The 71,420-nt window shown below is 44.4% G+C and overlaps 2 protein-coding genes and 1 long non-coding RNA gene across 3 annotated transcripts; 2 read left to right on the top strand and 1 right to left on the bottom strand.

The window, feature by feature from the left end:
- The first annotated feature begins 17,508 nt into the window (after window positions 1-17,508).
- Window positions 17,509-59,577, top strand: THBS4 (thrombospondin 4). Its single transcript, XM_038532462.1, has 22 exons — window positions 17,509-17,618; window positions 22,407-22,610; window positions 33,620-33,867; window positions 36,160-36,268; window positions 36,644-36,726; window positions 37,074-37,125; window positions 37,337-37,548; window positions 39,332-39,469; window positions 41,979-42,047; window positions 43,964-44,116; window positions 47,195-47,299; window positions 47,826-47,933; window positions 48,207-48,366; window positions 50,217-50,335; window positions 51,221-51,273; window positions 53,908-54,101; window positions 55,017-55,195; window positions 55,763-55,811; window positions 55,909-56,105; window positions 56,824-56,996; window positions 58,681-58,820; window positions 59,354-59,577. The coding sequence occupies exons 1-22, from the start codon at window positions 17,531-17,533 to the stop codon at window positions 59,413-59,415; spliced, it is 2,895 nt and encodes a 964-aa protein (XP_038388390.1). The 5' UTR covers window positions 17,509-17,530; the 3' UTR covers window positions 59,416-59,577.
- LOC111095162 lies at window positions 54,138-58,813 on the bottom strand. The gene is made up of 3 exons (XR_005356822.1): window positions 58,628-58,813; window positions 57,278-57,696; window positions 54,138-56,501 (listed from the first exon to the last, which is right to left on the bottom strand). It is a non-coding gene; the product is annotated as an uncharacterized LOC111095162 (long non-coding RNA).
- Window positions 59,578-67,915: 8,338 nt separating the features above from the next.
- Window positions 67,916-70,496, top strand: LOC488929 (WW domain-binding protein 11). The gene has a single exon (XM_038532461.1). The coding sequence runs from the start codon at window positions 68,034-68,036 to the stop codon at window positions 69,957-69,959; it is 1,926 nt and encodes a 641-aa protein (XP_038388389.1). The 5' UTR covers window positions 67,916-68,033; the 3' UTR covers window positions 69,960-70,496.
- Window positions 70,497-71,420: the final 924 nt, after the last annotated feature.

Below are 71,420 nucleotides of genomic sequence, written 5' to 3'. Positions count from 1 at the left end.
CAGCTGTAATAGTAGCTATCCCATAAATAATATTCCTTGACATAAATTTACCTTAAAGTAAGAAGAAAGTCAACTTGACCCAGTTTAAAAAAAAAAAAAAACACTCAAAAGGAGTGAATCTGAATACAGTTTGATGTGCCCTGCTCTTAGCTCTGTTTCCTGGCCCACCTTCCCAGCAATTCATCATCAAATTCCACGTGGAGGTAGGATTATAAGTAAATTATGAAAAGAGCTGTTTCATTAAAAACTCATTAAGGCTTTGAGGTACAAGGCAGCGTGTCTTTGGCACCACCACAAACTCCTACGAGACACACACACATATATATATATATATATATTCCACCTGACTGGGGAGCGGGGGCAAGGGGAGAGGTAATCCCCCAAACTTACCTGCAACGTGCTGCACGGCTTTGGAATCTCACAGGATCTGAAGCATCAGAGGTGATACCCAGCAAATGTGACCGATTTTTCCGGCAGACATGACTGTATTCCCTAGGCTGATGTGACGACAGTATCCAGTAGGCATCAGTATGGCTCCCAACAGACATTACAATGATCTCCAGCAGACATGATTGCAGTGGCCAGCAGACGTGACAATGGTCCCTAGCAGACATGGTGGTATCTCTGAAAGAAGCATAGTGGTGCTCTGTGGATGCAGCAGGACCCTTGGAAGTCTCAACAGTATGAGGCTGGTGGAGACCAGGTGGCGCTGGGCCCCAAGACTGTGGGATGGGCCAGTGGTGGGTGGGGAGGGAGGAAGAAAATGGCTGACACCAGGGAGCAGCTGCTAGTATTAACTCAGGAACATGTGCAGGGATAGCCCAAGGTAGAGAAATGTGGGTAGGAGGGAAGTGGAAAAGAGACTCTGAGGTGAGCTGTAGTGAAGAACACAGGCAAGGAGGTATGGCGCATGCTTCTATTATCTGGGATCCCTGTAAGAGTCAAATGAAGAGCTTCATTCAGGCACCATATTTCAGTGAGGAAGGGGAGTGAGCGCTGCCCCGGGAGCCCAGGGCACTAGGTTTTCATCCTAGCCTGCCGCTGACCTGTGGAGGAGCACCCCACCTCTTTGAACCTCCATGCGTATCCATGTACAGAAAGGAGGGAAAGGAGTCTTGATAACTGAGACCCTTTCTGTAATGGTTTTATTTCATCACCAGCAGATTCAGATAAAGCCGGGGTCTCTCAAACTGTCTTTTCCGGTTGAAATGTGAAACTCTCAAGAATTTGGAAATGTTACCATTCCGGTAAGGAATCTTTTCATGGAAATAGTACATCCTTTAAAATAACTAGCACTCAGTACTCAACCTTAGAACATTATCCAAGTTTAAATGAGAAAAGAGGAAGCAAAGAAAAAGTTGTTACCCTATCGTACTTTTTCTTTTGGACGTTCAAATACTCAATTAAGGCATGGGGAAAGTTTTAGTTTCTTTAGAACCAAGTTGGTGGCAGCAAAAGCTAAATAGAGACGGATTTCCCTGAGATGATCCAGGTATCTAGGCTGCTTCCTTGCAGCCAGGGCAAATGATGTCCTCTTGGAGCTTGCATGCTTGGCCACAAGTAAGAGAACTTCTATAGAGGTCTACGAGTCTCTGGAGGAGATAGGAAGGCACATTCTAAAGGGCTAAATCTGGCCTCACCTGGGGGCTGGAAGGTAGACAACAAGTAGGTCTATGAGATGTAATAGGAGAGGGGAATTCATGTTCTGGAGCTCATCCTTATGCCTTCTGGCACATACCTCCCTCTGATAAGGAGCCTCTGATAATCATGTGTTTCATTGGAACAATACCATCCTCATCATTAATAAAATGATGGCTGATGGTGGAGGTTCATGGAGAAGGTCCCTGGGGAGGCCAAGTGTCACAGGGAAGACTGGAAGACAGGCTCCCAAGGGGAAAGTGCCAGAGCCCAGGCTCTGGGAGTCAGTCTTAGGCATACGGGGGGAACTCTTCTCTTGTCAGTGTGTGAGGGAGGTTGGAGATTAAAGCACAGACTGCCAGGATTGTCATTAAAAGTCAAGGTGTCTTTTATGAGGTTGACATTCACATCAGCCTGGTAAGTACATTCTTTGGCAAACTGCAAGGAAGCCAATTTAACAGAAAGTTGCCTGGCAAGCAGCAAAGCGGCTGTTGAATGGGGTCAGTCTGCAATTACCTGATGCATCCATTTCCACCATGTGGCCTGCCTGCTTCCTGGACCAGGAAGGCTGCCTTTGGGGCCAGGACAACCCTTCCATGAAGGGTACTCCTATGTCCACTGCCAACTTTTGCCTCACTGACTCTTCCCCGTGCCACCCATTTCCAAACTTCAGTGTCTGACTAATTCCCTTTCTGACTGACACAGTCTTTCCTTAAATGTGTTAAAATCTTTCATCAGGAGAGGTCACACTCTAAGGTATGGCTGCACACTAGGTTTACCCGTTACACATGCTCAGCTGGCAAAAGGCTATTTCCTTTCCTAGCCTAATTCTTGGGGTCACCCCATTATTGCCCTCCTGCCATATAACACCTACACTATGGTCTTAAAATGTCATTTTGTTTTATTTCATTTCATTTTTATTTTTTGTGTTCTTCTAAATGTCTCTACTGATTTTCTTGAGTGGGATTACTCCGAGAAAGGATGTTATTTTTGGCATAAATTGAATCAAGTGAGATGAAATCTTATAACAAATTCAACTGCCACAATAACTTCATTATATCAAGGGAGGGCAGGTTCTTTCCCTGTTACAATTTCTCTTTGAGAGATAAAACTATGTTCATAAACAGTGAAATGATGGAACCTGCTTGGCTCAGAGAGTTGGGCCTCTGCCTTCAGCTCGGATCATGATCCTGGCCAGGGTCTTGGGATCAAGCCCCGTGTCGGGCTTCCCTGATCAGTGAGGAGTCTGCTTCTCCCTCTCCCTCTGTAGCTCCCACTGCTTGTGCTCTCTCCCTCAAACAAATAAATAAAATCTTTTTTAAAAATAGTGAAATGAATATACATATATCATCACATTTAGAATTACGGTTGGCTCTGAAAGTTGGTCTCACTGGCAATGTGAGGTAATCAGTTTTTATTTCTCTTTTTCATAAGACTTTGTCTTGTTGGTGTTTTGCAACCACCAGCAGCTCCTAAAAACCCCAAGCCTAGACAAACTACTTGTGATTCCAACCTTAGATGAGCAGTTTCTTTTTCTTTTTTTTTAAGATTTATTTATTTATTTATTATAAATAAATAAATAATAAATAAATAAATAAATAAATAAAGAGGCAGAGGGAGAAGCGGGCTCCATGCAGGGAGCCCAACATGGGATTCGATCCCGGATCTCCAGGATCACACCCCGGGCTACAGGCGGCGCTAAACTGCTGTGCCACCGGGGCTGCCCAGATGAGCAGTTTCAAACAGGATAGATTAACGCATACCTCACTCCCAATAACAAAGAACTCTACGGAGCAGGCGACATAGTTGCTGCTTTCTAGATTTCAATCTTCTGTTTGCTTTAATCATTTTATTTTTATTTATTGATTCACTCAATTGTATATCTATTCTTACCTGATTTTTGTTCCACAAAGCACGTAAGACAGATGACAAGAACACAAGATGAAACTTAGGATCAGAAAAAATCAAAATCAGTGTTAGATAAAGTGAGAGGGAAGAGTTACAAGATACATAGGATAATAGTAGTTCCTGCATGATTATTAAAGTGGAGGTCAGTGTTTGGGCTGGGCTTCCAGGCGGCAAAAGGAAAAATGAAAATATAATGGATATGAAATTACCTACTACCCCTAAAGTAAACCTCCCAAAATAAACAAAGCTTTTTTTTTTTTTTTTTTTTTGGCATTGAAGCTGAAAGAAATTTCTTATTGCCTCTTTTTTTTTTATTTTTTTTATTGGAGTTCAATTTGCCAACATATAGCATAATACCCAGTGCTCATCCCATCCAGTGCCCCCCTCAGTGCCCATCACCCAGTCACCCCAACCCCACCCGCCCACCTCCCCTTCCACCACCCTTTGTTCATTTCCCAGAGTTAGGTGTCTCTCATGTTTTGTCACCCTCACTGATATTTTCACTGATTTTCTCTCCTTTCTCTTTATTCCCTTTCACTAATTCTTATATTCTCCAAATGAATGAGACCATATAATGTTTGTCCTTCTCTGACTGACTTACTTCACTCAGCATAATACCCTCCAGGTCCATCCACATTGAAGCAAATGGTGGGTATTTGTCGTTTCAGGCTGAGGAATATTCCACTGTATACATAAACCACATTTTCTCTATCCATCCTCTGTCGATGGACACTGAGGCTCCTTCCACAGTTTGGCTATTGTGGACATTGCTGCTAGAAACATCGGGGTGCAGGTGTCCCCGCATTTCACTGCATCTGTACCTTTGGGGTAAATCCCCAGCAGTGCAATTGCTGGGTCATAGGGCAGGTCTATTTTTAAGTCTTTGAGGAACCTCCACACAGTTTTCCAGAGTGGCTGCACCAGTTCACATTCCCACCAACAGTGCAAGAGGGTTCCGCTTTCTCCACATCCTCTCTAAGAGTTGTCTTGTTAATTTTCCCCATTCTCACTGGTGTGAGGTGGGATCTCATTGTGGTTTGGATTTGTATTTCCCTGATGGCAAGTGATGCAGAGCATCTTCTCATGTGCCTGTTTGCCATGTCTATGTCTTCCTCTGTGAGATTTCTCTTCATGTCTTTTGCCCATTTCATGATTGGATTGTTTGTTTCTTTGCTGTTGAGTTTCATAAGTTCTTTTTTTTTAAGATTTTATTTATTTATTCATTATTCATTATATATATATATATAGAGAGAGAGAGAGAGAGAGAGAGCGCGCGAAAGAGGCAGAGACACAGGCAGAGGGAGAAGCAGACTCCATGCAGGGACCCTGACGTGGGACTCGATCCCAGGACTCCAGGATCACACCCTGGGCCAAAGGCAGGCACTGAACTGCTGAGCCACCCAGGGATCCCCGAGTTTAATAAGTTCTTTATAGATCTTGGATACTAGCCCTTTATCTGACAGGTCATTTGCAAGTATCTTCTCCCATTCTGTAGGTTGTCTTTTAGTTTTGTTGACTGTTTCTTTTGCTGTGCAGAAGCTTTTTACCTTGATGAAGTCCCAATAATTCATTTTTGCTTTTGTTTCTCTTGCCTTCATGGATGTATTACCTCTTTATATAAGAAAAACTTAGTAATACGGATGCCATCCACAATATAGTTTGGCAACTTACAAACCAAAAGAATTCTGTGTATTTTGAGGGATTTTTTTTTTCCTTGTTCATTTTCTTCCTTTTACTGGAGCAATACATCCTTTGTCTATTCTTCCAAATGTTAGTATAAATATATTAATTTTTAATAACATCTAAATTTAATCAATATTTTTACCTGCTCCTGAGAAGTACAAGGACATTTTAAGATTGTATCAAATTTCTTCCCTCCCAACTTTATTTTTTTTTTCTTTTTCCCTCCCAACTTTATAAGCTTACTATAAGTTTATAGTACTTTGGGTTTTTTCTTGCTTTGTAATTCTACAAATTAAACGTTGTTATTTTATGTAGCCAATGTTTAAATTTATTTATATTTATGAATGGCTTTACTCACCATTTTTTGTTGCATTCCAGACTTTCAATTTGCGTTCATTTTCTGAGTCTGAAGTAAATCCTTTAGAATTTGATTTTGTGAGGATTTATACTCAGTTTGATTTGTCTTAAAATGTCTTTATTTTCCTCTCATTATTAAAAGAACTTTTCACTAATTGTAGAGTTTGGGATTGATAATTATCTTCTCTCAGAACATTAAAGGTAATTCCTTATGTTCCAACTTCCACAATGCTACTGAAAACAATGCCACAACAAAACAATTCTAATTTTTATTCACTTGAGGTGACTTTGGCTGCCTTTAAGATCCTCTCTTTGAGCTTGGTATTCTGAACGTTTGCTACAATGTGTCTAGGAGTGATTTTCTGCTTATTTATCTTGTTTGGGATTTGTAGGGATTCTGTGGTTTGCAGTCTTTCAACAATTCTGAAAAACTCTCAGCCACTATCTCTTTAAATACTGTCACTTTTTCATTCTTTCTACTGTCTCCATCTAGAACTTCAGTAAGACATGGACTTCCTCATTCTATCCTCCTTTACTTGTAATTACTCATATTCTTTTTAACCTGCTTTTCTGTGCTACCTTCTGTATAATTTCTTTAGCTTTATCATCTGCTTCACTAATTATCTCTTAATTTTGTCCAATCTGTTATTTAATTTATACATTATTTTTAATTTCAATTCTATTTTTCATTTCTAAAAGATCTATTTCAAATACACTTGGTTTTTTATTTAATACTTTTTGTTTGTGTGTTTCTTATTCTTGCTTTCAGGCTTCTCTTTTATTTCTTGAGGCATATTAAATGTACTAACTGTATAGTTTGAAAGTTTGTGAAAATATAATTCTGTTCTCTGTATTTTTGTTGGTTCTCACTTATGACCCTTGTTTCCTTGAGTGTTTTGTAATTTTCTTTTCATTATGGGCCTATATTCTTTGGAACATTATCTGTAGGAATTTTTTGAGAACTGGGCTAATGTTCCTGTCCCCCAGAGAGGATTTTCTGTGACTTTAGTTGCCTGGAGTCACTATCAGTTCTCTATTTGGGTTTTTCACACCATATTTGAGCATGAATTTGAGACTACAGAACAACAAGGAGCAACATCAGCTATGAAGCATTCTTGATGAAAATATTTCACCTGAATCTAGTCATGAGAAAAAATTTGATCAAACCCAGAATATAGGACATTTTACATGACTACTGGCCTGAATTCTTAAAAAAAAAAAAAAAAGTCATTGTCACATAGGCAAAAAGAAAGGGCAGGATACTCTTAATTAAAAAACAAAACAACAAAAAAACTAAAGAAACAGAACAATCCAATACAATGCACTTTAATCAGCTTGTTTTCCTTTTTTAAAGTCATTAAACATATTTGGGAGACAAGAATATTAAAATATTGAACATATATGAAATGATATTTTGGAATTCTTACTTTTCTGAAGTAAGATATGTTCTGAAGTAAGAATGCCTATTCAAGTATTTAAGGGTGCTGCGTTTGTGTCCTGTGCTTATAACTTCATTTCAGCTGGTTCAAACAAAAATCCCCTAGGGACAAAAAAATGAGCCCGTGGGTGGCTCAGCAGTTGAGCATCTGCCTCCCGGCTCAGGGAGTGAGCCCAGGGTCCTGGGAAGGAGTCCTACGTCGGGCTTCCTGCATGGAGCCTGCTTCTTCCTCTGCCTGTGTCTCTGCCTCTCTCTCTCTCTCTTTCTATCTCTCATGAACAAATAAAATCTTTTAAAAAGCCCAGATGGTTATTTACACACACACACACACACACACACACACACACACACAGAAGTATAGGTATAGGTAGAGAAATTGGTGATTCTAGGAAAACTATTCATTTTTATTTTCTCTTGACTTTTTTTGTAGGTTTTTAAACATTTAAACTTTTAAATTTTGTGGGAAAAGGCAAAGACAAAGAAATAAACCACATGAGGGATAGCTGTAGCTACAAATTTTCAGGAGGAAGACTTTCTCCCCTCCAGGAGAGCCAAGATGAAGACAGGCAAGTCTCCTCATTCTCCCCCTTCTGAACAGAAGGTTTATTTCTAATCTTGTCTTACACTGAGTATGTAACCCTTGAGGTCTCAGCCTTATATGGAAGAGGAGGTCCTGTATTAGACTCTTCACCTTAGAAGAGCCTTAGGCTTTTTAAAAAACCCCTTCAACCTAGGAAACTGGTAAAACAAAAGTTCAATATCCCAGGGTTTATCAGATAATTTCAGGGTAAAAGCTGATTTTCCTGCTCATCTACCTCCCAGGATTCACACTCTATATTTGACTTCTATGGATTTCTTGCTTTCTTACAGCTCAGCAATTCATCTAATTTGTAAAATATTTTCCACCCCAAAATTTTAATTGTTCTTACTAGGAGAATCATTTAGGGCATCTTGCCCTATTATACTAGTAGAAACAGAAGTCTTCATGCAACAACATTTTAAATGAAAGGTATTGTTTTTCTTCCGATTCCTGCAGAGATTTAAAAAGTGGTTAAAGCCACAGGCACATTTTGAAAAAACATTCCTTATCGTATCATTATTATAAACCCTTGGCCTTAATACATAAATCCAGTGTATTTACCTTTCAACTATCCGATTGAAAATATAGTTGTCTCAACACAAAAAATTACTCCATTAAGTCAATCTTTTCCCCTAAGTTAAGAAGCTCATTTATTAAATTTATTATAAAGTCATAATTCTACATTTTGTGTCCAAAATATATATATATATATGAGAGGCTAGATCATGAAAGAACACCTTCTCAGTAAGTCATAAACACCTTTCATAACAACAGTAGAAACAGCGCTGTTGAAAAGAGCAAAACATCCCTTTTTCTATGCTTGATTTATTTGGCTCTGTGAGGAGCAGACTACTAAAGCCACTATCTCTCACATCTTCTTTCTTATTGTAGTGGACTTGGGACGCTCTGGATCAAGGTACTCCCTAGGATGTCACACTTCCCTTAACACAAGCCTCCAGCTAAGAACCAGGGTGAGCCTTTCTCTCAAGTAGCTGAGTAGGCTATCATCAGTTCCCTCAGTTGTGTGAATACCAGCCTCAATTGGTGAACAGAAAATAAGGAAAAAGAAAAGAATCATTATATATTCTGCAACAAGCAAATTTCAGAATCATAATTTTCCATGATGTTCCATAGTCCCTGATTACAGTAGAATAATTGTTCTCCAATGTCAGTTATGGGTTGTGGATGGAGGATATTTTCACTCTAGGACCTTCCTTGGCCTGAACCAGACTCAAACTCTATTTTTCTGATCTGTATCTTGGCCAACATATCTAGGTGTCCCTGTACACACATAGTTACTCGGGAGTGAGATTATTCTGCTTCTGTCTATAGTAGTAAAACCTCCTCCCTTGATTTTGAAGCTCAATTTTTGCCCTTGGTTACCAAAGCAGTCAAAAGCATCAATTTTTGCTTGTAGTCAGGATAATTAAAACTTCCTCTAAATCCTGCTGTCCTTTTCTTCTTTTTACAAGAGGGTGGGTACCCTTTCCCTACAAGAATATGCTCTACTTGGGACGACTGGGTGGCTCAGTGGTTGAGCATCTGCCTTTGGCTCAGGGCGTGATCCGGGGTCTGGGGATTGAGTCTCGCATTGGGCTCCCTGTGGGGAGCCTGCTTCTCCCTCTGTCTGTGTCTCTGCCTCTCTCTGTGTGTCTCTCATGAATAAATAAAATCTTAAAAAAAAAAAAAAGAATATGCTCTACTTGTTTAAAGATTGTCAAGGCAAGATACTGCTTCTCCATTTCCTTTCATTTAGGCTCTGGATAATAATAGATTAACTAACTCAATGACAAATGACAATACCTGAACCTCATGAAAGAAGGAGAAGGAGAAGGAGAAGGAGAAGGAGAGAGTAGAAGGAGAGAGGTAGGTAATTGTAAGCCATAAACGAAAGCCCAAAAAGAACGAAAGAAAGCCGACCAAAACCAGAACCCACCCAACGACTAACTAAAGAGAAGAAAGCCATAAAGCAATCCCTCCCACTCCCTCAGCCTCACATCCCCTCCCTCCCCAGAAGAAAGAAAGAAAGAAAGAAAATACAATGATCAACAACTGTGTCCTAGGCAATAGGCAATTAGGTCAAATTGATCTTAAATACTTTACTAGCATCTCCATTCACCTTACAGCAGGTACCATGAGCATCTTTATCCTAGAGTGACACTCCAGTCTCCAAGACAGAGCTATTTAATGACTGCCCAAGGATACATGGAAACAGAGTCAGGAACAAAACCAGGCGTTATGGCCACAGAGCCTCCTGCAGTCCTAACCAGGACACTACCCCTGCTTGTTTTCACCATCTGCTCATAATTGTTTTGAATTCATACATCTGGGATGTCAGCTTCAGGTCTCCAGAGTCAGAGCCCCAACCTAGGAATAAACAACCACTACTAATTGAAAGCCACAATATATCAGGTACCATCCTAGAGCTGCCTTTCTACAACTCACAAGGTTGGTGTCATTTGCACTTCCTGCTGAAGAAATGGAGATACCATCCCTCCCACAATAAAAGCCTAAGGGTATTCCCAAAGCCAGACACCTAATAAATGCCTGAGCCTGGTGTGGCTCCTCCATGCTACTTCCCGGATTCGTCATAGCATTTCCTTCACAGGTCAGGGCTAGGTCGTAATATACTGTGTTAATGATCATGCCATTTTGGCAATGGTCTTTAAAAGGTATATATATATAAAAAGTAAATACTGGAAAACTGAGTTTTTGTTTCACACCATTTTTAAAAAAGATTTTATTTATTTTTTCATGAGAGACACAGAGTGTCAGAGACATAGGCAAACGGAGAAGCAGGCTCCCTGAAGGAAGCCTGATGCAGGACTCAATCCCAGGAGCCCCAGATCATGACCTGAGCCAAAGGCAGACACTCAACCACTGAGCCACCCAGATGTCCCTCACATATCATTTTCATATAAAATTAACAATAAGAAAGTCATTCTTATGGCTTCACTTCACTTCATCTGCCTGGGAAGCAAGGTTTTATGCATTGATCAGATTTTCACTCTCCCGAGGCAACACAGCAGAACAAAGGGGTGCTGGGCCTGGGATCAGAGACCTGAGTGTGAGTCCAAGCTCCGGCATTTCCTTGGGAAGGTTGTTCAACCTCCCAGACTTTTAATTTTCTAGTCTGTATAGTAGGAATTATAATCATCCTATCCATCACATCTTGTTGTGAAGATTGAGATGAAATATATGAGCTACTGAATGAGATATTAATGAGATATTTAAAGTTGATTACTATTATGATGTGGGGTACTACGACTCCGCCACAGAAAAAAGAAAAAGATGAGGTGTATGTATGTGCTTACGAATATACACACACACACAGATATGCATGCATGAACACGTATGCATGTACTATGTATAAGTAAGCTGTGTTGTACAGATGAAGGTGAAAAAAAATTAGTCATAATATGACAGGAAAAGCCCTGATACAGTGTGCTAAGACAAGCCTGCAGGCCTCGTTTTAGCTGCTAACTATGGGATATGCAAAGAGTGTTGAAAGATTGCTGCTGTGACCAAGAGGAATGATAGTCCTCAGAGGACCGGAATGAAGCTTTGCCTCCACTGGGGACTCCAGGGAGCTGCCATGGAACACCCTAGTTCCCCCAGAGGGCACCAGAAATGAGCTCTCAAGCCAGGGGTGTGGGAGAGGGAGGGATGTGGGATGATGAAAGAGGAAGGTATTACAAGGGGCATGGGACTCACTGAAGGGAGTTTACAAAGAATCAGCATTTAACAGCCCTGGACACAATAAGCTTGTCCTTAAGGGATGCTTTGCTGCCTTCTCATCTCTCCTTCCCCTGCTCTCCTTCTCTTTTTCTTATTCCCTAGTTCCTCTTCTGCTTTTGCTCAGTTCTGGTTTTTTGGGCACAACTTTTACGCAACTGAATTGGACAGATCTATTTTCCTTTCCTGCTGTTCAATTTTTAAATGCAGCAGCCAGAATAATCATCACTAGCAATTAGATCTATACTCAGATTACGTCTGTGAAAGGAACACGCCAGACCCCATAAGGAAATCTCTGAGAATTACATAAGTCAGAATTTCATTTTTAACTGACATGTATGATGGAACACATGCTATATACCAGTGAAAGCCATTGTTCCAACAGAATGCTAAAATGTGTTTGCAGTTCCCATTTCCCATAAAAGGAATCACATTTTCATTAGACATTTTTCAGGTCAGTGACCAACTCTTCATCTCCTGAAACGGATAGAAAGCTGGTCCATTTTAATACCACTGGGAAAAAACTGTACCTCGAAAGAGGAAGGAGAGAAACCGTGGATTTAATATTAGTTTGTGGTGCTAGACAGCAAGATGTAACTCATGCCCATGCCCCTCAAAACCTAGGTTTGAGCAGAAGATAGTAGAGTAAGGAATGGAGTATCAGCAAGAGGAGTCCACTAATATTTGCTTCTTCCTTCCTACCCTTTTTTCCTCTCTGCTTAGTAATTAAGCCTAACTTACTGGACAGGATTTTCAGAAAAATTATGGTCTGAAACAGAGCTTGGTAACATTTCTGTAGAGGGTCAGGGAATAAAGACTTGAGGCCTTTACATTCCATAGGAATTCTGTTGCAACTGCTCAACTTTGCAGTTGTGCAATAAAAGCAGACGCAGATGAGTGAACATGGCTGTGTTCCAATAAAACTTTACTTATAGCTTAAATTGTACCTAATTTTCACATGTCAGGAATAATACTCTTCCAGTTTTTTCGTATCCTTTTAAAAATATAAAAACTCTTCTTAGCTTGCTGAGTCTACAAAAAGAGACAAGGGGCCACTGTAGGCCAGTTTGCCAATTCTGGTCTAGAACTTTTTAAATATTAAGAGTATTCTTCCCATTAGACTCGTCAAAGTAGAAGTTACTCTGTCTTTTATTCCCCTTCTACTTTTCCCTACATCAGTTATTTTTCCCCATAGCCTCCTTCCTACTCTGATTTGCTATTTTGTACTATGAACCTCACAAGAGAAATTGCCAAAGACCCCCTTGAAAGCACCCAGCATTGGAGAGAGCACTAATGAGATGGAAGACACAGAGTCTGTGGCTAACCACGTTGACACGGCCAGTTATCCATTATCCTCTTTCTTGTCCTTCCTAGTACATTCTACTCCCACAAAAGAGGCTGAACACTAGTCATCACTTTCCCACCCCTCCTGGTAGACAAGACATGGGTATGTCTGTGAGCCACACCGAGACAATTAAACCTGAGAAGTCTCTTTGGGTGCCCCTGAGAAAGGTTTTTTTCCACTAGAAAAAGAGAGAAAGAGAGAGTGACGGCCAAAGTGTGAGAGAGAGACAAGAGCAGAAGCCTCATCTCCTTGCTACCTACCTTTGGATGATGTCATATAAGATTTGGAGCTATAGCAGCATCCTGCAACATGAGGAAAATCCAAAATCTTTCTGTCACATGGAAAATGCCTTCTTATCCTTTATGACCCAAATGAAAAGCCAGCTCTTCTGGGAAGCCCTTTCAAATTCTAACTACAAGTTATTTTCCCTTAAGTACTTCCTAATTTCTTAGGATACATGTCTATTATAAGCCTGAACATATTTTTTATATCTTTTCTGAATAGACAATGAGCTGGAGAATAAGAGCTATCTTATTTGACTTTGTATGCCTATCATCTAACACAGTGCTGGGAACATTCTAGGAGACTCTCGGTAAATATTTTTTGAGTGAATTAAGTAATGGATACAGAGTAATTATTTGTTGCTTACCTGATCACATGAATGAGAAGAAACTCTAAGATTCTGTACCCAATAGGCAAATATTCTAACTCAACACTTTTCTCACTCAGCAACACCCATATAATTTTAGAATTTGGAGTTGGAAAAGTTGTAAATATCTAGCCCTACTCCTTTATGAACTCATTTAAGGCTCATTAAATTAGCAGTATGAGTTTTCCCCTTGATAGTAAACAAAGATCTTTGATATGTTCATTCTCTTAGTTAGGTCAAACATGTACCCAGGAACCCAAGTGATTCTATTTGTCTGCTTACAAAACTTTTTTTCCACAGAAAAACTTCAATTCAAAGCAAATTATCCTCAACCCTAAAATCCTTACATCCAAATGAATAGAATTATAGCATTTTTTGCAAGTTTGCTTTATATCATATTATTTTATTACACTTTGTATTGTGTTTTCTTAGCAAATATATTTAGACATCTGATATAAATTTGATATTGTCCTGGCACAGTAATCATTGTTATCACCTGATATTGCAGGAACTACCATCTGGGTGGATTAATGTATTGTTTAATGAAGTAGAGAAGTTACTTTAAGAAATGCTAGTTGCAGGGTGCTTGGGTGGCACAATTGGTTAAGTATCCTACTCTTGGTTTTAGCTCAGGTCATGATGTTAGGGTCATGAGATCTAGCGCCATGTCAGGCTCCATGCTGAGCACAGAGTTTGCTTGAGACTCTCTCCCTCAGCCCCCATGTGTACTTTCTCTCTTAAATAAATAAATAAGTCTTAAAAAAGAAAAACGAGATGCTAGTTGTCAAAACTCTGGACTTCAAGTTGGGTAGACATTGTTATTTGTAGTAAAGGTCCTCACAACTGCATTTTTCTAAGGAATTTTTACGCAGTATTTAGTAAAGTATGTTAAAGAAGCTTAATGAAAGCTTTTTTAAATAGTCTGCTTAGACCCTTAGTGAAATTGAAAATGAGTGATTTTATACATTTGTGTTTTGCTTCACTAATCTTCAGTGCCTAAATTGCTGTCTTTTAAGTTCTGGGAAAAAAAAAAAAAACACCAAAAAAACTTTTTACTTTTAACTGCACACTAATCAAAAGCCCTCTCCTTAATTTACCAGGCCCTTATTTGTGCTAACTAGTTTCTAGAGAAGCTATTTTCCTGTCAGTTAATCAAGTGCCTTCCTTTGCTATTCACATTAAATTACATAGTAGCCCAAAGTCTACATTTTCCAGTGCTGTGGCATAAATGTTATCACACATTAGACTATAAACCATATTCCCTTAAAGCCATCTTTAAATGTTAATAATTATTTTCCATTTCCACTCCCTTCAAGAATTCAAGTGGAAAACTTAACATAACTAATGATAACCTTATTCAAATATCAATTAACAAATATGTGTAAAGCTACTTAGCTGTGCCAAATAACAGTATATAATATGAGTAACTTCTCCCACTTCTGAGGAATGGAAGGAGCAGGAGCAGGAAGGGTATTCCCGTACACAAAATGTGATCTGGATGTTAAGAGTGATGACAGTGCCACACATGCACAAAAGGGTTTGAAAATGTTTATCACCCACATAATGAGGCTTTCTGGCAAGAGTAGGATGGGCTCCCAAGCTGATGTGAAGACGGCTTGAGAGAGTAGGGAAAGGAGGTCGTTTGGGGGTTTTCATGGTGGTTAGAGTGTGACGCCAGGGTGATGATTCCTGGGTATGATGTGGAGGTTGCACAGTTGGAACTTCCTGCCAGCACCAAAGGAAGGAACACCCAGGCTTTCTTATCGGCTCGCTGAGATGTAGGGCCAATGGGAAGGGGAATGCCAGAGCTCAAGAGCTGTAAGCAAACATGAAAAAATGAAGTTATACTCTGTACAAAATAGTTACAAGTGGAAGGACACCTAGTATACCAGTTATCTATTGCTACAATAATACTACATAATAATCCTAAAATCGTAATGACATACAAAATAAACTTTTATTGTTCCCATGTTCCCATGTCTGGAGTTGGCTAGACAGCTCTGCTGATCTTGCCTGAACTCACTCACTCTGTCTGAATCAACTGCCGGCTGATCTTAGGTGGCTATGCCCAGGAGGACCGTGGTGACCCAGCTCTGCTCCATGTGGCTCATCCTCTAACAAGCTAGCACAGCCATGCTATCATGGCAAAGGCAGAAGTGAAAGAGTAAGCAAGTCCAATCACACAAAACTTCTTAAGCTTCTGAATGTGGCATTTTTTTTCTAAACTCTATTGTGCAAGGAAGTTACATGGCCAAGCCTAGAATCATAGTGGGAAAGCAACAGATGTGTAGACTGCAGAGTGAAGCATTAGGACAATTTTTGCAACCTACTGCACTAATGGATCACTAACATATCACGACCTCTTATCCTACAGTGCTGCTGGTAGAGGGAAAGACAATTCAACGCGCTACTCACTACTATGTGCTGGGCACCAGGATTTGGGTCTACAAAAATAAATGAGAGATAGTGCTAAGGAGGTCAGAGTCGGACATTGGGGAAAAATCAAATAATGCATTATTAAAATAAATTAAAATTCACTTTAATAAGTGCAACAACAGATATTTTAATGAGGTGTCACAGGAAAGACACTAACATTTTCATCTCTGTTATCGTAGATTTCATAGCCAATGTAATGGATTTTATTGTAATCGAATTTCCTCTTGGTTCTGAAGGCATAAAGAAAAAGCTGACGAGATTCTCCAATGAATGGTTTCATAAAAATCCAGACTCTTTGGAAGCAAAAGGAGATTGTAAGTATGCTAGGCTAGTGGAAAGTCGCTACACTGTTGATCTGCTACACTTAGCAGTCATCCAGTTTCAACCAAACGTTACCTGTGCAAGCTATTTTGCTGGGAATTTTCTAGGAATTGGCGTTACCTAGCAAAGATGAGTAAAAAATAATATCCACCTTTAGTTATTCTAAAAGAACTTAGAATTTAGTCCTGCTGACCTTCACGTCCATCGTACAAGATATATGTAAGCGAAGCTCTTCTGCTTAAAGCAGAAGTTGTAAACCTGGAGCTCCCTCTAACTCAGGTCACTGTTGGGGACACAGTTGATTTGAAGATTACTCAGCCATCCCATTAGCTTACAGTCACATTGCTACAGTACACTGTCATATACAGATCAATGATGACCCATCCCACAGAGTGGCATCTGTGTGAGGGGACACCAAATGAAGCCTAGAGCTAAGGTAGACCTCAAAGAGAAGAGAGGCCTCAAGGTAGCCGGCAAATCTCCAGGTCACCAGCTACGGCCACAATCATAACTGGTGAGGGGTTATCCCAGCACAGTTCGAAAATAAGATGGTGAGTCAATCTTCCAGCTCGTGGCAGATTAAATTTCGAAACGCAATTCTTTGAGACATGAAGACAGGGACAGAAATGCTTTGGGGCACTTTCTCCAGTTCTCAAGTTTTTTCAACAGGCAAACGTTTAGCCATTGCTCCGAGATAGTTTTTCTTCTAGTTACACCACCTTATTTCCAGGGGGCTTCGCCTGGGAGAAAGACAACTTCCTTGGGTTCCTTCCGGACCTTTGAACGGTCCCGAAGCCCGTCCAGGAGGACGGAGGTGGGGGGTGGGGGTGGGGGTGGGGGTGGGCTGGCCGAGGCCTGGAAGCCCAAGGCAGAGACCTTGCCGCGAGGCAGCCCCGTCCTGGGCCGATGGGTTCCTCGGGATGTGTTTTATTTCCATTAAAAACTCAACGTTTTCAAACGTTCGCTGTTCAGGTCTCAAAAGTCGATGGGAAAAGTACTCAACATTTGGAATATTCAAGAAAAGCTTGGAGAAAGGACAGAAACCGAGGACCCCCGGGGCCGCTTTGGGGGGCAGGCGTTCCTGGGGAGCCTTCAGGGCTCCTGGGCGGGGGGCCTGCGACGGGGGTTCGGGAGCCTCCGCAAGAAACGTTCTGGGGCGGTGAGGGGGGGTGGGGGGGTGAGCGGGGTGGGGGGTGGGGGGGCGAGCGGGGCGAGCGGGGCGAGCGGGGTGGGGGTGCCGACGCCGGCGGGACCGGGTCGCTGTCCTCCTCCCGCCGCCCCTTCTCCGCCTGCACCGCCCGGTCGGGGCGCCGGCACTCGGCCCTCCCCCCGCCCCCCGCCCCCCGGCCTCGGCCCTCCCCGCCCCCGGGCCGGGCCATAAAGGGCCGGGCGGCGGCCGCGCGGCCAGCTGCGAGCGCGCCCCCTCCGCCCGCCGCCGACATGCCGGGCCCGCGCGGCGCCGCCCTCCTGCTGCTGCACCTGGTCCTGCAGCCGTGGCTGCGCGCCGGCGCCCAGGGCCCCCCCCAGGGTAAGTGCGCTCGCGCCCCGCCGGCCCCCCGCGCCCGAGCCGCGGCGCCTGCGACTGCAGGGGGGGTCGGGGGAGCGCGTTTCCCGAAGCCCTTATTCGGCGGGGACGCCAGCTCCCCAGACAGCCGCCCCGGGGATGCCAGACGGCTTTGCAGCCGGTGCACACAGCGGGGCTCCCGGCCTGACGGCTGCTGACCCCGCGCCCCCCGGCCCCCCGCCCTCCGCTCCCACCCCCCCGGCCCCCCCGCCCTCTGCTCCCGACCCTCCCCGCCCCCCCCCAGAAGCGCACGGCGTTCCCCTGCTCTGCCCTTGGTTGGGACCCCAAAACCTCCCTTGCGAGCCGACTTGATTCCTTGACACCAGCAGATTCCCCGACGCCAGCCCCTGGATTCCCGAGATCAGCGGAGCAGGACCGACGGAGAAGTGGGCGCTTCTCTCCTAGACGCACCAAGGCCCTGTGGCCGCCCCCAAATCCCCCGGTACACAGGGCGCCAACAGCGTTGGCCAGAATGCACTTAAGCTTCAACTGGGTTTTTGTGGGTTTGCTTTTGTTCGTTTTGAAGCCCAAAAAGAAAAAATTATTTAAGCCAGGAAAGATCCTCGGGCTCTCTGGCCAGGGATGACCTTCACCTGCTGCCCTGGGCCGACTGGTGCAGAAAGCTGCAGGAGCCCACAGGCTGCAGCACAGGCTGTCCTCCCTGGCTGGGGCGCAGGCAGGGACTTCTCCCCTTCCTTCCCTGCCCAGGGCAGGGATCCCCCGCTTGAACTCTGCCTTTCACCAGCTAACTCCCTTGGATTTCTGACCAGGCAACCAAACTAGCAGGTTCAGGGGGTAATGTACTGCATTTAGTTTTCCTTGAAATATTTGAGAGGAAAGTGACAACCTCGATTCCCTAAGTATACACATTGTGAAACGGTCACCACAGTAAGTCTAAACATCCGCCGCCATACAGCATTACAAAAGACTATTTTCTTATGATGAGAACTTTTGAGGTCTTCCCTCTTAGCGACTTTCAAATATGCAATACCCTATTATTAACTACAGTCGGGTGCTGTGCTTTAAATCCCCATGATTTACTTATTTTATAGATGGAAGTTTGTACCTTTTGTCACTTTTCACCCATTGCCCGCCTCATCTGCTGCCTGTCTAGGAGCTCGGGTCGTTGTTTTAGATTCCACATATAAAAGGAGATCGTGCAGTATTTGTCTTTCTTTTTTATTTATTTATGATAGTCACAGAGAGAGAGAGGCAGAGACACAGGCAGAGGGAGAAGCAGGCTCCATGCACCGGGAGCCCGATGTGGGACTCGATCCCGGGTCTCCAGGATCGCGCCCTGGGCCAAAGGCAGGCGCCAAACCGCTGCGCCCCCCAGGGATCCCAGTATTTGTCTTTCTGTGTCTGACTTACTTCACTTACCATGATGTTCTCAAGAGGCATCCATTTTGTCACAAATGGCCAGATTTCTTCCTTTTTTATGGCTAATATTCTATTATATACATCTATATATCCCCCACATCTTCTTTATCCATTCATTATTAATGGACACTTGGGTTATTTCCATCTCTTGGCTACTGTAAATAATGTTGCAGTGAACGGGACGTGCATGTATCTTTCTGAATTAGTGTTTTTGGGCTTGTTTGTTTGTTTGTTTGTTTGTTTTGGATAAATATCCAGAAGTGGAATTGCTGGATCATATATAGTTCTATTTTTAGTTTTTTGAGTATCCTCCATACTGTTTTCCGTAGTGAATGCGCGGATTTAAATTCCTACCAACAGTGCACAAGAGTCCCTTCTCCCCCCCCCCCCCCCACCCACATCCTCACCTACACTTGCCATTTCTCTTTGATGATAACCATTCTAACAAGTGTCAGTTTTTACTTTGCATCTCCCTGGTGATTGCTGATGTTGAACATCTTCTCACTGCCCGTTGCCCCCTGTATGTCTTCTTCGGACAAATGTCCACTTGATCTTCTCCCCACTTAAAAATCAGATTGCTTGTTTCTTTTTTGCTATTGAATTGTAGGAGTTCTTTATATATTTTGGGTATTAATCCCTCATCACATATGATCTGTAAATACTTTCTCTCATCCTGTAAGTTGTCTTTTCATTTTATTGGTGGTTTCTTTTGCTGTGCAGAAGTTTTTTGAGTTGATGTAGTCTCACTTGTGTATTTTTGCTTTGTTGCCTTTGTTTTTTGATGTTAGAAAGGAAGCTTTATAACACAACTCAAAGGTTTACTGATTGCAGACATTATTTGGCAGTTTTAAATTTATGGGTTTAATATTTTGTGTTTTATAAATTCTTGACAGTGGAACACACAACTTCATGGTGTGCTGCATGTCTGAATTTTGCTTCTTAGAGCTGCCTGTTTTATGGGAGTTGAAATCAGCCTGAACTACCTAAATTACCTGGTTAATTTAGTTGCTGTAGATTATCAGATTAAGTCAAGTTTCTGGTAGATTCTTTTAGTGAGTTAATTAGTCTTTTAATCATCAGCTCAACTGAATACTTTGCTTTTATATCCTTTCTCCTCTGGGCTGCCTTGCTAGTCTTCTTAGTATGTATTCAATTTTCATACCATGGTGTTTGGGCTGATGGGTAGTAATTTCACCTCTAACACTAGAAGGTTGTACTTAGATCCTGGCACTATTACTAAAATGTAATAACATTAATAGAAAATTGTTGTGTCTCATTTCCTTTTCAAAACACACTCCAAACTCATTACTAACTAATCCCAACTCTGCCCCTTGAGAGAGAAGCCAATGGATTAGATGAGCCTTGCAGATTGAAATAGAGTAAATTTAGCTTAAGTTAAATTATGAACGTAATCATAGAGCAAGAATCAGGAAGAGTTTAATTTTGAATGCAATTCCCATACCTTAAACTCACATCTGCAGATACCCTGTCCTGAATGGAACTTCTAGACCTTTTTTTTTTTTTAATTTTTTTTCTTTTTTTAATTTATGATAGTCACAGAGAGAGAGAGAGAGAGAGAGAGAGAGAGAGGCAGAGACATAGGCAGAGGGAGAAGCAGGCTCCATGCACCGGGAGCCCGACGTGGAATTCGATCCCGGGTCTCCAGGATCGCGCCCTGGGCCAAAGGCAGGCGCCAAACCGCTGCACCACCCAGGGATCCCGGAACTTCTAGACCTTTTGCTCTTACCGGTGGACATGTAAAGCTTCCAATTCTCTGGAAATTAAAAAATATTTCCCTTTTGAAGTACGGTAGGCAGCAAGCTTCATGTTTTGGGGGAATGTGAAGTGCTAGAAGGAACATAGTAGATTTTCTGCTTTCCAATGCTTCTAGTATCAAATTCATTATTTTGTAAGGCGCTAAGCACATGGGAAAGAAACAATACAAACCAGTATTAAGGCAGATTGTCTTTTACAGAGTAGACATTCTTGAGTAACTAGGTTTTACCTGTTGGTTTTACAACTTTTATTTACTTTTTCCTACTGCAAAAGCAACACCTGTTCATTGTAAAAATAAAATAAAAATAAAAAACTGGATAAGCAAAAGAAAAGGAAATATATATATAATTATACAACCAGGAGATATCTGTTATTCATGTTAGCATTCTCTTGTGTTGTCTTTCAAAGCTTTTATGTGCAAATATTTATTTCAAATGGGATTATGTTATACATAGTTTTATTATTTTTTTCCAGTTCATATACCTCTAAGTAGTCAGCTGTATTACCCTTTTAGTTAGCTAATATTCTACTTTTTGGAAGGACCAAAATTCATTTATCCAGGGTTTTAATATAGGACACTTAAGTTGCATCAAGTGGCTTGATATTATAAACAACAATTTGTTGAACAATTGTGGTGCGCAGGAGGGCTTGGGATAGCTAATATCCCCTTGATCTCTGTTAAGGCCTTCTCTCTCTGCTAAGGACAGTTTATGTTTTAATAACAGTGTTATCCCAACAGGGGTTTGTTTTTTCACCTCTTCCAGTCAGATTTTCTCATAATTCCTTCAAATAGAAATTATAGAATTACCACTGGTAATTAATGCCTTTGGGTGTTATCGTATTTATTGTATTTTCAATGAGATGGTGTAAAATAATACCTTATTTTTCAACTTAGCAATTCCTTAATCTTTAGTTAAACATGAACTTTTATATGTGTATGTATAACACACACACACACACACTTATTTGCCATTGTAACTCTTTTTCTGTAAATTGCTTTTTCATTCATGTTTTGTGCCCGTTTTTCTATTGCTTATTTTATTGATATGTAAGAGGTCTTTATAAATTATGGGTACTATTACCCTTTCATAACCAGATCATTGTATCTAAAGTTTTAGAGGCTGAAGGCAGAAATTCACTGCTTGGGCCCATAGGAGAAACAGTGACTTGAGTGTTCTCACCTGTTCCCTTTGTACTCTAAACTATTAGTCCTTTACCTAGTGGGCATTTTCAGAGCCACTTCTTTGACCAAATACAATTTAGGGTTTGCAAATTTAGCCTTCTCTTGGGGGCCATGACCCAGCGATGAAAATTGTACTGTATTTTTTTCTGGCTCAAATGTCCAGCCACTATAAGAGTGATAAGAAAGAACTGTAAAGAAAGAAAGAAGGAAAGAAGGAAAGAAGGAAAGAAAGAAAAGAAAGAAAGAAAAAGAGAAGAAAGCAAGTTAATGAACTGGTGATTTTAGCAATGTGGAAAGTGGTAACAGTGTTAGTTGACATTCCTTGTATCTTACTAACAAATTGTGCCCCCTCAAAAAATCTAGTTGTCTCAAACTTTTTTCACTGATGATCCTTTTCTCCCTGTTATTTCCAGTCTTTGACCTTCTCCCATCCTCCAGCCAGAGACTGAACCCAGCTGTTCTGAAGCCAATCCTGACAGATCCCACCCTGAATGAGGTCTATGTGATCTCTACCTTCAAGCTGCACACTAAAAGCTCAGCCACCATCTTTGGCCTTTACTCTTCAACCGACAACAGCAAATATTTTGAATTCACTGTGATGGGACGCTTAAACAAAGGTAAGCACATTTGCAGAAATCCTTTTCTTAAGAATTTTCTTTCCCTATCCCAGCTTTTGGGGTCCACTTAGATGGTTTCCTCCTACAAATCTATTCTCATCCACCATTCATTTCTGTTTTCAAGACCAAACTCTTCTTGTACATTGACCTATACGGGGAGGATGAGTTGATATATGGAGCGAGAACAAAGAATTGCTTATGGCGAAAAGGCCCAACCTCCTGTTATTCTGGGTCCAGTTTGGAAAGGAACAGGACCCAGGGCCATTAGGCCACCATCTTAGTTCGGGCTGTTATACCAAGTACTGTAGACCGGGTGCTTCAAACAGTAGACAGTTATTTCTCATGGTACTAGAGGCTGAGAAGTCCAAGGTCAAGGTGCCAGCAGATTTTGTTCCTGGAGAAAGCCTGTGTGCTACTGCCTTCTTGCTCTGTCCTCACATGACCTTTCCTCAGCCATCATGAGGGTCCTACCTTTATGACCTAATTTAAACCTAATTGCTTCCTAAAGACCCACTTCCTACTACCACCACATGGGAGGTTAGAGCCTCAACATATGAATTTGCGGGGAGAGAGGGACAGACACCCACACCATTCTTATGTTCCCTTGGAAGCATGTGGCTTAACACACCTAACTCCCAGCTCTGCAAGCACTTTCCTGGACTTGATAAAGAGAATATGCCTCAGTCAGTAGAACTAAATGAATGGCTCTCTTTTTCGCCTGTTTTGTGCCAGTTTACACAGGTCTGACACCTGTTTGGTTGCTTTGCTGTCAAATGTTTCACTGTCAGAATGAGTTACTACAAATGCTAAGAAATGGCTTGCAAAGAAAAAGGTCACTATTTTTTTCATCTCTTTCCCTTCCACCCGTGCCCTGAGGACAACACCTGTTCCTGCTTATTGAGGAATGTGACAGATACATGTTCTTGCTGCTGCATGCTTTTAATAATAATAGTTAAAAAAAAAAAAAAAGGAGGACTGGTCCTTCTGGCTAGATTTTATATTTATTTTTGTTGCACTGCTTCAAGACTCTATCAGATTCCAATTGTGATTGAACACTGAAATTTTCAGATATTAGGAGCTAAAAGAAATTCCTAATTCTTAGCTTTCATAAGACAGCAGAATTAAAAGCAAGAGGGAATAGGATTTTAATTCCTTTTATGTCAAGTTCCAACATCCACCTTCCCACTTCCCTCCCCACTCACTTGTGCCCTCTCTGTCTGTAGCCAGTCCTCTCAGATACTGTGGTAAGGTCTCAGAGAGTGAAGGGAGACTGAGGACATGGCTCAGCAGATGGTCTAACCATTCCTGCCCCCTTTGCCCCATCCGTACCCCTCATGGGAGACAACTTCACCTATCTCTCTGCGTTGAATCAGATAGCCCCATATGCCTCCCATCTCTGAAGGAACTGCTCATGCTCTAATAACCCAGGCTATTTAGTTTGTGATCTATAAACACCACCCTTCTTCATCCAGAGATCAGAGCTTCTCACAGAACTGTGTATTTTAGATGCATTGGAAGATTCTGGATTAGCTCACTAAGCTTAGTAGCTAGAGGGCCCTCTATGGAGTGAAAAACTCTGTGTCTAGCAGTCCATCCTCACTGAATCTCCCCATCTATTTCAAAATTGGCCAGTATGTGGGAGCCCATTGTGGAAAATCTGTGTTGCCTGGAAACATAAGGCCACAACTTCCAGGAACTGATTCTTTCTGTCTGCTCTATATGAGCAAAGGTACTGCTGGATAGGACGGTGGAGAAGTAATGGTATTTGTAAATGTATTTACTTTGGAAAGCCACCAGTCATGTAAACACCAGCTAATCTCCATGTTGCTGAACACCTCTCCACCCTCCAATCTATTAAAGAAGATAAATAGCTCTTAGGATTCTTTTTATGAATATTTTCTAACAAACTCCAGAAATGAAAATTCTCAGAAAACAAAGCAATTTATACCAGAGTTTGGAGAGTTAAAGAATTTGGCAAAGAGACGTTTCACTGGAGCAATAGGAAAAAGCACAGAAATTTGCCAACATTGGTGGATCTGGAGGTTCTAAGGAGCAGCAGCCCATGGTGATGCAAACAAGGAGAAGTCACTGGGTCCATTAGCTCCCTGGAAAAGATGGGCATGTGGTTGTGACTCCCCGTTGAGGTATTTGGTGTAGCCGTGCAGGCCTGACATAATTTGTGGGGGGAGAACCTCTTCCTGGAAGGTGAGCCCCAGTCATTATCTAGGGCCCTAGACGAGCTCCTATAATCAACTGAAGTGGATTCCAGGAAGACTGCAATGCACAAGTTTGCCACTGAGCTCTCTGCTTCTACTGTCTTGCTCCCAAGACATCTTTCCAGTCATTACTGTTCACGAAGCATAACCTGAAATGAGTTACACCGATAGCATATAGTTACTGTCTTCCCATTCCAGACTGAATAAGGTACAAATGTCCCTGCTGGGCAGTCAGGACTTTCTGCTACATGATCCCTAACCAGCCTTTCCAATGTATCCCTCCTTCTAGCCCTCTCTGTAGCTTACCCTTCAGTTGATGGACTAGTTACATTCCCTGGGGTGCCCATGCTGTATGTGTTTCTCTGTCCTTTTACTGTTGCCCTCTGCTCCCCACTGGTATGTTTACTGCACCATCTGCAGATGCCAAATCATACAGATGCAAGACCCATGTCCTAGTCCTTCTGACATCTTTCATTATAGGACTTCGTCCTTCCATAGAAGGTACTAATATTAGTTTCTTAGTTTGCCTTGTACATGAATTAACTCTAGGTCTTCTCTCCAGTAGGTTGTAAGCTCCCTCAAAGCAGACACTGAGCCTCCCTTTACTCATGGTTGTGGCTGCTGCAGCACCTAGCGCAGTGCCTCATACAAGGAAGTAGCTCATGAGCAAATTGAATGGCGGCTGGGAAGAGTAGCCTTATTTCTTGAAAAAGATATATACTATTGTGAAAATTCTGGAAGTACACAATGTCTGGCACATAGTAGGTCTGATTGAAATTCATTCATGAATTAATGAATTTTGAACACCATTTGGATGAGGTCATAAAGGAAATTCAGTCGTATTTCTGATATAAATGATCTATCAGATTGTTAGTAATACAGGTGGTACAATCTTGCTAGAAATGAGCATTCTACAGAAACCACCTGGCTGGACAGAAGATGTGGTTGATACTTTTCTTGTATCTAGCATAGGGCAACTTTCCAGTTAGTATTTTGAGTTTGAGTCACAGTAAAAATCCTGACAGCTGTGTCCCCATGAATATGTCTCTAAATTGCCCAGCCTTGGTTTACTGTCTCTACAGTGGGGGGTGATAATAACTACTACACAGGTTGATTGCAAGAACTGAATTATATAAAGTATGATTTTTTTAGGTCGTGATGCTCAATAAAAATTTGAGGTTCTTCCATAAGCTTCTATAAGATGGGTAGGTAGAAAGAACGAAGAAGGGGAGATGAAGATCTCTACTTTTCAGCAACTGTCTTCTGAAGATGATTTGGTGAACTCTTGGCTTGCTTTGATGAGGCCTTCACCTTTAGAAAAGAAAAAAAAAGAGCTGCTCCTTTAGTCTTAATTTGAATGCCACAGAAAATCAACTTGGTGCTGTGGAAACAAAGGGAACCCCAAAATTTGCAGTAATGACTGTAGATAATCCAGCCCCTTAGCCTAAGGATAGGAATGTCAAATAGTGCAGAGTAAGGGTCCACAGAGAAGCCTGTGGGCTAAAGAGAAACCCAGCATGAGGGAGCTAGAAGAGTTTCAAAATTAGAATTATGAACCCAGTACTGAAGGAGGAAAGTGAGGTGAATTTGTGGAGCTCTTATAATGTACCAGGACTATACTGAAGGCTCAACACTCATTTTCTTTTTTTAATCTTCACAGTATTCTTGTGAGGTGCCCTTGAATTGGCACACATTTAAAGTGATCATATACGGAAAATGGAAAGAATTTTAGTGAACTTTAGGACAGACTCCTGGAGGGTTATATCATTATCCTTGTATTTGGGGATTACTTAGGAAAGGAAGCTGGGATTATTTGAAGGCAAATAGGTTCACTAAAAAGAAGTCATGCTGAACTTTTTTAAAGTAAAGATTCTAAGCTGACAGATCAAAAAGATACTGTGAGCGTAATGTATCTTGACATCAGAAAAGAATTTTATGAAGTCGCTCATTATACCTTTCTGGTTACTGTAGAAAAGAATGAACTAGATAAATAATACTGTTAGGGGTTAATAAGTTGTTTTATAGCAAAGTATCTAGTGGTTTTTGACAAGGCTCTATCTTGGGCATTGAATTATTCAACAAATCAGTGACTTAGGTGAAGACGTAAATAGTATTTATCATGTTTGCAAATGGCACATAGCTGGAAAAGACAGTTGAACATACTGGATGCCATCAAGAAGATTAAAAAGGTCCTAGGTAGGACCTGACACATATATGCCACAATCAGCCAGATGAAATTTAACGAGAAGAAATGTAAATTCATCATCTAGGAGTGAAAAGTAAATTGCGCGACTACAGGATATGGAACACATATCCTAAGAGTTCTAGGCAACAACATTCAGAACCAAGTAGTGTTGGGCACAGAGCCTAACATTTAGTAGCTATTTAGAAATGTTTGCTGAATGAATGAAAGAAAAGATACAGTGATTTTTTTTTTTTAGCAGTTTTTTAAATCTTAAATTTTAGGCTTCATTAATGCATTCATGTGGCCAGATTAAGGGAGCTAATAAGTCCCACCTTACTCGTAACCGTCCAGGCCACATGTAGAATGTTATGTCTCATCCTGAACACATTTCAAAGGGACACTCTCAAGTCCGAGATCACCTTGAGGAGACTCACCAAAACAGTAGCCCATTTTTTTATGACATCACAAATCACCAATGTTAAAGGACTTGGAGAAATAAAGGAACCAGATAGAAGACATAAGAGAGATGAAAGTTGCCTTAAAATATTTGAATAGCCTTTAGATTAGGGTAAGACTAAATTTACTGTCTATAGCTCTGAACAGTATCGTTAGGACCCATTGGTAGAAGTCAGGGAGAGCAGATACTGGCTCTGTATTTGGAAAATCTTGGAGAGCAATCCAAAAGTGAAATGGGTTTCTCTTTAATTAGTTCCGATGGGCATTAAGGAGAATACAAGATGAGATGAGCACTGGTTGTTATACTATATATTAGAAAATTGAATTTAAATAAAATATTTTTTAAAATCTATCATCTTCCTACTTGTCAAAAATAATTAGTTCCTTATTCCTGGAAATGTGCTGGTAGAGGCTGCACTTTTATTGAAGGGATTTGTGAAGTGAGATACTGCACGAGATGACTTACAGGGCTCATGTTCTGTGGCTCTGCTACGGCCAGAAGGTTCCATGGGCGCTTAAGGAATTGCTTTGCAACTCTCTCCTACAACATGACCTTGGGATTTTGTGCACCCTTCCAGCTTTGTTGTCCACCAGATAGTCGAGTATACCATGCATCTCAAAACTTCTCCACGTATAACGTCCTCTGCAGATGTTTGATATAATTGCTGTGTTTCCTTTCACTGGATGGTTTCTTTGCAGGGCGGGGGTGAGAGGGTGGGTGTACGTACATATACTCTGTATACTGTATATTTGTTCAAACTGCTAGAAGAAGGTTTCGAAACCTCCAGACTGCATCCATCACACCTGGGAGTCACCAGAGTACTTCCAGGAAAAGCAATTTGATGATTTACCTTTTATATATCTTTCCAAAGCACTGAGTTACAAAGTAACAAAGACCCAGTGTATAGGGCATAAAGATAAATAAGCAAAGGCAAACAAGAATATCCATCACCAGAGACATTAATGGCAAGAAGGCTTTTTTAAAAATGTACAATTATTTAAAAGAAGAGGAAAGGTTGACAGCAATGGCTTTCATCATATATTTAAAAGTGCCAAAGAGCAAAGCCATTTGCCAAGCAAAGCAGAAAGCCACGGACTACCTTCACACATTTGCTGCCTGCAGGCCAGGTCACTCTGAACTCTTTTGCCCAAGCAGACAAAATATTATCATTTCCAGTCCTTGAAAGCTGGCACCCTGCTTCATTGCTTTGACATTCAGTACATCATAATATTTTTGACTACCAAGTCCACTTTTTAAACAGTACCTTTTGAAAATTCTTTTCCAAGAAAGCAATATTTCAAATCTTCCTTGCTTGGGTTTGCTCTTTCATCTCCTGCCAGTCAAAGAGACAGTTTTTAATCAAGCTAGGCTCTGTGGTTCTGGTGTCAGGCTGGTATCCGGGCATGGAAATAAAAGTATAAAATCAGACCCCAAATTGTCCAGTGTACAAAGATGTAAAGTTTAGAAGACTAAAACTCTGTAAAAATAAGCCAATAGAAACTGCCCCCCCCACACACACACATATTATTTAAGAGATTGTGGGTAAAAAAAAAAAAAATCGGAGTGGATACATGAATATTCTCTTTTACCTGGTTTTCATTCAATAAATAGTTGTATTTGGTGTTGTCAGATGCTGTGGTATATGAGAAAATTAATAAGAATAGAATGCTGGTCCCAAGAGCTGTGTTCTAATAGGGAAGATAAGAAATAAACACAAATAGATATACCTACTGTTGTAAAGCAGTTTACAGTTTTTGCATTTTCTTGTTTGACTACCACTGAAAACAAAATGGGACAGAAGGTGCAAATCTTACTAGCTCCATTTAATAGTTTAAGCAATGGACATTTCGCAAAAATAACAGGCCCAGGATCACATAGTTATTAGGTGTCTGGGCCACAACTGGACTCTGCATCCTGGAAAAGTGTTATGGGAACAGGAATGAGAACAATTGCCAGCCATTGGGAAGAAGAAAGACTTTGGGGAGTATTAGGGTACATTTGAGCTGGGTCTTGGCTTCAGACACGTAGCAGTGATGGATCGCGGAAAGAGAGTGATGGAAAAGAGAACATTCCACACAGGGAAGGAGGAGGGAAGCCAGAGAAAGCTAGAGAGAGGTGAAAAAGTAAGACAAACTGTTCAGCTTGGCTGGCATGGCAGCATGGAGGGAATGCAGAGGGGGAAGGTTGTAGCTAGTCCTGGGATGAGGAGTTCAGTTCTTAGGGACCACTGGGGAGCTATTAAAAGATTTCATTTGCTTGTGTGTGGCTTTGCGAAGGCAATAACTTGGTCAGAAGAGTCCTGTAAGGAGCTCAAGCTGTCGGTCCAGAAAAACTGCAGCAAGAAAGCTTCAGTAGGAAGGTGAGTCAGGAATTGGGGGCCACACTCAGTGGTAGAATGGAGTAGAGGCCCAGAGGCCACGTGGAGACCCGTAGCCTTCCATGTAATCACATGTGTGCCCAGGTCTTTGTACAGGCCCGGGAGAAGCAGGCTGACAGCACCAATGAGCTGGTGTCAGCTAGGGCTGAGTGAAGACGGACTAGGAGAACTCAGCGTGCGACAGCTGAAGAAAGTTGTACCCAGTGACCATTTCCAAGTGCCGTACTCCTGGAGATGGTGATGGGCAGAGGGTAGTTGACCCAGAAGACCACTCCCTCCAGCCTCAGGGCTCCCACTCTTGCTGGAGGAGGGAACGATGTGTTACTAGCTCTGTGCTACTTCCCCTCTGGTCTCTCTGCTGTGTGGGTGTTCACGCACATGTGTGCATGCATTGGGCTAAGAGAGGGCTAAGTGAGCGCTGAGAAAGGGAGAGAGAGAAGAAAGCAAACATGTCTGTTCTCTCCTGCTCCAGTGGTACTATCTCTGGAGAACGTCAGAGAAACTTCCACCCAGCAGGCTGCAGGCTCCTGGAGCCAGAGCTTTAGACTGTTTCTGGACTCATTGTGACTGATGCGAAAACATTGAGTTTCCTGAGCAGGTGCCTGTCTGCCCTCTGGGGTAGTCTTAGTGCTCTGAAGATAAAATAAGTATTGAGGCACTGAGGTAAGGAGTTTGCAATAAAAAAGAAAAATGAAAGCCATAAGAGAAACGAGAATTACCAAATCAAATATGAAGAATGGTAAATGTCAAAGCACTTGATAATTTTTCTGCTAACAGAGATTGTGAAGATGGAAGTTTCCATAATTCTTCTTTTCCTTTTTTTTCCTCTTGCTATTGTCGCAAGGTCTGGGAGCCTGAGGAATTTGTCATTTCAGTGTTGCATTGCAACATGAAGCAAGGCAGAGGTATAGAAACCCCTTAAATGACAGCATGAGCACAAAGGAGCCTTTGCTACCTGCAGTAGATGTTGAATTGCCACTCTCTAGACTTTTAAATTTATATGTGAAATGCTTTCAATGCGATCATTTTATTATTCATCGAAAGTTCATGTGCGCAACATTTAATGTGCACCTGTTACGTGTAAAGTACTCCACTGGGTACTATTTATAAAATTAAACTTGGTGATTTCAGATCTGAAAATAAATCATGACCCACATACTCTGGAAGGACTGACTGTCAAAAAGCAAGCAGGATGCCCGTGAAAGTATGTTTCCCTTGAATTCCACAGAAATCTCTGTTTAGGAAAGAAAACCATGCCTATTTGTTTTCAACCACTATGTGTATCTCCTCAACTGTTAATATGAGGAGCCCAGGTTGCAGCTGTAAAGAGAATAAGGAGATGTTGACCATACGTGTCTATGACCTAACTGAAGCTTGGTGATCCCAGTGATATTTTCTTGGGTCTGTAAAAACTCCAGATATTTTTTAAAACCGTTTTAAAAAATGAAGAAATAAGAATTTTTAAAAGTTGAATTGGTGGGGCACCTAGATGGCTCAGTTAAATGTCCGACTCTTGGTTTCAGCTCAGGTCATGGTTTCAGGGTATCAAGGGTGATGGGATCAAGCCCCATGTCTGCTTATCTGTCCCCCTCTGGCCACCCCCACCAAAATAAATAAATAAAATCTTTTAAAAAGTTGAATTAGTGCATAGTTTTGGTCAATTTTCCCCCTTTTGGGTACCATATATGCCTCCAATTTCCAGCTATGTGGTTACTATTTATATTCTCAACGATATTAAGTAAAAGGGTAAAAATTCTGTGGTATCCCATATTTAAGATACCTCTTAAATTCATGTCTCTTTTCTTCCTTCCCATTCTTTCTTTTCATATCATACCTACTTAAGTCTTACCAGTACTTTATTTCAGGAAATATAGTATTGTACTGTAGTCCTAGAAGGGCCTTGTAGCCAGTCTGTCTTGCCAGGTCTTAGCAATTCTTTTCTCTTGGTAAACAAGTGGTGGTGACCACGTCGGTATTAAAGATCTCCTTACTCCTCCTGGAATCTCTCTTATCACAGAACCTAAAGCCATCTGGCCCTCTCCAACCATGGTCAAATGGAAAAGCAGACCTAGTCAGATTTTAGAAGCCATGGGAATATCAGCCTAGAAAGTGTAATATATTTGGAGGAAGTCTTCAAATAAACCCTAAAGTTTCACAGTAGTGATTATTTTCTCTGGCAGTGCTACAACATAAATAGGCTGGTTACTCCATGGGGCAGCACCAAGTTGGCATTTACACTCTACTGAAAAGGTACCTGAGGAGAGATAGTCCAAGTTACTCGCTACAAATTGTACAACTTGACAGAAGCACAGTCTGGTTATTTGTGTGAAATACCCTTTCACACATTTCCCTTTTTTTATTATATAAGGAATATACACTTCTTGTGCAAAAATTAGACAATGAAGATGAGCAAGAGGAAAAACACATCATCCAAGCACCCAGCAATGACCCTATTAATGTTGACATATTTCCTTCTGATTTTCTGTATATTTTTTTCTGTATGAAATTACACTGTGACTCAACTTTTTTTTCCACTCAAAAAAATACTGGGAATGCTTTTGTGTTTTTAATATGCATCTATTCCATAGTATTCCATTTCATGATTACATCATAATTTATGTAGCCAGCCGGCCCCTTCTTTTTATACATACATGTGATACAGATGTTTCTTATATGAAATTATTATTTCTGAAAATGAACTTGGGTTTGGCAATGGTACCTATGAATGGATCTGGAGTTGTTCTTGGTAGACTCATTAAGTCCTTGGAAGCAAATCACCTTGTTCTTTACAGCAAATATCACCATTGGGCTTTACTCCCAGAAGCTCAGCATCCAGGAACAGATTTTAGATCAGGGCTCAATAAATTCAAGGCAATAAAGGAGTAAAACAAGATGGAAAACCAGAATCCTAAAATTTGTATGATTTTTTATTTAACAAAAAGTGAAAATGTTTGAGCTTAAAAAGATATGTGAGTAGATAGCTACCTGCATAGAAAAAGAAAAAAGCAAACAGAACAAACAGAACATGAGATAGTGGATGGTAGTCCACTTTGTGCTTGTCCTTCTTTTGCAACCATGGATATCTTTGGTTCTCTAACTGAGCATTGCTAAATTGAAGATAGGTTGCCGAGGGACAGTATGACAGATTATATTCCATTCAGTAGGTGCTTACAAAGGTGCTTACAAAGGCCTATCTGTATGTCACATTCTTTTAGTCATGGAATAAACCACACTCAGTTTCAAATTCTAGTCCTGCCACTTATGATGTCCTTGAGTAAATTCCTTCACTTACCTGAGCTTTGCTTCTGTCATCTGGAGTTACTCCAGTTTGCTCATATTGCAACGAGTAGAAATTAAACAAGTTGAAAGCAACTCCGGGCAGCATCTAGCCCACAGTGTTGTGCTTAGTAAGTGTTTGGTAAATTCATGAACGTTGCATCATGAACATGTTCGTTCAAGGAATGAATGCATTGAGGAGCTTACTTGGATTACAGTTGACTTTTGATGGGTTCTCCTTGCTCATTGTATTTACACTGTCTGAAATTGTTTTCTGATTTGCTGTTTATTGTCTATCTTTCCATGAGCACAAAGCATCTGCAGCAACTGAGTGGGTTACCAGTGCCTAGAACAATGCCCAGCACTTAAGATGTTGAATATTTATGGTTCCAACTCACTTGGATTCTTTCTGGTAACCCAGCCTTGTGACCTGGAGGCTGTTCAGCAGAGCCCTGCCCCCCTAATACTCCCCATTCACTGATATGTGCTTGGTTCCAGCCATTCTCCGTTACCTGAAGAATGATGGGAAGATTCATTTGGTGGTTTTCAACAACTTGCAGCTGGCTGATGGCAGGCGGCACAGGGTCCTCCTGAGACTGACCAACTTGCAGCGAGGGGCTGGCTCTGTAGAGCTCTATCTGGACTGCACCCAAGTGGATTCTGTGCACAATCTTCCCAGAGCCTTTTCCGGCTCCTCCCAGAGTCCTGACTCCATTGAATTGAGAACCTTCCAGAGGAAGGCACAGGTAGGAATTGTTCCCCAAAGTGGAAGGATGGACTGCCCAGGCTCAGGGAATGCAGAGTAATATGTCAAGGCCATGAGTGGGTCTAATTCAGGCTGTGTAATTAAAAGCACCTGTGGAACTTAAAAAACTAGAGGGTCCACCCTCAGGACAAATTGAATCAGAACCTATAGAAGTGGTGCCTAGGAACAGGTATTTTTTTTAAATACTGATTCTAATGGGAAGCTAAGTGAGAGCTTCTGCTTTAGATGATAAATGAAGACTTTCTGGATGTAATTGTGAGGTTGGAAAGAAATAGCAAAAATCTAAAAAGCAGTCTTACGGGGGGTACCTGGCTGGCTCAGTTGGTAGAACATACAACTCTTGATAATGGGGTCATGAGTTCAAGCCCCACATTGGGCATGGAGATTACTTAAAACAAACAAACAAAAACCCATAAAATCTTAGGGCAATAGGATGATCTATTTTAATCTTTCTATAATGATACTATTTACTATTTGTAATGAAAGTGATAAAAAAAAAATGATTGGAAACTGCCATCCACTTAGGAACAACATTTTTCACAGGTCTTATTAGAGCATCCCTAACAAAAAGGACCCTATTGCCAACTTAGTTCCACAAGGCTTAAAAGTTCCATCACTTCTATTATCTATTTTATGCCATGTTGATGGAATTTTTTATTATATCATGGTACCTACCGTAGAAATTGCCACATATAGTTTAAAAGAATCTTTTGTGTTGGAAAATATTTTGTTTCCTATAAAGAACTAGCATTCTTTGTCCTTTCCATTAATTATAACTAGAACTGGTCATAGTTGCTGAATTTTATCTGATGTGGAAGTCAATGCCAAAATCAGTAACTGTGTTCATCTGTTATGGCCCATAATGTTATCTTCTGTGTCTCATTGTCACTTTCCATTTCCTTTTTATTATTTTATTCTATGTGCTTTAGTTACAAGCTGCTCTGAGCCCTTTGTACAAAGAGGCTGGGTGTAAGTAATAATTTCCATTACAACACTGGCATGCTGAAAAGTTTTATATAATAGTATAAAAACTATGAATCTGATATTAGAATTTGTGCTTGGAAAATAGGAAGTATTTTCAAGCAGAAATTGCAAGAAAGCTAAAATTCCAGGATTTTGTTTTGTTTTTACAGAAAAAGAGAGAAAGATGTTTATATACTTAGTATAGATTTACAAAGGAAAAAAATAGTTAATAGAGAGATATGTAGAACTTTATTTCTGAATCCCCGAAGTAGCCCAGATAATTAGAATGACAGAAATTGTGTCACTACCATTTCAGAAATTAGTGTCTACCACCAAATAGGTCAGTTTCTAAAAGCCACGTGTCAGCCACAGCAAGGTCATAAGAAACTATACTTAGTGGAATTTTTTCAAAAGTTCTAAATCCTTAGACTATCAGAGACGGCAGTGGTCTATCTTCATAGTCATCTCATTTATTCAGTTAATTAACAAATTCTAGGCATCAGGGAAAGCATGGAGGGCAAAATAGTCATAGCCCTACCCTATTGATCTCATAGCCTGATGTCCAAAACAATATCTGCTTTACAATAGGTGCTCTGTATGTCTTAACTTAGCTAAATTAGGAAGTAGAATTCATCTGAAAATCCTTAGCATCCTCATTTTTAAAATAAGGATGATGGCATTACATTGGCAATTAACATAAACTTTTTGTGATGAATATATAATAATGGGTACAATTAAAAGTTAAAAATAAAGGGGTGAGGAAATTGACCTTGTGACTAAAAATGAATGATTGATATCAACCAATAATGTAAAAAATCCGATTCCAACTACCTAATAATCATAGAATATACTGTTTATTCATTCTCCTATCCCAGACAATCAGGGACTTTGCTAAAAACCTGGAGCTAAGACATCATAAAAACAATAGTGTTTAAAATTGAGATCATTATCTTATTCATTACCATCCAAACACTGTAAATAAATTCCAGACAATTTTTAATAAGCTCCTGCCACAAAATGACTTGTTTACCATGAAACCAAAAGCCTTTCCTCAGATCCACCTTGATGAACCCTCAGGCCAAGTTGGATGCCAACATTTTCCTAGGCTATTGGCTGCTTCCATATTTGCTCCAGTCAAAAGGATAGGACTGGCAGGTTTTAGGGAAAACCAAACCCACAAAATTATGTAAGATGTCAGAATCCAAGCCTACAGGGCTACTTAGTATATTATAAAAACTGTGTGAGTATGCAAGCACATTGGCTTTTGAGCAGTGTCAGCAATGTGTGGTATGAATGTGATTTCTTCCAGGACTTCTTGGAAGAGCTGAAGCTGGTGGTGAGAGGCTCACTGTTCCAGGTGGCCAGCCTGCAAGACTGCTTCCTGCAGCAGAGTGAGCCACTGGCCACCACAAGCACAGGTGTGGGCTCTTGGGCAGTTTGCACACCTTCATCAATACAGTTAAACCCTCAGCCCCCAAGAGCACTGGGTCTCCTCACTGAAAGGTGGACTTCAGCAGAGCACCCCTATAGGATGTGTCTACAGAAATCAGGCTCTAGTGCCAAAGTTCAGGCCAAGAAATATTTCCATTGTACTTGTGTTTGTATAACTCATGAATTTGGGCTAATAGCCAGTGCATCATTATCATTTTTTAGGTGTATTAGATGAATTACCCCAAGTTAAATTCCTGTACCCTAGGGACTTGTCACGATGGTTCTCTGGGAAATCGTTTTTGAGTCATTGTAGGAATGTCAGTCAGTGGCTGAATGCTCCTTGCCTTTTGCTATTGCTACAGGAGATTTTAATCGGCAGTTCTTGGGGCAAATGACACAACTAAACCAGCTACTGGGAGAGGTGAAGGATCTTCTGAGACAGCAGGTAATGATGAGGACGCAGCATCGGAAAACCCTAGTCCCATCAGAGAAGCTTATTGTATGAGCTAGTGGAGCTGCAGAGGCCGTGGAGGCAGGGAGGCGGACCTGGAGACAGACCTCAGGTGGCCCCATGTGCCCACTACCCTGGAGGTCTGTTAAAAGGGCTCTGGAAATGGGGGGCAGGTGTGTGATGAACGCACCATAGTTCCAAGCAGAGAGGGAGCCATCAAGAGCTACATGAGCACTCCCTTAAGCAGTGTTTACTGGATTGCTTCACGTGAATTTTTTCCCTCCTGGATTATATATCAGATCCTCCTTTTCCATCCTGTTTTTCCCTTCCCATTTCTAAAGGTCAAGGAAACATCATTTTTGCGAAACACTATAGCTGAGTGCCAGGCTTGTGGTAAGCGCTGCTCAAATAACTGCTTCGTTCTGAGTTGGATGGGCAGATGAGGAGGGATGAGGGGCCTGGGGTCGGCTACATTGACTGTGGTTTCTGGATGTTTGGCACAGAGTTGGAGGGAAGGGAAGCTCGTTGGGAACCCAAATTTCATTTTGTATCAGCTGTGTTTTTCTGGTTGTTAGTAGGTCTGTGGATTATTGTTTTTGTCTAGGTCCTCTCAGCTTTCAGTCTCCTACCCCAAACACACTGGTGCCTCCAGCGCCCCCAGCACCCGCGACATCCCCGACACCCCCAGTGCGCCGCTGTGATTCCAACTCATGTTTCCGCGGCGTCCGGTGTACGGACACCAGAGATGGCTTTCAGTGTGGGCCCTGCCCTGAGGGCTACACAGGAAATGGGATCACCTGTTCTGACATTGATGAGGTAAAACTTCAACTTGGTGGGGTGAGGGCTCCCTAAGTATCTTGGATACCCTACAGCTTAGGGAAAAGGAAGCTAGGTGGATGACTAAAGGATGACTTGGGGTGTCCAAATGACATAAAAACTACTCCCTCATGGATCCTTAGAGACCACAAGCCACTGTGAGCAGGGGGACGAAGGAGGCCTGACACACTGTTGTAGCTGCGTCCATAATGTCTCCTGTCTCCAGCTGCTCTGCAGGGCCCATGCTGCTACAATGCCGACATTTGTACTACAACATTGATTACTTCTCATATGCAGTCAGCAATACAGCTTTGATTTTTCTACACTTCATCATATGTGGGAGGGGGATGATCTGCATAGGGGTATATTTTAGGGCTTGCAACCAATTTCTTCAGCCTTCCTAAATTGCAAGTGCAGAGGGGAATCTCAAACCAACAAGACCTGTTGAGGAGGTCCCATAAACCAAACCGTGAGTAACCCAAAATGCTGGAGGATGGAGCCAGAAAGACACAGCAAATGCAGGCTGTTTGGCCAGCTTGCAAAGCCTCTGAAGGAGACTGATTCAAGGGAGGGATTAGCCAGTCATTAATCCAGTCCCAAAGCAATTTTCACAGTACATAGCAAGGCTGCCATTAGAATATGCCATTCCCTTCCCACGGGGTCAGAGATGTGCTAGAGGGAGAAAGGAGGTGGCAAGGTGCATACTAGGAGTTTAGGTGTGCATGCATACACACACACACACACACACACACACACAGCTCCTGCAAGCTCATGGTAGCACCCAACTAACTACTTCCTCAGGTGGTAAGCAATTGAGATGGTCTATAGTAATCCCTCAGTTGGAGAACCATCGTGCGTGTTTCACAGAACTGCATCTGGTTTTGATCTGTGAGCTGGAATTTCCCTCCTTTTGAAAGGGCAGGAAGTGGTCATGTTTTTTACATTAGTTCAGGTGGTTTAAAAAAAAAAAGTTAGAAGCAGTCTCCTAGGTTCTAAGAGTTTTGGAAAATCCGTGGAGTTGATAGGGCATGAAGGCAGATGCAGACCACAATAGACCGCAGCTTACTGAAAACACAAGTGCCCTGGCTTTGTCTCCTCTGGATCTCTTCTTTGAGAAGTTGATTTGGTAATACGCTTGGATTCATCTATCAGTCAGCTGACAGGTGGCCCGGGAGCACTGTCCTTTCATGGTGATTTTTAAATTACAAGGTGTAATATCAGGGAATTTACATTGGGAGGTAGACTGATGATCCTTAAGGACCTTTTCACTTGGTTGTGCCGTTATTCTGTAATAGAGCAAAGCCCACTACAAGGCAATGCCATACTGTGTGTGTCTGGGATTCTGTGGGCAACTGTGAAATTAGAGGCTTTGATTTCCTTTTACCCATTTCACTAGTACGGGGAATATAAAAAATAGTGAAAGGGATTATAGGGGAAAGGAGAGAAAATGAGTGGGAAATATCAGAGAGGGAAACAAACCATGAGAGACTCCTAACTCTGGGAAACAAACAGGGGGTAGTGGAAGGGGAGGCGGGTGGGGAGATGGGGCGGCTGGGTGACGGGCACTAAGGGGGGCACTTGATGGGATGAGCACTGGGTGTTATACTATGTGTTGGCAAATCGAACTCCAATAAAAAAATATACAAAAAAATACTTCCTTTTACCATTTTGGTCTTCAAAAAATGAATAGTTAAGTAGATAAGTATATATAAATAGATGAATGAAAGTTTATTTTCCCTGTGTGGCTAAAGACTTCAGGTTTTTTTTTTTTTTTCCTTTCCAGTGCAAATATCACCCCTGCTACCCAGGTGTGCGCTGTGTGAACTTGGCTCCTGGCTTCAGATGTGAGGCCTGCCCAGTGGGCTTCACTGGGCCCGTGGTGCAGGGTATCGGGATCAGTTTTGCCAAGTCAAACAAGCAGGTGGGCTGAAGTTATGGTCTTTCTATTCATTTTTTATCTTAATTACCAACAGAAAAATCTTGGTTTGTTCCCACTTCCTTCATTATAACCTCCTTGAACAGCCAATGTCGTGTGGAATGTCTTGGTGAATAATAGTGGGCAAAAAAGGAAGTTTTCCGACTCATTTCTGAGCATATTTGTTCATAACGTCTAGTAGGGAGGAAGCTGTTAAATCAGGATAATAGAGTATCAGTAGGAAAACAATCAGTGGGATAATACTAAATGTGTGGCATGATTTCAGGCCTATTCTGTTAGCCATTCAACGTTTTGTCCTGCAGAATAACTTGAGAATACGGAAAACAAATAAAAGCTTTGAAAAATTAGGTCACTTTTATAGAGTCATTGTTGCTGATAAGAAGCTGTTTCAGAGATGAGAGGATTTCAGTAGTAGAAATAATCCCCTGAGGAAAACCCCTTCTTCTTATATAAGCTATAAATTGTCATAAAGCACTTGAGCACTTTGTGACAGTCTCCATTTATTTCCAAATGTTCTACTATATCCTGGCCATTATTTAACTGACTGACTGTGAAATTCTTTTTGATGTTTTTAGCCCTTAAAAATGGTTAGTCTATAAATATCTTTTACTACCTTAAGGAAATTATCAGGTTTGAAGAAGGGCAGGGGTTCATTATTTTCTAGCTGCATATCAAAAGATTCTAGAGGGCATCTTTTTTTTTTTTAAGACGAGAAAAAGGAGGCAAGCTGGACATATAGGAGTGACAAGAAACCATGAGAGTAATGACCCAAAGTTTTGCTTCCTCTCCTCTGAAGACAATATCTCCAAGACTAAACCAAGGAAAATAGACAAAATGAAATAGTGGGATGCTTTATGTGAGCTAGTAAGAGTTCCAGTAATATGGTAGACTGAACTGAAGTAGAAGGAGCCACCTTGCTACAGCTTAACAAATTCATACTCATGGGAGCTGGGAGTTGGTCCTAGGAGTGGGGATCTGAGGTTTGAGCACCTATGTGGACCTTTAGGAAGACCTAATACCCCTTCATAAAGACACAGCCTCCAAGAGCTACCCTACCCATTACAAGATGGTGAGAAAACCACTAGCTCCCAAAAGCAACAAGGAAGCTTGATGTCATCTCTGGGAACGGTTGACAAAAAAGAAAATTGGCCACCGCAAATCAAAGTTCCAAGTTTATAGTGCATACTGCTATGAGCTTCAAATCTATGTTACACATATAATGTGGGACTACAAGCCAGAAAATTAACATAAAAATCAGCTCTGGAGCAGTAAAATCCCCAGGAGCTTGGCTAATGTCAAGACCATACCACTGGTAAAGAGACTCTGAAACTCAGGTGCCAGTAGAACATGGGAAAACGGGGCCACTAAACATATGTTCATAAATAAAAGTGGGGATTTACCTGAAGAAGCTACCATGAGGAAATATGATCAATGTAAAACAATTCGAATGGATAAAGAGAAAAAGGAAGGAAAATATACCATAATTTAAAAATAGCGTAGTGTGGGAAATAAAAGAAACTTTGAAAAATTGTCAAGTTAAATTTATTCAATGAAAAATGTAATCATTGACATTAAAAACTCAATAGATGGGGGGGGGCATCTCAGTGGCTCAGTGGGATCAGTGTCTGACTTTTGATCTCAACTCAGATCTTGATCTCAAGGTCATTAGTTCAAGTTCGGTGTTGGGCTCCAAGCTGCGCATGGAGCCTATTTAAGAGAAGCAAGCAAACAAACAAGAACCCCACAAAACTTAATAGATGGACAAGACAGCTATCAGAGAATGTATAGAAGGGAAGGTGGATTTAAGGAAACCATGCAGAATGCAGCACAGAGGGGAGCCAGGTGGCTCAGTTGGTTAAGCATCTTCCTTTGGCTCAAGTCATGATCACAGGGTCCTGGGATTGAGCCTCACTTCAGGCTCCTTGCTCAATGGGGAGCCTGCTTCTCTGTCTCCCTCTGCCCCCCTCCCCACTTGTGCTCTCTCTCTGTCTCAAATGGATAAAATCTTTTTAAAAAAAGAATGTAGCACAGAGAAATAGAGATGGATAATAGGAACAAGAAGTTAAGAGGCAAAAGAAGAGATTAATGAGAAAGTCTAATATTTGTCTAATTGTAGTTCCAAAAAAAGAGTTGAAAGGAATAGGAGCAGAGCGAAGCTGAGAATCCTCCAGAATTGAAGAAAGCTAGGAATCCTCAGGTAGAAGTACATGGAGTACCGAACAGGATAGAGAAGAACCTTCCCGAGTAGAAAGGCTGTAGAACAGAGTAACCATACAAGCTGTGTTTCTGAACAACTTGAAATACCAAGTCAGCAACTATCACTTGAAATTAGGTTAAGTACAGACTGATACAAACACAGGGAGGCGGCTAGAGTGATGCTCCTATTATCATTTTATCTGAAATCCCATACCTTCACACAAAGGCATCAAAGCAAAGCAAAATTTATTTGCATTTCTGCTTAAACAGAGTATCTCTTTAAACTTTTCTGCACTAGGTCTGCACTGACATTGATGAGTGTCGCAATGGAGCATGTGTTCTCAATTCTATCTGTATTAACACCTTGGTAAGTATTTTTCATGGATGATATCAAAGCAGACCAGTTATTAAAACAAATGTATGTTTATAAGTCGTAACCCCCAAAACACACATAGAACAGATGGGCACAATATATTTGGTTGGCAAATGAAGATAAAAGTTTACATTGAAAAATGGTTTTTCATGTAAGAGTAATTTAATAAGTAATATTTATATAAGAAAAACTTTATAAGTGCCAGACTTTAATCAGAGTTGCCATGTTGGCTTTCAGAAAAATATTTGTTGAATAAAACATTGTTCTTATATTTTAAAAATGTGAAGGGCTTCTGAGTTTATATAGTTGAGAATATGCATTTTATTGGTGATGACACAATCCCCAAATAGTGTTCATTATTTTTATAAATCTTTTCAAAAGTCATTTGTATTAAAATGCTTAGCCCTTGGGGTGTCTAAAATGTATATATTTTAGGTATGGTTTAATTTCGAAAGTTCTTGTCCACTGATTCCAAGATAGAGATGTGACTCAGAAAACCATCAACATGATGGAAAGACGGCTTCCAGCTTCACATCCCTTGGAAAGATAATCCATCTCTAGGTTCCTAGTTTCCTTGTATGTAAAAACATTTTATAGATAACAAGTCATTTATTTTAATCCTCCCAATAAGTTTGTCACTGGGCACTATTAATTGCCATTTTACAGTTGAAGACATTGAGCTATGGAAAAGGCCATTGGGCCAAGGCCAAGTCATGGTCTCCTAAGGCTTCTGGTCTGGCTACAGAGCCTATGTTCCTATCTACACACTCTGCTGCCTGATGGGGAGCTGATGGGGATTGTTATTTCTTTGCTTTTCACCAGGGCTAGCTCACCTAGTCTGCAGATACAGATTTGGGAGATGCTGGTAAAGGGAATACCTAAAGCCACCCTGGGGGAAGGAAACTAGACCTTGAAACGACCTAGAAAGTAGATCTCCAGGGAACCTCAGAAATGGGCAGAGGAAAAAAAAGAGCAGGAGTAAAGAAAAGAAGAGAACCAGCCAAATGGAGCAGTCCAGTAAGGCTGATAGATCAAGGAAATTAAAAAAAAAAAAAGATTAAAAAAAAATCACTGAAGAGCATCCTTTAGATTTGGCAAGTAGGGGATTGTGAGACTAGAATCATTGAACTGTATACTCTACATGGGTGTCTTTCATGAAATGTAAATTTTAACTCGGTAAAGCTGTTTGAAAAAAAAAGTCATGGCTGGCCCTGGAAGTGCTGTTGCCGTGGAGCTGATGGCTCATTTGCCAGGTTGCTTCCATAGCAGCCGTCTCATCAAGAATTCTCGGGGCAAGGCCACTGACACTTCCCTGTACACCTGTTCTCTGTCACTCAATTGTTAAAAAGCCAATGGAACGGTTAAAAAAACATTTTTTTCACCCTAACCTGCTTCTCCATCAAACCATCTCCCTTATCCCCAGAATAAATTCTCACTCCACCTCCCAGGGCTTCACTGACACCACCAGCCCTTTCCCTTGTGTCATCCACAGTGCAGCTGGCAGATCACAGTGACGGGGGTTCACTCTGGCCTTCTTCTGCCTTCGGTGCTCTTCCCTCATGCCAGCATGGCTCCAGGCTGCTGGTGTCTCCCTGGGTATTCCCGTAATCTTATAAGATATGTATGGGCGCGGAGAGGCAGGCACGAGTGTCACTCAATCTTGGCATCGTTGGGGCGCCTGGGTGGCCCAGTCAGTTAAGTGTCTGCCTTCGGCTCAGGTCATGATCCCGGAGTGCTGGGATCAAGCCCCACATGTGCTCTCTCTCTGATAAATAAGTAAAATCTTAAAAAAAAAAAAAAAAAAAACAACCCTAGGCATCATTGAGTACATATAAAAACACACCTGATTGCAATAGCTTTGCTCACAGTCCTGAGCCCCTGGCCCATCCTCTGATCTTGGCTCCTTGCAGGGATCTTACCGCTGTGGGCCTTGCAAGCCAGGGTACACCGGCGATCAGACAAGGGGATGCAGAACTGAGAGAAGCTGCAGAAATCCCGAGCTGAATCCTTGCAGCGTGAATGCACAGTGCATCGAAGAGAGGCAGGGGGATGTGACCTGTGTGGTGAGTTGTTTGTCACTTGCTCGACCCTCTTCCATTTTAAATGCCACCCCTCCTCGGGTACTCCTTGCTTCCCAGTAATAAGTACTCACAAGTGGAAACTTTCCCCCTGAGAGAGCACAGAATGTAATAGCAGCAGGGTGAGTGGAGTTCCTGGAGAGCACTCCGAAGCCCAGTTAACCTCTGCTCCCCCTCTAGGCCTCGGGTGGTCAGCAGTGGGGCCCCCGCACCCAGCCCCCTCTGTGAAGGGCCAAGAAGGAGGCTCCTCCCCTCCCTTGCATCCACGCCCTGTTTGTGCAGCTGGCTGGCATCCTGCCGTCCTCTGTGGCTGTGCTCAGTGGGGCCTGGCATCCCAGGAAGCAGGTGGCAGCGAAGTGCAAGCAGCTGTAAACTCTCAGGGAGGCCCTGTGTCCGCCAGTGAGCAGGAGGGGGCATGGCACGATTCTGTGCCCATCCCCACCGGGCTCAGGGAGAGCTGCAGGGATGGCCACCTCCTCCGCCTGGGCATTCCCAACCCTGGAGCCGATCGGGGGGAGGTAGCCGGCAAGAGAGCAGGTTCCCAGGCGGCCATGGCTACGGTGCCAGGCGGGTGGTGGGGCCTGGGTGAAGGAGACCCTGCCACCCCCTCCCAAGTCCCAGGCTCCAGAGTCTTCAGGGCTTCTGGGCGCTGAGAAGTCAGCCGTTGAGCTGCTGTCCCCTCCTTCCCTCCCAGCAGGCCAGGCCCTTGGCAGGTGGCCCTGCAGATGGTGGGATTTGTGGGTTCGCGGGGATCACCTCTGAGTGGCAGGACAGACTTTCCTCTCCTCCTGATACCCCAAACTTAGACTTCTCTCTAACGTCATGCTCGCAAAATTTTCTACGGTGAGCCTATCGCTTTTCAAATAGGAGAAACAAGAAGAATGAGAACTAAGTTTGAGAAAGAAATGTAATAACATCCGTCCTCTCTGGCGGCACAGATAGTCCATAACGAGGTCCTGACAAAGGAGCAAGTTGGGTCAGAGGGGAAACCCCCCCAATGTTCCTAATTCCCGTTGCTGGACATGTTTATTACCACCGAGAGGCGAGGGTAGATCTATGTTTAAATCCTAATTTTCTGTGAACAAATTAATGACTTCCCTGGGATAGTGGGTGATGGGGCTCTTAATATGTTTTTGAATTTGTAATAAGGCACAACGACAGATGGTAAAGGATTAATATACTTGGTGTGACTACTAAAATAATTTAATCTGCCAGCAAATGGCTCATTAAAAATGTATTTGTTCCTAGAGGAAATTTTTTCTTCATTAAATTGAGTCAAGGACTGTACCCCATGGCTGAGCTTTCCAGGCCTTCTGAAGGCCCGCTGAAGCAATTGAGCGGAAATAGAGGCACTTAAGGGGAGGGGTGTCGTTGGCCTCCTGCCTTCTAAATCTCTGGTTACAGAAGGAGAGCCTGGACGATTGAGAACAGGCAGGCTGCCACTTAGGAAGTCATTGGTCTTCAATCACCTTATTTTGATTAGCAAGGCCAGGAAATTTAACATTGGTTCATGGAAAGTTTCTTTCCCTTGGCCCTGCTTCTGTTCCTCAGATGCTCTGCCCCCTGCCTGCCTTTCTGGTTCCCCAGTCTCTTCCTGGTCCCCTTCCTCTGTGTTCCTGCTCTCCTGTCTGCCCCCTTTGCAGGTGCCTATCCCATTCCTGGACTGAGCAATCTGGTCCCACCTTCTGCCCCGGGCACCACTTAGGGAATTAATTTCTTTTCTCTCTGGTTTGCCATTGATCCTGGCTCAGGAGCCCAGTTGTCTCTGGTACAGTGGGTAGCAATGACCTTGCGGTGTCATTGTAAGGATTGGAGACAATGGTTATACATTCCAATGTAGGGTAACTCTTAATGCCTATTCTGCTGATAATGAAGTCAGTGGCTGGTGGTGGCAAGATACTTGGGTAGACTTTTCCAGGGACAAAGAGACCATGCAGGCCCAGCTCTGCACCTGTGGGAATCTTTTCCTGTTAAAAGGGCATGAGTAGGAGTAAAGCATGTTGGAAGAGGTAGAGGTAAAGCACTTTTCTTTTGGTGGAAATTGATCTAGAAGACTGTAAAAGTCAAATATATGACTGTAGTTCAAGAATGATCGTTTCTGCTGGGAGAAGAAATGAGACAATCCCATGGGGAACATTTCCACAGTAACTCAAAATTACAAATAACCTTTGAACCAGGAATTCACACTAAGAAACCAGTACAGGTGCAGAATGACAAATGTACTAGAATTACTTGTTGTAGCATTATTTGCAAGAGAAAAAAAAATGTTTTAAAAACCAGTCCACACACACACACAAAAAAAAAAAACAGCCACCCACAAGTAGAGGACTGGTTGAAATTCATGGAGGCGCACACACACCACTTTATGTATGATAGATCTGTGACCATTAAAAAGAATGACATGAATCTACATGCAGTGATATGGAAAGAGTTCCAAGGTATGATATCAATTTTTTAAATAAAGTGCAGAACTGTGGGTATGTGTGCTCTCAGTTGTGTCAAAAGACAAGGTAGAAAAAGAATGTGTGTTTGCTTATCTGTGCATGGCATATCTCTTAATTAAAGCATATGGAGGAATGGGGGCACCTGGGTGGCTCAGTGGGTTAAGTGTCTGCCTTCTGCTCAGGTCATGATCCCAGGGTCCTGGGTTCAAGCCCTGCATCCATCTATCTGCTTGGCAGGGAGCCTGCTTTTCCCTCTCCCTCTGGCTGCAACTCCCCCTGCTTATGCTCTCTGTCAAATGAAAGAAAGGGAGGAAGGAAAGGAGGAAAGGAGGGAGCGAAGGAGTGAGGGAGAAAGAAGAATGCATTGCCCGAGTCAAGGGAACAGGAATGGGAAGGAGTTTTTATTCTGTGTCCCTTTTAACCTTTTGATTCACTAGACTATTCAAAAAAATAACAGTTTTAAAATCCTCCCCAACAACGCTGTGTGGCTGTGGGCACTGCCTCTGGGAATGCGCACAGGGGAGCAGGGATTCACAGGTACAGCGCAGAGGCCCTTGTCAGCCCCCCACCTCCCACGGGGCTCAGCTCCCCAAGCCCCTGCTGGGCTTTGCCTTCACAGTGTGGCGTCGGCTGGGCTGGTGATGGCTACATCTGCGGGAAGGACGTGGACATTGACAGTTACCCTGACGAAGAACTGCCTTGCTCTGCCAGGAACTGCAAGAAGGTAAGGGCGGCACACAGGAAAGAAACTACACCTCCCATGGCGGGGAGACTCTATGGGCTCCATGGCATTTCTCACGTAGCTGCATCTCAAACGTAGCAAAACATCCATCAGCAATAAAGTCAGGCGGCTGCCGTCAGTCTTGAGGTTAGAAATCATTTCTGACTTAAGACAGATGTAGACGAAGGTGGAGAAACAGAAGTGGATAGAGGGACACAGACTTACAGTGACAAGATGGATAATGTCTGAGGATTTCATGTAAAACATGGTGAGTTTTGTTGATAATACTGTATTGTCTAATTGAAATTTGCTGAAAGGCCAGAACTTAGATGTTCTCAGAAAAAAAAAAAAATGGTCAGTATGCAAGGTGCTGGATGTGCTGACTCCATGATGGGAACCCTTTCATATATACGTGCATGGTAAATAATCACACTGTACACCTCAAGTATATTACAGTTTTGTCAATTATGCATCAATAAAATTGGAAAAAAGGTCAGAGACGTCTCTCTGAGCTGTTTCTTCTCCCTAGGACAACTGCAGGTATGTGCCAAATTCTGGCCAAGAAGATGCAGACGGAGATGGCATTGGGGATGCTTGTGATGAGGATGCTGATGGAGACGGGATCCTGAATGAGCAGGTACTTGCCCTGCCAGGAGGACCTGTGAAGTGCCCCATTCCAGGGATCGTGGGAGGAAGCCCGCGAAGTCACCTGTTTCTATTACTCATCCCAAATACTAGTTTCCATGCCTGCGATCCTGTGGCATTGTGACTTCTATCCTGAGTTCTGACTGCGTGTGACCGGTCGGGGGTGGGGATGTTGGGGAAGGTTGGGGCGTTGCGGAGGCTGGCTGGCATCCACTATAGGACCAGCAATGAGCCTGAGTAAATGCTTGGCCTTCCAATCCTTTAGGATAATTGTGTCCTGACTCACAACGTGGACCAAAGGAACAGTGACAAAGACATCTTTGGGGACGCTTGTGATAACTGCCGGAATATCCTAAATAATGACCAGAAAGACACCGATGGGGATGGGAAAGGAGATGCCTGTGATGACGACATGGATGGAGATGGTGGGCTTGTCTCACTTTGTCGTTCATTTGGGACTCATTTGTCCTTTTGCCCTCGTTCTCTGTTAGGAGCACAAATAGAACTGCTGACTCAGAAGGGCTCCCACACTGCGTGGTTACCTGTGGCCGGTGTCTGGCCCACCTGTTTCTTTTCTTTTTCTTTTTCTTTCTCTTTCTCTTTTTCTTTTTTTTTCTTTTTTTCTTTTTTCTTTTTTTTTTTTTTTTTTTTAAGAGAGAAAGAGAGGTACAGAGGGGCAAGGGAGAGAGGGAGAGGGAAAGATAGCATCTTAAGCAGGCTCCACACCCAGTGCAGAGCCCGACTTGGGACTTGATCTCACAAGCCTGGGATCATGACCTGAGCTGAAATCACAAGTCTGGATGAGCCATCTGGGTGCCTCTGGCCCACCTGTTTCTCCCTAACCTACTCTGCTATTTAATACCCCGAGTGTTTCTGGAATTCTACATCATTGCCAGAAATTTTGTAGGAATTATTTCAAGCTGTGTCTTGTCAGGGCTTTGTCATTGTAGGGCATCTGTCTTCCTAGAAAAAGTGTGTCTTTCCCCACCACCCCCACCACCATCCTTCTGCATGCATAAGAGTCCTGGAAGCAGAGAATTGAATGAGGGGCCTCAAAAGAGCAGGGTCACCGGCTACACCTGGGTCAGGCTCCTCCAGCAGAGGATCAGACGTCTCCTGGGAAACGTGTCCATGCCCTGCCTATTCTGGGAAGAGCCTGGAGGCAGGAGATCCACGTTGCCCAGCTCCTAGCTCCGCTGAAGGGGCCTTCTAGTGTGGGCTGTGTGAATGGCACCCCCTAGAGCACAGCTTGAGCTCTGGAGCCTCTCCTGATGTGAAGAAGGACATGTTTGGGGCCTTTTTTTTTTTTTTTTTTTTTTATTTGAAAGAAAGAGAAAGTGCAGGGGATGGGGAAGAACAGAAGGAAAGGGGGAGAGAGAATCTCAAGCAGACTCCCTACTGAGCTCCACATGGTGCTTGATCTCTCGACCCTAAAATCATGACTGGAGCTGAAATCAAGAGTCAGCTTCTTAACTGACTGAGCCACTCAGGCCCTGCTGAAGGACATTTGTTTCTGTATAGCTTCCATGACATAGAGATGACTGTCATCGAAGTATAGACTGGATCTGATAGTTTCTAAAAAACATTTCACATCACAAGGGCCTTGAAGGAAAACCTTCCCAGATGTGTACCCCCTCCCCCCATTCCTACCACCCACCCCCCCCACACACCCCACTCCAGAATATCTACACCTCCCTAAAACATTACCTCATCTTCTGCAAGCCTGATGGACGACCAGAGCCAGTGGTATGCTGGTGAACCAGCTCAACAAAACCAAAAAGCCCCAAGTTGTAGTGTTGGCCAGTTTCTGTGGGATAAATCCCATTCCCACCATGACTGATTTCAAGCAGTTGGTATAAGAGGACCTGATGAGACAAAAGCTGAGAAACGAGGGGCACAGTGGGCCTGGCTCCAGCACACCACTGCCTCAACCCTCAGGTCCCTAGTCTTTGTTCACCAGCCCTCCTCCAGGGTCAGGCCATCTCACCCTCGTGACCTTCTCATCTAGTTGCAGTGGTTGCCATAGATGTCTTGGACAACTTAAAGCTCCGTGGAGAAATGCCTCAGGTCATCATTCATTTTTAAGTCTCCCAGAATCCATCCTTTGATGTCACTTGCAGATAATTGCTGACAAAAGGTAGCGGCTCCGGGAGGATGGCCCCAGCAGAAGTCACTCACTACGTGCCTGCATCTAGGCCTGATCTCTTATCGCCTAGAAGTCTGTAAACCCACCTGAGATGTTCACTTGACTCAGGCAAGTGTTCCTTTCTTGTAGGAATAAAAAACATTCTGGACAACTGCCCAAGAGTTCCCAATCGTGACCAACGGGATAAGGATGGTGATGGTGTGGGGGATGCCTGTGACAGTTGTCCTGATGTCAGCAACCCTAACCAGGTGAGTACCGTCCGGGGGATTCAGACTCTAGGCCGAGCTGCCCTGTGCAGATTCTTTAAGAACACTGTCTAGAAAACCAGCTGAGCGCACTGGCCCAGCTCCTTGTCATTGCCACAGCCTCCTGGAGCAGAGCTGATGGGGTTGCACACTCCAGGCCTGGGGGTGCTAGGAGGACTGCTACAGGAAGTCTGAGGCCCTCTGGGTGGGTCCCACAGGCTGCAGACTGCTGTAAGATTAGTGGCAGGAGTTAGTGATGCCCAAAACAACAATGATGTTTTCCTGGAAGGAAAATGTAACATGGCATCTAACCATTGGGCGCCTTGTGTCCTTTTAGTCTCCAAACCCCTACACAGCCTATGTATGGACATTTCAGATGCACTTCAGTCAGCGACGTGTTGTTTCCCTTCTCACTCCTCCTTCCTGTCTGGATAATTGGATAGATTGTGTCATGTATTTTTAAAGCCCCAAGAGAGGGGCGTCACTATTGCCCTCTGTGACTCACTCCCATTCTGGCTCAATTCCAACATGCGGAGGGAAAGCAAAATCGGTTTGCCTAGTCCCCAGGCCTTTGGCTGGCTCCCCTCCGGCCCGTGCCAGAGTTGCACGTCTCCACCTGCCACCCTCCTGCCCCGGCGCCCTTTCCAATCAGCTCATCTGGTGTGTAGGCAGCCCAGCCATGTGGCTTGATATTTTGGAAGGCTTTTTTGACAATTCAGCATTGTGCCTACACCAATATGGTGTTGTCCTTTTGCAGTTCTGCACCAACCCAATTCCAGAGAAATAATTCCTGAGATGCAGTGATGATGGGCCAGGTCTGCCTTCTCTGGAACATTCTGTGCATGAAGGCCCAGGCATAAATAATAACCTGTTCTGTTCTCTTTGCAGTCTGATGTGGATAACGATCTGGTTGGGGACTCCTGTGACACCAATCAGGACAGGTATGGCACCTTTCCCAGCTGCATGAGGGCCAGATGAAAAATTTGGGGAGAATTTTAGCTTTGAGAGCAATCTGCCGCTACCTTACTTTGGGATCTCTCTGAATGGATGGAGAGAGATTGAGCTACTGGTGGGACAGTAGCCCGCCTCTGGTCAGGGTTACCACACCTCCTCGAACGCTCCCTATATTCAAGTGATGGGGTCAGAAGGGGCCACCGAGCATTCTAGTGAGTGAGATTCTATTACAGGAAAAGCAGCAGAGCATCGTGCTTCAGAGTTGGCCTCCGGATGCCCAGCCAGCTACACATCCCAGACCCCTCACTTCAAAATACCTAACCTTAGGCAAGTCACCAGTCTCTGTTATTCAGTTGTCTCTCATCTGAAAAACGGGGATGACGGTGCCATGTAGCTCATAGGTCTGTTGTGAAGACTGAGTTAATTTATGAAGAGTGCACGTTACAGCTGCCCTTACCTAGAGGCGCTCGATGGGCTTAGCGTTTTCATTATGTTCGTTCAACTCAGGAAAGCTTCACCACGATCCCAAAATAGAAAGCTGTCAGTTTGAGAGATCACTGTCGTTTCATTGTCCTTGGAATTTTTTTCATTCTGCGTCCCTTATTTTTGGTGGGATTGTTCTGGGCAAATGAGTTTTGTCACCACCTCCCCCCCCCCCCCCCCCCCTCGCCCCCGCCCCGCCCGCCCCACCCGCCCCACGTGGAGGTAGTCCTATTAAGATGCAGGCCTAGGGCAGCCCCAGTGGCTCAGCAGTTTAGCGCCTACCTTCAGCCCAGGGCCTAATCCTGGAGACCTGGGATCGAGTCCCACGTCAGGCTCCCTGCATGGAGCCTGCTTCTCCCCCCACCCCGCCCCCTTCTCTCTCTCTCTCTCTCTCTCTCTCTCTCTCTCTCTCATGAATAAATAAAATCTTTTCAAAAAAAAGAAAAGACGCAGGCCTGGATGGGATGCTGTGGAGCGTCACCCAGGACATAGCATCACCTCTGCCCGGGAGACTCCTGCCATCCAGGCCCTGGCCCCTTTCCTCTGCATGAAGAGACTCGGGAGGGCAGAGCAGGGGCAAACAGGGCTCTCCTTCCCCACCTCCTCTCCGAGGCCGCCCTGCACACAGTGGCTCTGGAGCCAAACTTTGTGCAAGGACAGCTCCTAGGAAGCCCCAGCTCGGTCCTCTGTGTGCCTGTGGCCCAGTGAACGTAAACACCCTTAGCAGTTGCACTCTCGATGTCTTTCTCTGCAAAGTAGAGGGAATTAAACGTACCTTGCTGGTTCCGGTAATAATGAAAGAGAAATTAGGCAGAGCTCGGGGCAGAATGCCGGCCCTCAGGTGACGTGCAGCAAATGGCGGCCTGCGTTACCGCTGCCACAGCTGAGGAGAGGTCGCCATTTCTGCGTGGAAGGTGGGACCGGCACCCGGAACCCTCCCTAAGTGGTGGACATCGAGAATGTTCCCCGTTTGTGGATCCTCTTGCGCTGCCAGCCATCCCAGGAATCTCTAAAATATCCTATCCTGTCAGCCTCTAGATATTTGCCTAAAATAAATGACTCATCCTGCGACATTTTAATTCCCACAAACTTGAACCCTGGGGAGGAGGACAGGAACTGCTTGTTTTTGCATAAGAATGTTCAAGGCTGTATAGAACAGCCGCGTGGAAATACCCGATCCTAAGATTTAAACACCAGCCCTGCTGCAGGCACAGCCGTTCCACTGTCCCCTTCTGCTTGTCGGGGTTGGCCTCATTTTCCCTGGGACCCCCCCTGGGAAGCGGGGCCTGAAGGGCGTCGACAGGTCTCCGACCCCTCCCCCGTCCTATCCCAGCCTGGGACAGGCCATGGGTGGATGAGGTGAAAGGAGCATCTGTTCTGACTCCAAGTGTGTGGCCTGCATCAGCTCAGGGCAGCCTCTGGGGACAGGGCAGTCTCATCCTTGGTGGCCGTTAGGCCTGGAAAAAAGAATTGTCACGTGGGCAGAGAATGAGGGTTCTGAGAAGCTTTAGAGCGGGACCGAGCCCAGACTCCACGCGCAGCTCTCGGGAAGAGGCGGCCCTGTCCTCTCTGCCACTTTCCCCGGGGCATTCACCTCTCTTCCTTCTTGGGTCTGCGGGCCAGGGGACGCGAAGAGGAAGAGAAAACATTATAGGGCTTCCCAGGAGCCAGCGTGTAGAAGTGCTTTACCACATACTAAAATGTAATGTGCCAAATTCTAGTCGTGTGAACATTTAATCTTTATAACAACCCCATGAGGTAGGCTCCGTTATTCCCATTTTACAGATGAGGACACTGAGCCGCAGAGGGGCCGGCTGCTGGTGAGTGCTGAGCCAGGATCCACACTAAGCGGCCTGGCTCCACTGCCCCTCACACTTGGCTCCCTTTGTAGGTTCTCAGTTGCGTGGGGGGTTGGGGGGGGGGCAAGTGATCATAGTCCCCAGGGACTGATTGGGAGCATCTGGTCACAAAATCGGGAATCAGCCTTTATCCTCTGGAGTGTAGGATATGATCTACTTGTTTCAACAAGACGCAGGAATGGGAAAATGTTCTCTGGCCCAACCCCCAAACCCCAGCTCTCATTCCTATCCTGTTCTCTGCTTATCTGTGCCACAAACCACCTGTTCTTTCTCCCGCAGTGACGGAGATGGGCATCAGGACAGCACAGACAACTGCCCCACTGTCATTAACAGTGCCCAGCTGGACACTGATAAGGATGGGATTGGTGACGAGTGTGATGATGACGATGACAATGATGGCATCCCAGACCTGGTGCCCCCTGGGCCAGACAACTGCCGGCTGGTCCCAAACCCAGCCCAGGAGGACAGCAACAGTAAGTGGGCTTAGCGTCAGGCTGCGTGCGGCTCCCAGGCTCCCTTCCACCAGGCGCCTGGGGTGGGAGTGGGACGCCTCTCCCAGGACTTCCCTGAGCAGCCACAGCTTGTGTGGACAGTGGACAGCTGGCAGACACAACCCCCTAACTCTGTCACAGAAGAGCTGCTTTGCAGCTTCTCAGCAGCCCCGGATGAGGTCACATGCGACAAGGGAGCAGCCACGTGCTCCTGCCCAAGGGGCTTTCACCAGGGGCCACAGGAAAGGAGCAGGATAGAGGGAAGGGCAGAGCCGCGAACGGCTTCAGTGGGCTCATCACCTCAGTGGCCGCCGGGGGCCAGGCCCACAGGGAGAGTGTGCACCAGCCAGAAAGGAGACAGAACCGTGAGGACCCTGGAGGGCCGGTGAGGGCACAGCCGTCCACAGCTAGGTAGCATTTAGCTGAAATATTTTAATAACAAATCAACGGAACAAATCATACCATGAGCCGGATTCAGCCTAAGGATCACCAGAAAGTACGGTCTTAGAGACCCTCTGGTGACAATTTCCCGGTTTTTCATATGTTACAGCGAAAGCGCTATGGATGTTGCTTCTGTAAGGTCAGCCTTCAGACCCACCACTTGGTGAACCCCAGTGTCCTCAGAGAACATTCAGAGTTTCTTATGAGACCAATTTTGAACAGCTGCCTTCCAGTCTGTCCCCAGGAAATTCTTTTGGTCACATACAGTGGGGTTCACCAACCCACCCTGAAGATTCCAGGGTGGGGCCTGGGGCCGCATGGGCTGAAGATGGTCGCCCTGGAAGGGGGGGGCTCCCTTCGGCTCCTTGCCCAGCCCTGTCTCTGTGAAGGAGCAGTGGTGCAGGCAGTGTGGACGGGAGCCAGATCCTCTCCTCCTCCCCACCCCACCCCACTCAGGGGACGGCGTGGGAGACATCTGTGAGACCGACTTTGACCAGGACCAGGTCATCGATCGGATCGACGTCTGCCCGGAGAATGCAGAGGTCACCCTGACTGACTTCAGAGCCTACCAGACGGTGGTCCTGGACCCTGAAGGGGACGCGCAGATCGATCCCAACTGGGTGGTGCTGAACCAAGTAGGTGCCCGGTGGTGGGCAGCTCTCCACACAGGAGAGGGCGCGCTGCCCTTGGCCTCTGGCCTAGCGCTTCCGCGAGCCCGTTCTACACAGGACATGGAGCCCCCTCAGTCTGCAGTGGTGGCTCACGGGAGCTCCGCAGGGAGAGTCTGGAATGGGGACCCAGGCAGAAGCAGTCTGGCCCGAGAGCCATGCCCCCCAGCTCTCCAGCAGACTGCCTCCCACCTGCCCCCCTCGTTGTGAAACTACGAAAAGCAGGCACAGAGAGGCTTCGAGCCTTTAGCCTCACCCGGCAAGTCACATGCGTTAGAAGTGATGCTCTCTCAGAAGTAAGCTGATTCAAGGAACTCTTAATTCCCATTTTAGCAAAATCATTTCTGTTCAGCTTTTCTCCCCCTCCCAGGGCTGTGCTTTGTTCGAGCACCAGCGAGGTAGAGCAGTTCCTCAGATAAAGCAGGCTGTGTGGAGGCCAGGCCTCGTGAGCGCTCCCCGCCGCGGAGGCTCTGGGCTTCCTTGAGCTTCCCCACCCTCTCAGATTGCCCTTAACTCCTTCAACTTTCTCTGCAGGGCATGGAGATTGTCCAGACCATGAACAGCGACCCCGGCCTGGCAGTGGGTATGTCCAGGGCCTCCGCAGCACGTGCATGGAACCCGCTCTCCGCAGCTCCTCCTGGGGCCGGTCAGCTTTTCTGATCTTCTTGTGGTCCCTGCAGGGTACACGGCGTTTAACGGAGTTGACTTTGAAGGGACCTTCCACGTAAACACCCAGACGGACGATGACTATGCCGGCTTCATCTTTGGCTACCAAGACAGCTCCAGCTTCTATGTGGTCATGTGGAAGCAGACGGAGCAGACGTACTGGCAGGCCACGCCGTTCCGCGCTGTCGCCGAGCCTGGCATCCAGCTCAAGGTAGCGACCGTTCTGTCACTCACCTCCCCTCTGGGCCCTTCACCCTCCTTCTCAGGCCTGTTCTCGCCTACGGCACTTAGTTCACATATGGACGTTCCTGTGGACAAGCTCCCTCCTGGGTGACTCATGTCCTCCCCATCAGGTCAGCTCAGGTGGGGAATCAAGAGTTGGGGGAGCCCTGGGGGCACGTCAGCAGGTGCACTGTGCCAGAAACAGGCTAACCTGAGCTCTCGGTGGGGTCCGCTCTAGTGGGCACTCGCTCTCTGCTGGGAGAAAAGGCATACTTCCAAGTCCTCAGAGGACAGGTGTGGGGCGCGGTGGAGTTACAGCAGGAAAGCCATGGGCGAGGTCAGCGGGGTATCGGCCAGTGCTGATTATTCGAGGGCTGAGGGTCACCTCCATAGAAAGGGCAGATCCAAAGGCAGCCAGATTATAACCATGAAGTCACCACCCCAGGAACCCAGGAAGCAGGAAGGGTGGCCTGTGCATTCTGGTCTAAAACCTCGCTTATTGGGCAGCCCAGGTGGCTCAGTGGTTTAGTGCCGCCTTCGACCCAGGGCATGATCCTGGAGACCTGGGATCGAGTCCTGCCTTGGGCTCCCTGTGTGGAGCCTGCTTCTCCCTCTGCCTTTCTCTCTCTCTCTCTCTCTCTCATGAATAAATAAATAAAATCTTTAAAAAAATAAAAAAAATAAAAACTCGCTTATGTCCCTTCCAGGCTGTTAAGTCTAAGACAGGTCCTGGAGAGCATCTCCGCAACTCCCTGTGGCATACTGGGGACACCAGTGACCAGGTCCGGCTGCTGTGGAAGGACTCCAGGAACGTGGGCTGGAAGGACAAGGTGTCCTACCGCTGGTTCCTGCAGCACCGGCCCCAGGTGGGCTACATCAGGTACGTGGAGGACATAGCTCCTCACCTTGCTCTTGAAGCTAGGCCCACCCTCGTTCAGCCTCACAGAGCCTCTGCTGCCCTGAGCAGCCCCAGCCCACCATGGCCCTCCCAGGGCACACCAGGACTTCTGAGATGTCAGGCTCTGGCTCCTAGGAAGGAAGTGGGAGGAAGACCCCCAGCTCAGACTAACCAAACTGGGGGGTAGAGGGACTCTTTGCATGGAGGCCTCAGCATTGGAGGAGGGGGGTGCTTGACTGGTGACGGGCGCCTGCCACACTCACCAGTGTGAAGGGAGATGCGGCTCAGCCTGGGTGTTGGCTCCTTCATGGACATTCGAAACTGCACTGCAACGAGTCCCTTACCGTCTCTTCCCGGCTGGATGGTGAACTCCATGGAGGCAGTGCCTGTATCTCACTTTATGTTGGCCTCCTTGCTGCTCTGTGTGTACCACACGTGGCAGGAACCGACCTTCATGCAGCCAGTGCAAGCTGCCTCATTTCCCTAGAGGACTGTTTGAAAACCAGATGCAAACAACTGTCCGCAGAAGCTACAATGGCTTAGGCTGCACCTTTGAAATTTAGACCAGGTACTTCCTTTCTCACTCCTCAAGCTCGCAGATCAACACTGACGCCATCTTACGTAGCGCACTGAGAAAGGAGTACAAATTGCCATCTCCTGACCGGGGCAGGCAAGCAGCGTGCTGGAAGAAAGAAAATCATGAGGGCTAATTCATGCTTTGTTCTCCCGAGGACATTAAGTCCAGTGTACTCTTTGTCACACAGTAAGATGATCACGTTCTCAGCCCGAGGAAGCCTGATGCCTCCTTTTCCGTCCCAAAATGAAATCACAGAAGAGACAGTCTGCCTGCAGACAATTTGGAAAACAATCTGATCCCTAACAATTTAATAGAGAAAGAAGAGTAATTTATAACAGAATCACGTAAATGCTTAGACACAACTACACCACAACACAAAATGACATAGTGGCAGTGACATTTTAATGCAGGTTGTTCTCCTGCTGACTTCATTTCTAAAATGGAGAACAGCTCTTGTTAAGCCGAAGAAAGTACTCGATCGCTCCTCAGCTGACCCACAGAAAATTCAGTATATATTCAAACGGTGCAAAAACTACTCGCTGTCGACAAGGAAGAGGAAGTTTGGTCCCAGGTCAATTACAAATGGCCTTTCCACCTACCCATGTGTCTGGAGGCAAGTCCAGAGTGTAGAGGATGCAGGACAGGTTTTGATCTTTCTGTCCAGGGCCAGGTGAACCGTTCAGCATCCCTGGCTTCGGTCACAAAATGCCAAACAGCCAGCCAGAAATGGCCCCACTTTAGGGATGCAGTTGCCCCCAGCGGGGATCACTATTCTGCGATTCGACCAGATGCTGTCGGACCTCAAGAAAAGCAGTGGGTTTTGTGATTCCTCTTGAACTCCTCAGCGGGTACCCATCAGGTTTGACTCTGTGCCCAACATCGTGTTGGGCCTTTGGAGAGACAGCATAGGGGAGGGCATGAACCTCCAGTCCCTGACCATATGGAGCTTCCAATCTAGTAGGGAAGGGGGGACAGTGAGGACACAGGCCAGGGCTGTGAGAAGTGGAGTATGAAACAGTAAAGAGGTGGGTCTGACCTTGACTCCAGTTTGAGCTTCATGGTGACCAGCCTGGGCTGTGTTGTCTGCAGAGTGCGATTTTATGAAGGCTCCGAGTTGGTGGCTGACTCTGGGGTCACCATAGACACCACCATGCGTGGAGGCCGGCTTGGTGTGTTCTGCTTCTCCCAAGAAAACATCATTTGGTCCAACCTGAAGTATCGCTGCAATGGTAATGTACTATTCTTGTTATTATACAATAATATTACTAGAATTAATCAAATCCTACTACCTTATTCTTATAGCACATTTTCCTCCCAGAAGCCCCAAGCTCACGCCACGTATTCATTAAAATGCAACAGTCCCTGCTTAGCTAAAGTAAATGGTAGATCTCATTTTTCCTATTTGATGGATGAGGAAATTGAGATGCATAGAACTTAACTGCTTGACTTAGGATTTGGGGGTTCAGTGAGAAATTCAGTCAGATTTCATTTACGGGCAGCCTTTATTTTCTTATGGCTCAAGCATAATCACGGACTCCATCCCTCCTGCCTGCTAATGTCCTTTAGGCCCGTGAATGAGCACTCCTGGGCTTTAAGCCAACAGTTTGCAAAGCAGCCTGAGGTAGAAAATGGCTGTGGAGCCTTCTGGGGCCTGTTGCTCGGGCTGACAGTGACCCCTACTGGATGCGTGCGCGGCGCGAGCCGGGCCAGGCTTCCAGGTAGCAGGAGCCTTACTAACCCCTGGGCCTGTTCTTGTCCGCAGACACCATCCCAGAGGACTTCCAAGAGTTTCAAACGCAGAATTTCGATCGCCTGGATAGCTAAGCCAAGGAAGCAATCCGTAACTGCTTTTCCAAACACTAAAGCCATATATTTTTTAACTTCTACAACTTTTTTTTTATATACACGGTGGCTTCCTTTTACCAACCCAACTATATCAGACTTTTTATATGAACGTGACAATAAAGAAGAGATAATTTCTAAACACCGTGTTGTTCAAACATTGCTTACATGTGGCTCAGGCTTTGGGGGTGAGTCTGTTGTTCTTGAGGTCTGTGTATTGACCTTGCTGGGGGATCTTTCTTGCTCAGGGAGTCAGTGAGATTGGGCAAGTGCGTGAGTCAGAAGGCTCAGGAGGGAGCTCCCATCTCTGGTCACTCTGGCTGAGCTTCACAGCAAAGCCTCGAGGTGCCATGCTCGCCTCAGCAGCCTCCCTCCCTCTTCTGGGTAAGGAAACTAAAAAAAAAAACACATGCTCGGGAGAACCTTCCCCACGAAGACTGTACCAGACCAAGCCTGGAGCAGATGTGTGCAGTGCTTTCTGCACATACCCCCCGCCCCCCTTCCCAGGACGCACCCTCCAGACCAGCACCAACCGCCCCATCGTCAGGCTTGTTTGTAGCGTTGGCTCCCCCTAGTGGAATGTCAGCTCAGCGAGCTAAAGGCCCCCTCCCTCTTCCTATAGTCAGCGTCCCCCACGCCCAACACAGTACCTGGAATATAGTAAATACCCAGGACGTGTTTGCTGGCTGGCTGAATGGACAGTAGTGTAGACGGATCGTACAGGCCCTCCTACAACTCAAACGGCTCCTCACAACAGACGCTCGAACGACGATGGTATCCGTGACATCACCTGGGGCAGGGCAGGGAGGTGCCTCATCGCTACACTAGCCTTTTGACCACTGCATCTGTGAGGCAAAGATCCAGGCGAGTTTTTACAAACTCCTTAAGAATTCTGGTTTTTGTTTTTTGTTAAAAAAAAAAGAATTCTGTTTTAAAGAATATTGCTGGGTAGTAAAATATTCTGTTCCAAAATTCCTAGAGGAATCTTAAATCCTAAGGGAAGCATAAACACAGTCACCACGGTTTGAGCATGATTTCAGTAGTCAGAAAATCCCATGGCCCAGGCATGACCAGCACAGGGACAGGACTTCGAGGTAGCTGCCTGCACACGTGAGGTGTAGAGACAGATGCTGCATCATAACACAACATCTGATCTGCATCCGGGTCTTCGCTCAGTGGCCAGAACTCAGGCCAGTCTACCAACTCCTTCTGCTGGACTGTGAGTCCCCCTGGGGGGATTCTGTTCCAGGATCCTTCCAAGGATTTCTGGGCCATCGTGCTGTCATGGGCTTCTTCCAATTTGTGGTTCCACATCTATAAGTCTTCCCTAATTCCAAAAAAAAAAAAAACAAACTCAGAAGGACAAATTCATTTGGTTAGAGATTGTCCTCTTTCAATATTACTCCTTTTCCTAACTTTCTATATCTCACAGAAAGATGATTATTTCCTGATCCCTTAGGAACTCTAGAAGCTCTTTCACTCACTGTATCAACAGTGCCCTTAGGTTATACCTTTATAACTATTTTAATGCCCTTTTACTGAGTCTTTGGCACTTTCCTAGGCAGTCTATGGTGAAATCGTGGGAGATTTCATGCTCATCGTCGAAATACACTCATCTCCCAATGTGTTGATCAGATCTGGATGTGAATCTAAGATGAATTCTTACTGTATCTTGATCTGACTTTCAGGGAGCCTGGTTTCCTTAGCAAAACGATCCTATGGCTCCCGCAGGAGTCTTCTTGAGACCGGTGGAAAGGAGAGGCGGCCTTCCAGTGCCCTCCTCACCCCCAAGTCTCCCTGCTACTAGCTGTGCCGTTGCGTTAAGAAAGCAACATATCCACAGGAAATTTCCTTTAATCGATACTTTTGCATGTGTAACCATGCTAGTACCATCAGCTTACTGGAGATCAGGAATATAACTGCATCCCTTAGGGAACTTATTATATTGTTGGGAAGACAAAAGTCATCAAATACAAGAGAGCAAATAGATCCAGTGATGTGCTGAAGCCAGCACATACCAGCTCAGGAGAGCCAACAATTAAATTTTGAGGAATTTTGAGAGACAGTTGTCAAGATGTTGACAGTTAGAAATCAACCATGGTGAAATATTTACACTATAGAAATTGGCAAACACTACAAAGCAGGGCACCAGAGAACCGATCATCAAACATTTAGTGACACACAACTGAGTGGGTACACTCTTTTGTCTTACTTCTAGTCATCCTTCCTCAATATCTTGAGAACTGGGGTAGAAAACTTGAAACTTTCAGAAAACTTCTTGTTTAAATGGAGAATTACTGGGGCACCTGAGGCGCTCAGTTGGTTAAGTGGCCAACTCTTGATTTCAGCTCAGATGGTGATCTCAGGGTCCTAAAAATCCAGCCCCGTGACAGGCTCCAATCTCAGTGGGGAGTCTGCTTCCTCTCCCTCTGCCTCTGTCCCTTGCCCCACATGCACTCTCTTTAAAAGAAATCTTTAAAATAAATAATAAATAAATGGAGAAGTACCGGGAAAAAATGTACAGAAAAAGCTTCTTGACATCGGTCTTGGCAATGATTTTTTTTAATATGATGCCAAGAGCACAAACAGCAAAAGCAAAAGTCAGCAACGGAACTACATCAGTCTCAGAAAATTCTGCACAGGAAAAGAAACTAATTGAAAAGATAACCTACAGAATGGGAGAGAAATTTTGCAAACTATACATTAGATAAGGGGTATATATAAAGAATTCACACAACTCAGTAACTTAAAAAAATCTGATTTTTTTAAATGGATAGAACTAAATAGACATTTTTCCAAAAAGGACATCAAAATGGCCAACAGACACATGGAAAGATATGCAACATCACCAAACATCAGGGAAATGTAAATCAAAGCCATAATGAGCTATCACCTTCCACCTGTTAGAATGGCTTGTCTTATCAGCAAGACAAGGGACAAGTGCTGGTGAGGATCTGGTGAAAAGGGAACCCTTTTGCACTGTCAGTGAGAAAGTAAATTGGTCCAATCACTATGAAAACCAATATGGATTTTTCTCAAAAAATTAAAAATAGATCTACCATTCCATCCAGCCAGTCCACTTCTGGGCATATACCCAAAGGAAAGGAAAACAGGAGCTCAACCAGTTATCTGCACCCCTATGTGTATGGTAGCATTATTCACAAAAGCCAAGATATGCAAACAACCTGAGTGCTCATCGTGGATGAAAGGATAAAGAAGAGGTGGTAAATATACACAATGGAATATTGTCAAACTATGAGAAAGGAGAATATCCTGCCATTTGTGATGACATGATGGACCCTGAGCGTAATAATTCTAAGTGAGATAAGTCAGATAGAGAACAATAAGCATTCCTGTGTGACATCACTTATGTGTGGAACCTAAAAAAGTCAAATTCCTTAAAAACAGAGTGACATGGTGGTTACCAGAGGATGGGGGTGGGCGGGATAAGATTAATGGTGTTTAAGGGCACAAACTTGCAATGAATAGTAAATAAGTCACAGAGATCTGAGGTTCAGTATAATGAATATAGACAATATTGTGCCACAATCATCAAACCACTAACAGACTAAAAATTATCCTAACTGCTAAAAGAATAATTATACATGATAGAGGTGCTAAATATCACTATGATGGCAATCATATTATAATATATAAATGTATCAAATTAACAAGTTGTAATGCTTAAATTTACACATTACATGTCAAATATATTCAATTTTAAAAGGAGGGAGAAGTAGAAAGAGTTGTGAGAATCAGGAAACACTTGAGACAGTCTAGCCAGAGAGTAGCAACACACTATGGGACTGGACCAGCTGGTGTGGTGCCCTCTGCCCCAAACAGAAACCTGGGATTTCTGAATGTTTATACTCAACCCTAGTGCAGAAACTCACGTTTCTGTGAGAGTCCTAGTCATGTTAGTGAGGTCTTCATTTGAATCTTATCAACACCTGTAGGGGTGGGAACAACCCTCACTCTCCAACTAGGATGAATTCATCTAGTGCCCATCTTCCTCCTGACTGTTCAATTGAGCTCAAGGGTCCTGAGGTGACTGGGAAAAGGAAGAGGGACGTCCCTGGGGAAAAAGACCATACCGGGGTATTCCCACAGGATGTGAGGAGAGTTCCTAGGGGCAGAGGAGGGCTTTGGGGCCATGGGTAGAAGGCCCAGGGAGATGGAAGCAGGGGGCAAAGAGGGAAGTAGAGCACATTTTGCCTCCATCCAACAAAAAGAAAGCTCTTCTTCCTCTTCTCCCAGGTTATTATTCCTATATCTGAGAATTATTACAGGGGACTGTCCTTCACTTAATTTTAATGTGGGGCTACAAAGTCAAAGAAAATGAGAACGATACAGAACCCAGTTACCCATTACTTAAGTACCTATAAGCATTTCTTATGGCCCAGACTAGGAAATAATTAGGAGTATAGTGATACAACAAAAAAGAATCTGGTCTGGAAGAAACGAGAACTAGGTCATTAATGATACGAAGCAAAGGGAGTGATGCATGAGGTACCCTTGTTTGAGGGCCTACACTTGGGCTCCTTAATATCATTTATCATTGGGTTTATGAGCACTCAGCCTTTCTTTCAGAGTTATGAGCAAAATCCCTTGCACTGTCCACAGCTCCAAATCTTACATCTTTGCTCAAATCTTTGGTAATAAATAACCTCAGTCCACTGAGAAGTTTACCCTAAATTTCTTGAGGGTTTTTTATTCCTGAGAAAACTTAAAATTAAGTACAGAGATAATAAACTCACCTTCCTAATATTTTTGTATAGTGTCTAAAAATTATCTTTGTATATATGATATTGATTTTTAGATTATTCTAGAGAGTGCAAGAGCCAATGAGTGCATGTGAGGGGGAAGGGGAGAGGGCAAGAATCTCAAGCAGACTCCCTGCTGAGCATGTGGAGAGGGGCAGCTCCATCTCATGACCCATAAAGTTACAACCTGAGATGAACCCAAGAGTCTGACACTTAATTGACTGAGCCACCCGGGCGTCCCTTAATATGTGATATTCAAAGTACCTGAGGGGCACCTGCCTGGCTCAGTTGGAACAATATGCTACTCTTGATCTTGGGATTCTGAGTTTAAACCCCACATTGGGTACAGAGATTACTTAAATAAGTTAACTTTTTAAAAAATAAAAATAAAGAGGGACACCTGGGTGGTTCAGCAGTTAAGCATCTGCCTTTGGCTCAGGGCATGATCCCAGGGTCCTGGGATCAAGTCCCACATCAGGCTCCCTGCATGGAGCCTGCTATTCCCTCTGCCTCTCTCTGTCTGTGTCTCTCATGGATAAATAAATAAAATCTTTTTAAAAATAAAAATAAAATGCAAGTAAAGTATTTGAAATATTTTAAAGAATTTGGCATATTAGAGAATCTAATAAATTGAACTTGTGATTCAATCAAAAAACGCATAATTGCATATTTGACTTTAGACTTCTGATTTTAGGTTAAAAGGTATGAAAGAATTTGATTGACTATATAAATAAGAAATAGTTAAGATAATTTAAATCCATAATATGTATAAGTTTGTTATAAGAGTTACTTGAGTACCTATGTAGGCTTTGTCAAATGTCAAAAAAAGTTAAATTTATAAATGAAATCTAAACATACTACATTTATAGTCTATTACAAATTAATATAGCATTTTAGATGCTATAAATTAATATATTCAATTTATAAATGAAATTGAAAATGTCTGTGGAAATTTAAGTTTGCAAATGAGACTAAACAAAGCTTAAAAGTGATGATAAAATTTGCTATCGTATAATAAATATATTTGTATATTTATAGAGTATAGAAGAGTAATAAAAATAAGTTGAGCTTATAACCTTTAAGGTTTTACAATTTGTATCTTTAATCAAACACTAATTTTCAAAACCAAAGTAGCCATAAATTGTGTTTTCTGTGTACAGAAGCTGCCCTCATAAGCAAAAAACAAAACCGACAAAAAAACCAGCCCAGTGCTAGTGTGGGCAAACACATCCTCAACCCCAGATTAGTAGTGACGACTGTTCTAGAGCACACGCCTTTTCTCCAAAGGGGACTGTCACTGCACAGAGGGGAGAAGAACCTCGGTGCAGCCCCTGTGGTTCCAGGGGTGCCGCCAGGCCGCCGCATCCCCCAAAGGCCTGGGCGGGGTCCCGGGGGGCTCAGCGGGGCAGCGCGTGACCCCGGGGTCCCGGGATCGAGGCCCGCATTGGGCTCCCAGCGTGCAGCCTGCTGCTCCCCGGCCTGGGTCTCTGCCCCCACCCACCCCAGGCTGAGCCCCTGGGCCCACGGGCCCTTCCCTCCCCCACACCATGGGGCCCGCGGAGCCCCCCAGGCCTCCCCCAGGCCTCCCCCTGGCATGAGGGGATCTATCCTGAGGCTGAGGCAGAAAGCCTCATCTTCCCCCTTGCTTTTGTTTTTTGGTTTGTTTTTTACAGATTTTATTTGTTTATTCATGAGACACACAGAGAGAGGCAGAGACACCGGCAGAGGGAGCAGCAGGCTCCACGCAGGGAGCCTGACATGGGACTCGATCCCGAGACCCCGGGGTCACGCCCTGGGCCCAAGGCAGCCACCAGCCACCCGGGTGCCAGGAGGTCTTGGCAAGGAATGTTGCCTGTCCCAGCCCGCAGGCCGTCCCTGGTGCGGTCACAGGCTCAGAGCCCCCCTCTGCCTGGACAATCAGGGAACGGGGACTATGAAAGGGAGATGGGGGGCAGCCCCGGTGCCTCAGCGGCTTAGCACCGCCTTCAGCCCAGGGCCTGATCCTGGGTCCTGGGATCGAGTCCCACGTCAAGCTCCCTGCATGGAGCCTGCTTCTCCCTCTGCCTGTGCCTCTGCATGTCTCTGAGTGTCTATCGCCTCTCTCTCTGTCTTTCATGAATAAATAAATAAAACCCTTAAAAATTTAAAAAGAAGAAGAAGAAGAAGAAGAAGAAGAAGAAGAAGAAGAAGAAGAAGAGGAGGAGGAGGAGGAGGAGGAGGAGGAAGAAGAGGAAGAAGAGGAGGAGAAAGGGAGATGGGGTCAGTGCCCCAGGGAGCTACCCCAGCACATTTCGAACGACCTCAGTTGCGGATGATCCACGGTGCAGTGTCTTCTCTGGGTTTCCGGGGCCTACCTAAAAAAAAAAGAAAAAGAAAAAAAAAAGCCACCGGGAATACTGTTTGGAGAAGTCAGACTTGCAGAATGAAAGGAGTTACTCAAAAGGCAGAGCAGGGGTGGCGGAAGGAGGGATTCCTCGAGGCTGGAGGCGCAGAGGGTGCTGAGGGCGGTGAGGGGCGCTGGGGTGCAAGGGGCCTGGCCTGCCCCTCCCGCCTGGTGGGAGAAAGCCCCGGAGCCCCCAGTTGGGCACCTGCTCATGACCGTGGACCGCACACTCAGCCCACACCCGGAGCCACCTCCAGATGCACCCCGCAATGGCAGGCAGGCCCATCACGAGGAACACCCATTTGCCATCCTGAGGAAAAGCACCCCCTCCCCTTCCCCGCCTAAACCCAGGGAACCTGGGAGATGGGGTTGAGGAAGGAGCCCCAGGAAGCTGACGATGCTGGCCGGTTGGGGGGGGCGGGGAGCGGGGCCTGGGCTCTGCTCACCCCGACCCACCCACGGGAGCTAAGAGAAGAGGTGATGAAGGGAGGACCCGAGGGCCAGGGCCAAAGAGACCTGCGCCCAGGAGAAGGAAGGGGTCCACAGGCAGTGCGAGGCCCACCTCCAGGCCCCACACTCCCAACTCCAGAAGGGGTTTCAGGTGACACGCAGCCTTGTACCGTACCCCCCTGTGGAATCAGGAGGCTGCCAAGCATAGTCACAATTCTAAAACTCCTGCCCGTGTGTGGTTTCTCTAAGAAGAAATGGAATCGAATTAAGGTTAAGAAAGTATCAGAGAAACCACTGAACAGTTTAAAGTGATTCAACAGGATATTGGCTAAGAGAAGTGGGGGGGGGGGGTTAAATGTTACGAATCGAATTGGGTGGCCCAGGTGGCTCTGCGGTTTAGCACCTGCCTTCGGCCCAGGGCGTGACCTTGGAGACCCAGAATCGAGTCCCATGGCAGGCTCCCTGCATGGAGCCTGCTTCTCCTCTGCCTGTGTCTCTGCCTCTCTCTCTCTCTGTCTCTCATGAATAAATAAAATCTTCTGAAAATAAATAAATAAATGATATGAATGGGAAAACATAAAATGGAAATCAAACAGCCTTGGCTTTACCTCTCAACTCACATTACCAAGGCCAGATCTCAACTCAGTTTCTTGAGTGGCTACAAAGTGACCTGGATTATTCAGCTCCTACTATTTGGATTTGTTCCTAAAATTAAAAGATGCTTGTGTTTAGACCAGGCCAACTCCTCCACCTAGAAATCTCACAAACAGCCCCTGAGCTGAGTGTTCCATGTGGGTGGGGGTCGATCCCACCCTCGAAAGGCAGCTCTCGGAAGTCACAAGTTCAGTTCAAAGTACCCTGAAGAGGGCAGGCCGAGGTGAAGGCCCCTACGAAGTAGAAGAGACCGAGAATCGTTCCCTCCCCGCTTCTCGCAGTCCCAGGAACCCAGCAGAAGTGGTTTTTTGTTTTTTTAATGAGCCCGGTAAACCATATAAGTTGTCAACATGGGACGGAGATCTACATCATCCACCAAGAGTGGAAAATTTATGAACCCCACAGACCAAGCCCGAAAAGAAGCCCGGAAGAGAGAATTAAAGAAGAACAAAAAACAGCGCATGATGGTACGAGCTGCAGTTTTGAAGATGAAGGATCCCAAACAGATTATCCGGGACATGGAGAAATTGGATGAAATGGAGTTTAACCCAGTGCAGCAACCACAGTTAAATGAGAAGGTGCTGAAAGACAAGCGTAAAAAGCTGCGTGAAACCTTTGAACGTATTCTACGACTCTATGAAAAAGAGAATCCAGACATTTACAAAGAATTGAGAAAGCTAGAAGTGGAATATGAACAGAAGAGGGCTCAACTTAGCCAATATTTTGATGCTGTCAAGAATGCTCAGCATGTGGAAGTGGAGAGTATTCCCTTGCCAGATATGCCACATGCTCCTTCCAACATCTTGATCCAGGACATTCCACTTCCTGGTGCCCAGCCACCCTCCATCCTAAAAAAGACCTCAGCCTATGGACCTCCGACACGGGCAGTTTCTATACTTCCTCTTCTTGGACATGGTGTGCCACGTTTGCCCCCTGGTAGAAAACCTCCTGGTCCTCCCCCTGGTCCACCACCTCCTCAAGTCTTGCAAATGTATGGCCGTAAAGTGGGCTTTGCCCTAGATCTTCCCCCTCGCAGGCGGGATGAAGATATGTTATATAGCCCAGAACTTGCTCAACGGGGTCATGATGATGATGTTTCCAGCACCAGTGAAGATGACGGATATCCTGAGGACATGGATCAAGATAAGCATGATGACAGTACTGATGACAGTGACACTGACAGGTCAGATGGAGAAAGTGAAGGGGATGAATTTGTGCACCGTGATGATAACGAGAGAGACAACAATGAAGAAAAGAAGTCAGGTCTGAGTGTAAGATTTGCAGATATGCCTGGAAAATCAAGGAAGAAAAAGAAGAACATGAAGGAGCTGACTCCTCTTCAAGCCATGATGCTTCGAATGGCAGGTCAGGAAATCCCTGAGGAAGGACGAGAAGTAGAAGAATTTTCAGAGGATGATGACGAAGATGATTCTGATGATTCTGAAGCAGAAAAACAATCACAGAAACAGCATAAAGAGGAATCTCTTTCTGACGGCACATCTACTACTTCCTCACAGCAGCAAGCTCCCCCACAGTCTGTTCCTCCTTCTCAGATACAAGCACCTCCCATGCCAGGACCACCTCCTCTTGGACCACCACCTGCTCCACCTTTACGGCCACCTGGACCACCTACTGGCCTTCCTCCTGGACCACCTCCAGGAGCTCCTCCATTCCTGAGGCCCCCTGGAATGCCAGGACTCCGGGGGCCTTTACCCCGACTTTTGCCTCCAGGCCCACCACCAGGCCGACCCCCTGGCCCTCCCCCGGGTCCACCTCCAGGTCTGCCTCCTGGCCCTCCTCCTCGGGGACCCCCACCAAGGCTACCTCCCCCTGCACCTCCAGGCATCCCTCCACCTCGTCCTGGCATGATGCGCCCACCTTTGGTGCCTCCACTTGGACCTGCCCCACCTGGGCTTTTCCCACCAGCTCCCTTGCCCAACCCGGGGGTTTTAAGTGCTCCACCCAACTTGATTCAGCGACCCAAGGCGGATGATACAAGCGCAGCCACCATTGAGAAGAAAGCCACAGCAACCATCAGTGCCAAGCCACAGATCACTAATCCCAAGGCAGAGATTACTCGATTCGTGCCCACGGCATTAAGGGTACGTCGGGAGAATAAAGGGGCTGCTGCTGCTCCCCAAAGAAAGTCAGAGGATGATTCTGCTGTGCCTCTTGCCAAAGCAGCTCCCAAATCTGGTCCATCTGTTCCTGTCTCCGTTCAGACCAAGGATGATGTTTATGAAGCTTTCATGAAAGAGATGGAAGGGCTACTGTGACAGCTCTTAATGCCAGAGCGTTTCTGTTCATACCAGAGGTTGGTGGGGAAAGAGGCTCTTACTAAACTTAGTGAAAGAGCGACTTTCACTGTCAGGGTATTTTTAAATTTCAGTTCAAGGAATATCCTAAAGTTTAGCCTTGTTCAGAATTTATTGCATATAAGAGAGGATTATTTCATTCAGAATAAATTGGTTATTGAAGCAGTGCTGCTAACATCCATTCCCTTTCATACCACCGTTTTCATCCGGTTTGTTCCCCTTCTCCAATTTTTTGGAAACTTGTGATCGAGGGGATCTTGTTACTTATTTGTTTTGATTCTCTTCTTGTGTGCAGTGGGCACTGGAGTAGAGATTTCTGAAAAAAAAAAAAAGTTTATTTTACCCCATCTTGCCTTTTGTGTTTGAGTTATTTTAATATTTTCTTGTAAATATTTTGTAATATTTTAGTGAAATGGATCGCAATGTCATTTCCTAATACAAAGCAAGATATGTGGGAAGAAAATGTACAATTCTTTGATTAAAATTATTTCCCACTGACCTAAACTTTGAGTGTTTCGTGGAATAAATAAATAAATGTTCTACACCAAAAAAAAAAAAAAAAAAAAAAGTACCCTGAAGAGGGGCGCCTGGGCGGCTGAAAGGTTGAGCATCTGCCTTTGGCCCAGGGGGTGATCTTGGAGACCTGGGGTCGAGTCCCACATCAGGCTCCCTGCAGGGAGCCTGCTTCTCCCTCTGCCTGGGTCTCTGCCTCTCTCTCTCTCTCTCATAAATAAAATCTTTTAAAAACAACAACAAAGTACCCTGAAGAAAGGAGTCCCTTCAAGCCTTACCCAAGCTATGGTCTAGCACACAAGCCTCCCCTTCATTAAGTTCACCTTGCTAAGTAATATCAAATTCATACATTATAAAACACAATAAGAAATCACAGTTGGGAACGTATGTCTCTATGAAAAAGAGTTGTCCAACTAAGTGTGAACATCTCTTACCAGTTTGGAGGGTTTTCTTTTAAGTAGCTGTTCATTAATTGTTTTTCTTTTATAGCACCTACTAGAAAAAAAAACAGTAGCAGACACATAATGTCTAAGAAAAATTTATGGAAGGAAAATTTTCATTCAAGATGTTCTCCGTTAGTTTATTTTTTTATGCGTTATCCTCACAAGGGCCCATCTTGCTCCCACTCTTCTTCCACCAGACTTCTGAGGATTAAAAGTTGAGAAGTAATGTCCCTTCCAGCCCTGCGGTTTCTGTGAGCTGCTGGAGGGTGAGCACTGTGCAATATTTATCTCTGTACCCTACCCTCAGCCCTTCAATAAAGTATTTGTTGAGTTGGAAAAGCCAGTTGCTCATCAAGCCCAACAGCAAGCTTCAAATTCTTGTCTTTCTCCATAGACTCCACGAGGGGGCAGCAATCCTCCAAAAATTGGCCTATTCTGAGCAAGCTTGTGTTCTAGCTAAAAAAAA

This window comes from Canis lupus, chromosome 3, assembly GCF_011100685.1.
Source record: "Canis lupus familiaris isolate Mischka breed German Shepherd chromosome 3, alternate assembly UU_Cfam_GSD_1.0, whole genome shotgun sequence".
Lineage (NCBI taxonomy): Eukaryota > Metazoa > Chordata > Mammalia > Carnivora > Canidae > Canis > Canis lupus.
The sequence above is the reverse complement of the archived record's forward strand: the minus strand, read 5'-3'. Positions and strand labels throughout refer to the sequence as shown.

Coding starts and splice junctions, on each gene's coding strand:
- LOC488929 (XM_038532461.1), top strand. CDS start 68,034: ATGGGACGGAGATCTACATCATCCACCAAGAGTGGAAAATTTATGAAC.
- THBS4 (XM_038532462.1), top strand. CDS start 17,531: ATGCCGGGCCCGCGCGGCGCCGCCCTCCTGCTGCTGCACCTGGTCCTG. Junction 37,126..37,336: donor AGCTGAGTGCCAGGCTTGTG/GTAAGCGCTGCT, acceptor GTTTTTGTCTAG/GTCCTCTCAGCTTTCAGTCT. Junction 56,106..56,823: donor AGCCTGGCATCCAGCTCAAG/GTAGCGACCGTT, acceptor TGTCCCTTCCAG/GCTGTTAAGTCTAAGACAGG.